The sequence below is a fragment of the Leopardus geoffroyi genome, chromosome C3 (genome assembly GCF_018350155.1).
Source record: "Leopardus geoffroyi isolate Oge1 chromosome C3, O.geoffroyi_Oge1_pat1.0, whole genome shotgun sequence".
NCBI classification, from domain to species: domain Eukaryota; kingdom Metazoa; phylum Chordata; class Mammalia; order Carnivora; family Felidae; genus Leopardus; species Leopardus geoffroyi.
This window is the reverse complement of record NC_059338.1, coordinates 10,529,474-10,601,562: the sequence shown is the minus strand read 5'-3', so window position 1 is coordinate 10,601,562 and position 72,089 is coordinate 10,529,474. Positions and strand designations below refer to the sequence as shown.

Below are 72,089 nucleotides of genomic sequence, written 5' to 3'. Positions count from 1 at the left end.
AAAAATGAGACAGAGAGGAAATCTATAAAGTAAAAGACATTTAAAGAGCCATATCAACCAATGAGACAGTTGGAACATGTTTTGGAATCCAATTCAAATAAACAAACTAAAACAATTTAAAGATGGCCAGTGAAATATGAGCAATGAATGCATATTTAATTATATTAAAGAACTCGCATTGGTTTATTTAGGTGTTGTAGTAATGTTGTGGTTATGCTTTTGAAAGTAGTCCTCATTTTCTGGAAACGCATATGAAATATTTACAGATGAAATGCCATGATATTTGGAATTTACTTCAAAATCATCCTTTTGGTAGGGGATGGGTGGGAGTATAGACGAAGGAAGATTGTCCATGTAATGATCACTTTTTTAAATGTTTATTTACTTATTTTAGAGGCAGAGAGGAGAGGAGGGGCAGAGAGAGAGGAAGACAGATAATCCCAAGCAAAGCTCTGTGCTATCAGCACAAAACCCCACACTGGGCTTGAGCTCACGAACCGCAAGATCATAACCAGAGCTGAGATCAAGAGTTGGATGCTTAACCGACCGAGCCACCCAGTTGCCCCCACGTAGTAATCACTTTTGAAGTTGATACATTGGCTTTATTGTAGTAATGTCTCTACTTCTGTATATGTTTGAAATTTTCCATAATGAAAAATCAAAGAAGAGGTTTAACAGAAAAAATATTTTAAAACTACACCTATGATGAAGGCAGCAAAGTAGTACACCAACTGAGGGGGGTGTGTGTCTTCAAGGAAGCAGGAAGACAGTCACAAACACAGGCATCTCATAGAAAGCCATGTGGACCATTCAGGGTCCCTAGGGATGCTAACTTATCTCTTGATCTTGTACAACCTAAGTCTAAAAAGAAAGAAAACTGGATGAAGATTATATTCAAAGAGGCAACTAATTAACTAGTTTTAGACACTATTAGATCCTAGAGACAGGCTCAAAGAGAAATGGAAAAGCACAGTCCAGTCATTCCAATTGGACAGTATTTTTTTTTTTTTATTTTAGAGAGAAAGAGTGCACGGGGGAGGGCAGAGGGAGAGAAAGAAAGAGAGAGAGAGAGAGAGAGTCGTAAGCAGGCTCCACACGGAGTGCAGAGTCCAACATGGGGCTCGATCCCATGACCCTGGGATCATAAACTGAGCTAAAACCCGGAGTTAGACACTCAAGTGACTGGGCCACCCAAGTGCCCCTGGACAGTAATTTTCAAGAAAAAAAAAACAAAACTTGTATGTGTTTATTAGCAACATACAAAGTACGGCAGTTCAAACTGACCCTATTTATGCCAAGAAACTCAATTCAAAAGAAGTATCAGAAAGCACCAGAATTTCCTTTCAAGGCAGGTTTGTCACGGATGAAAATGAGATGGGAACGCTATACGGTATGAATGAACTCTGTGCATCGGTCATGAAAGAGCAGGAAGGAGTAAAGTCAGCCCTCAGACGGGGAGCAGAAGTTCTCATTTGAGTCCTTTCTTCTCCACCTTCTAAGTCTGTATCTTCATTTTTCTGAGCCTGAGTTTCCTGCTCTCCTACGGACGCTGAGTTGGATCCAGGACTCGGTGTAGGGATTTATGTAGGCAAGTGTGCCTTGTCAACTGTGTAGCCAGCACTTTCCATCAACCACAGGGCCTGCAGTGCTGGCACATCCGGGTGATTAATAAATTGACACCAGTGCTGGCCGGAGCTCTGGGTCATTAGAGTTTAAAGACAAATATGAGACAAGTTCTGGCATTCTGTATTGCAGTTCATATGCTCCTTCCACACGAAAGACTCAGCAGTTTTCGCCAAGCATTGCAAGGCCAAGAAGAAATCAGGTTATAAATCAGCCTTTGGCCTTTTCTGGTCTTATTTTCACTCTTGTTGGAAAAATTGGTTTAAAAAGGAAAGACCACGTCCCGTAGTCTTAACACCAAAACAGATTAAAATCCCAGCTCCATCATTTCCAAGTTCAGTGACCTTGGGCAAATTACCTGACCTCTCTAACCCTTGGCACCTCACCTGAATAACGTGGATATCGATATGTCCTTCTCTGGACCGTTGTAAGGATTACATTCAAGAAAATTTTGTGAACAGGGGCGCCTGGGGGGCTAAGCGTCAGTTAAGCGGCTGACTTGGGCTCAGGTCTCGATTGCACAGTTCACAAGTACGAGCCCCGCCTTGGGCTCTGTGCTGACAGCTCGGAGCCTGGAACTTGCTTCAGATTCTGTGTCTGCCTCTCTCTCTGCCCCTCCCCTGCTCGTGCTCTGTGTGTGTGTGTGTGTGTGTGTGTGTGTGTGTGTGTGTGTCTCTCAAAAATAAATAAAAACATGAAACTTTTTTTTTTTTAAAGAAAATTCTGTCAATAAAGCACTTAACCAGTCCTGGAACACAATAAGACAATAAGTAGTTGCAATAATAATAATAATAATAATAATAATAATAATAATAATAAAGTTAATATGGTGTTACTGCTATTACTATTAACAGCCATGCCAGGCAGTTTATCTGAGCTTTCTTTTCTCAAATTTGTCTCAGTCTTAGGTACACTGTAAATGTTTATAACATATTTTCACAGACAGTAATTATTTGGCCATTTGTAACCTGCCTCTATTCGGGGGTCTTCGTATCTCACTTGGTCACAGTTTGAGAATTAGATACTTAAGATTTACACAGATAACAGCCTGTATATGAACAGAAACGAAGAGATACGTGCCTCTGTTTTCCCAGGCTTGGGATGCAGAAACAGATCACAAGATATTTCTCACACGCTTAAAATTGAGGAAAGCCGTTTGTTTCAATGGAATTTGATATTCAGAAGGAATACCATTTCCTTCTTTTTTTCTAAGTTTTTTTTAATGTTTCTTTTCTTTTCTTTTACGAGAGAGAGAGAGAGCATAAGCAAGGGAGGGCAGAAAGAGAGGGGGCCAGGGGTGCCTGGGTGGCTCAGTCGGTTAAGCACCGGACTTCTGCTGAGGTCACGATCCCACAGTTCATGGGTTTGAGCCCCGTGTCGGGCTCTGTGCTGACAGCTCAGAGCTCAGAGCCTGGAGCCTGTTTCAGATTCTGTGTCTCCCTCTTTCTCTCTGCCCCTCTCCCACTTGCACTCTCTGTCTCTCTCTGTCTCTGTCTCTCTCTCAAAAATAAACATTGAAAACATTTTTTTTTTTTTAAAGAGAGGGGGACAGAGGATCTGAAGCAGACGTTGCGCTCACAGCAGCAAGCCTGATGCGGGGCTCGAACCCCCAAACCGGGAGATCATGAGCTGAGCCCAAGTGGAAGCTCAACCGACGGAGCCCCCCAGCCTCCCTGAATATCACTTCCTTCTTAACGCTGCGCTAATTCTCCCATAAGGTCTCACCTCCCTCTGCCGCTCTTTATGTGGCGGTCATCACAGACTCTGGCTGCTCAAGAACCGAGAGCTACATTGAGGCCTCCTCCCCTCATGTTTATGTCCTGACAACACACATCGTCGAAAACTCAGGGCTGGCTTTCAGGGGAGACCCGTAAAACCAAGGCTCTGCCTCGGGGCACACAGCCTCAGAGTCTCAAACTCCAAGGTCGGAGTTGGACTGTGAGAAGGAGCTGCTGTCTCCCGGCTCTCCGGGGAATCAGTTCAGTTCTGAGTGTGAGGAAGGAGAGCTTGAGAAAGGCCACTTCACCCCTCGCTCCTGCAAGGCTCCAATGACCCTGATCACTTTCCTCAGCGCAGCGTTTTCCAGTCTGCGGTCCGGTGTCTCTCTCATCTCCCCGGACGGAACCCAAGGCGCAGAACGACTACAAAATAAACGGTGCCATAGAAACATAATGTGCTTGGTTCATTTCTTTATGACAAAACAGAGTAGGGCAAAAGATAGCTCCTTTCTCTTCTGATCATGATATTCTTTCTTCTCGTTTGCAAGCAAACCAACAGGGCTCGGCAAGAATCATCTCCTCACAAATATTCTTCCCCTGAAGTCAGCTTTTGGTGCATGTCCCTAACGCCGTTCAATTTAGCGGCCTGAAGGGGTCGGGTGGTCCAGGCTTGCTGTTTGCTTAAATCATCGGGGTGGGAGCTACGTGACCCCATTTCATCTAGGCTAAATCACCCGTTCCATCACACGGGACGCTCCGGGAGAAAGTCCTATTAGGGAGGGGTTGCTGAAGAAACAACAATCGTCTTGCCTCTACTGCTCCAGTGCCTGGTGAGCTCAGATTTGTTTGGGCATGCCAGGCTCTTGAGACACTAGCACTGCATTGCCTCAAGCACAGACTTCATGTAACGACTGCCAACCACACAGAGGTACTGTCGGGCACAGGGCAGGAAGGTACGATGGATCCGTTTACCTGAACCCCCTGTGTTGATCTCCCCAACCCAACCCATCCCCAGCCCCAGCACACAAGGAGACAATTCATAATCCCCGTCCTAGTCACCGCTGGATTGTGGATTCCACGGTCCTCTCTCACAGGCCTTGCAGACATAATGTAACTGGCAAACTATTTACCCCTTCTAGACACACGAGGCTGTGGGTAAGGCGAGCCATCTTCTTACATGGAAGTGAGCACTTCAGCATGACCGCAGCAGACTACGGATGGAGTAAGAGGGACAAGGGATGACTTTATCCTGCAGGCCAGATCCTGACCCAGAGCAAGTTCCTCTCTCCAAGAGAGCTGGTGCCGCTTCCTTACCCTTGCAACTTGAGAGCAAACCAAAACGGCCTACACACATGCTCACAAGGCGGCTAATTTGCTAGCAGGCTATGGACAACCTCCAAATACTCCTACTCCAAATACCCTACTCCTACGTAGCCACTTTCACTGAGACAACCATTATTCACGTGGCTGGCCCTTTCATTTCCCTTAAGGAAACGCATCTGCCCTCAACTTAATCAGGACATTCCTGAATTTCATTTTTCAAGTCTACAATTCTGAGAGTGTCAAGAAAGTTAATGGAAAATAGAGTTGTCATATTGTCATTTTAAAACAGCGTATCAGAAAGGGAGCCTCTCCGAGCTGCCGTTCCGGACTAGAGCCGAGCAAAAAGCTCACGTGACCGATCTCCACCGCTTTACCAAACAAGCCACACTCACCTTGTGCTCTGCTCAGCATACGGACTGACACCACATCATCCAACGGCACAAGGCGGGACTGGATGTTACCCGTGGATTTCTGGGCCTACAAGTTGAAAAGTGAGCATGTCAACATCCAGGCGTGCTTGTCCTCACACCTGATTGTGACCCTTGTTCTTACTATAATTATGTGACTTCATTTCGTATTAAGTACAAGTAAGAAACAGGAGTCAAAAAGGAAAGAGTTTCTGTGAAAGCACCACTGAGTGTTTTACGAAGAATCAATAAACATAGGTCTCTAAAGCAGCACCATTCAAAAAAGGTATAATGCAAAACACATGTAATTTTACATTTTCTACTGGTCACATTTAAGAGAAACAGGTCGACCATAAGAGACCCTTAAATAACAGAGAACAAACTGAGGGTTGCTGGAAGGGCGGTTGGCAGGGGGATGGGCTAGATGGGTGACGGGCATTAAGGAGGGCACTTGGGAAGTGCACTGGGTGTTATATGGAAGTGATGAATCACTAAATTCTACTCCTGAAACCAATATTACACTAAACTTGGATTTAAATAAAATATAAATAAATAAATAAATAAATAAATAAATAAATAAATAAATAAATAAAATTAACGGGTCATAATTAATGATTACTCTGGATATGTTAAGTTTGTCATCTACTTTTTCCTTTTCTATTTGTAGTTTTTTGCCTCTACTGAAATATCTTTTTAGAATAAATTTCTGGGAGAAAAAAAAAAGAGTAAAGAAACAGGTGAAAATAATTATAACATTTTATTTAACCCAAAGTATCCACGCTATTATCAGTTGAACCTTTAATGATATAAAATTATTAATGAGATATTTTGTATTCTTTTTTACTGTCTTGGAAATACAATGTACATGTTGTACTTCTGGCACATTCTACTTCTGACTAGCCACACATACAGTGCCCAATAACCACTCGTGGCAAGTGACTACTGCATTGAACAGCACAACTCTAAAGAATTGCAGCTCAATTAAAAAAGACAACTACTGGGTGCCTGGGTGGCTCAGTCGGTTAAGTGGCTGACTTGGGCTCAGGTCATGATCTCACGGTTTGTGAGTTCGAGTCCCGCGTCGGGCTCTGTGCTGACAGCTTGGAGCCTGGAGCCTGCTTCTGATTCTGGGTCTCCCTATCTCTCTGCCCCTCCCTGCTCACATTCTGTCTCTCTCTCTCTCTCAAAAATAAATAAAATAAATAAAATAAATAAATAAACTTAAAAAAAAAGAGGCAACTATAATAGACTGGGAGAAACTTTCCATAGATAGTTACTGAACTCAGATTAGACTGAGTGTCCGAAGTTCTCCCTCCATATTGAAGACACTGAACTTGGAAATTAAAATTATTTCACTATGGGTATTATTCATGCAAGAAAGAAAACCAAGGACTCAAATCAGTGAAAAACATACATATAGCTTTTTTTCTTTAGTGACTGTCTATGTGAACCTACCTTAAAAAAAAAATTAAGACTTGGGGCGCCTGGGTGGCGCAGTCGGTTAAGCGTCCGACTTCAGCCAGGTCACGATCTTGCGGTCCGTGAGTTCGAGCCCCGCGTCGGGCTCTGGGCTGATTGCTCAGAGCCTGGAGCCTGTTTCCGATTCTGTGTCTCCCTCTCTCTCTGCCCCTCCCCCGTTCATGCTCTGTCTCTCTCTGTCCCAAAAATAAAAATAAACGTTAAAAAAAAAAAAAAAATTAAGACTTTTATTAATAGGTTCTTGCAGTTTGTTTCGTTGTTGTTTTGGGGGGGAAAGCTAAGTTGTAAATTTTAATTACAAATTAAAAATGAGGTTCTTAGAAATCTCAACTTGACCAGATATGAAAGAATTTAAAAACTGTTAAAGGCGTATTGAGAGAAATCAGGCTCCCCCCCCCCCCACAAGCACATCTGTCATTCCCAAAAAGAGAAGTTCTTTGGGTGAAAGTAATTTCTAAAACCCCATGCTGCATAGATAGTGCAGCTAGTTCTAGATATCTGATACATGGGTAAAGAGTAAGCATTTAAGGTCTCCCGTGCCAGTCTTTCGCTCATCTCTTACTGGGATTTCGTGTTCATTTCTTCCTACCGCATGGCTAAACCGGGCGATAGTGCAGGAGGCCTGCGGGCTCTAGTCTGCCCGGCCCGCTCCGCCTCGCCGGGTGGAACCCAGCTGGCCGACCGGCTGCTTTGCCTCCTGGGCACTTTACGGTTCGGGGTTTTCTGGGCATCTGGGGCGCAATTGCCGGGTACCGACCTAGAGGTGGCTGCAGGCCTTGGGCCTCCTGTCCTTCATTTATCTCCACTGCGCTCCTGCACAGGCCCCTGCGGCCTGGTGGCCTGTAACCGCATACGCATTCCGCCTCACCGGCCCACCTCGCTGCCCTGCGATGGGCCCCCGCATCCCCTCTCCCCGCCCAGGAGGCTGGAAGACTGTGCGGGCAGGTGGCGCTTGGCGCAGGAGTGTCTCCGCACAGGAAGGCAGGCACCGGGCCCGTGCGCTTGGGGCCCGGCCTTGGAGAGCTCCCGAACCCCTCCTCCTCTCCCACTCTCCGTTCAGGTCCTGCTGCTGGTAACCACGCGGGGCACCTGGCCACCTGCACAGCGTCTAGAAGAGGCCCGGTGGCCTACACGTTGACTGCCTTGCCCTGGAACCCCACCAGAGCCTGACTCACTCGCCCCACTTTTTCCTTCAACCCCACCTCAGGTGTCCCCACCTCCTGCACCGCCAAGGTGCTTCCTGGGGTTGTTCTTCGTGGCAGTCTGGTGCGCCAGTACACCTTCACTGGTGTGTTCTTGGGGGTGAAAATATATGTTTCTTACTGTTCCCCAAACCCTCCTGTGGCAACCATCTTGTTCCCCCATCGGGGGGGGGGAGGGTCCCAGCTGCAGCAGCCGTGCCTCTCCCCGCCCCTCACCCAATGACAACTGGGCCCGCCCCCTGCAGCCGCCCAGACTTTCCAGGGTCCACCCACTCCTACTTTTTCCCTTAAGCAAAAAAATACTGGGAGCAATTGCATCGGATAAAGGGCTTCCGTGGTACTTGAAGTGCGTTCAAACATTCATTTCAACTGAATTCAACAAGTATTTACCAAGCATCTATTTGTGAAACTCTTTGTCGCTACTGATCCCAAAGATTACAAAGTAGTAGGAACCATGAGAAAAATAATTGCCACAGAACAAGTAACAAAAATGTCAAAAGATGGCTCATGTTGTATTAGAGAATCAGAAAAATACTCCATGAAAAAAATGACATGTGAGGTAAGCCCCAAAGGATGAGATTTTCAATCACAAGGGAAGAAGGAGGTATGCTCATGAACCGAGAATTCAGCATTTTTCTTTCTTCCTTTTTTCTTTAAGTTTATTTATTTACTCAGAGAGAGAGAGAGAGAGAGAGAGAGAGAGAGAACATGAGGGGGGAAGGGCAGAGAGAGGGAGAGAGAGAATCCCAAGCAGGCTCTGCACTGTCAGCGAGGAGCCCTATGTGGGGCTCAAACACACAAACCCCAAGATCATGACCTGAGTTGAAACTAGGGGTCTAGGCTTAACCGACTGAGCCACCTAGACGCCCCCTCGGCATTTTTCTGATAGGCAGTTGCCCTCTCAATATTGTCAGTGCTTACGGTCACATGACCAAACGATTTATAAGCTCTCTTGGAAAAGAGGTAGGGATTTTAATGGATCACATGTTCAACAAAGGCAAGGAAGGCACGCTGTCCAGGGTAGGAGAAAACCAGTGGCCAATGGTTGGTGCGCACCAGAGGTCTCCAAGGATTTTGAATAAAGAGACAAAGGGAATTAGCATTCTTACGGGAAGGAGGGGTTTATGGGATGATTGTTCTAGCAGCTGGATGCAAATCAGATCAGAACAAGGAGAGCCTGGGGTGCCTGGGTGGCTCAATCAGTTAACACCAGCTCAGGTTATGCTCTCACAGTTAGTGAGTTCGAGCCCCGCGTCGGGCTCTGTGCTGACAGCTCAGAGCCTGGAGCCTGCTTCGGATTCTGTGTCTCCCTCTCCCTCCACCCCTTCCCCACTCACTCTCTGTCTCTCCAAAATGAATAAACATTAAAAAAAAAAAAAAGAACAAGGAGAGGCTAAGATCACAAACACAGGCTGGGAGTGTTGCAGTTGGGCCTTGGGCGCCTAATTTAAGGCTCAGCCCCACTTGCTACCACTGTCACCCTGGGCAAATCACTTAACCCTCTGAGCCTCAGTTTCCCATCTCATGGGAGCCTCTATAGGGATTCCATGAGACAAGGTAAGAAAAAGTCCTTAGCCGACTGTGAACCCCACCCGGATTTTAGGTATGAGATACTGCTTATTATCATCATTACCGTCAGGAAGGTGTTGAATGTATCCCGAGCTTTGCTTTTGCTGGAGAAACGCATGCGGTCTGGTGGGCTAACAGTTATTGTCATTTATCAACTCCTCCTTTCAAGGACAGAAATGACAAATGGAACGCTGCACCACGGTTACTTGTACAGATAAAATATGCTCTAAAAATTGATAGGACGCACACCCACCATTCTCCTCGTGGCCGGCCACCAATGTGTCAACTGTCACCAAGTGATAACAGCCCACAGCCGCCAGAGGCTAGATATTGATTTGTCCTGTAGTCACCAGCTACTGAGGTTGTGTACACACGCATGTGCACACACACACGCAGAGACAGCACCTGAAAGCTGACGGCCAAGTGAATTAAATACGCTTCTCTCAGAAAAAGTATTTTCGTTTGTGAGGCCAAGAGGTTTTCATCCATTAATAAGTAGTTCTTAAATAAAACCTGATTAAATTGCTTATAAGGAGACAGAACCACCCCAACCCCACACTTGCTCATACAGAAAAGAAAATCTAGATTGAAAGAAAATTCTTTCTCATACAGAAAAGAAAATCTAGATCGGCACTGATCATATGGCTTTTCTCAAGTCCTTACGTGCCATGAGCAAGCTAACTTCCAGAGGTAGGGCAGGTAAGCCATCCACCGGATGGTAAAGATACCAAGAAACAAACACCATATCCTCTGCACATCCAGTTGTACATACCTTTCAAGGTTGCCCGTTGTTCTTAATTATGCTGTCCAACTTTCCTCCATTAGAGTGGATATTGGAGCATGAACTGTATCTGGCAAGATCTATGGTCTAGGAGCAGGCCAGGTCCTAGCAAAATGATGAAGTAGGAAAAGTTGTATCTTTAATATCTTGGATCTCTCTTTTGGACGTCTTCCTTCCCTCGCTACCCAACCCTCGCTAACCCCCTCTGATCTCTCTTTCAGATATCCTATCTCCAATGATATCCCACGATCAAGATCATTCTCATCTGATCCTGAGTTATCCACATTAATACATCCTGTACCGTATCCCCTAAAGGACATGGCCTCTGCTCGTGAACGTTAAAAAGCATTTCCTTGGTGGTAATTTAAGGCCTGCGGCTAGCCAAAGAGGTTTGCCATACTCTTCAAATCACACTCAAGGTACCGTGCAAGGAAAGCAAAATATATCAGAGTGCTTGGGGAACCACAAACAGCCCCGTACGTCAAAGGAACTATTATTGTCACAATTATCTCTCTGCCTGCCTAAAGGGCCAGAGGTGTTTGGGCTGGCTTGTATTGGCATGCAGGGGAAGATGGGGCAAATCTCTTCATCCAGTTCCATGTCCAGCGACGTCATGTTGGTAGCTTAAAATCAACCATGGTGGGAGTATTTACACCATGGCAACTGGCAAATGCTACGATCGGGCCTTCCCTCTGCACACCCCCCCCCAGAGAACCAAGTTACCCGCATTCCCTGCATAACATCAACTGGCCCCCTGGCCCCCCATGTCTCTCCTGCCCACTGCACCTACATCGCCTGAGATACAGGATATGAAACACATTAGTTAAATGAGCACACCCTAAGTCCACACACATGCATGCGGGCACACACACATGTACTCACGCACCTGAATCTGAGTTAACATGAAAGATATGTACAAAAACAGACTGCAGCAATAAAGGACAATTTTCTTTTCTATTTCACAATATTTAGTTGGTTTGCTGCCAAAGGCCTAGAATTCCTGGAAAAGCAAGTATTAACAACTGTCAGGATAAGAAGCTATTTAAGTATTGCAGAAAGGCATATTATGGTACTTTTCACTTTTAATAACCTCTTAGGAAAAAAGCTAAGTTTTGAAATTGCAAGTTGTCCAAACAAGTCCTGTTAAGCTCTCCAGTTGTACCAATAAGGTTAATGGACGCCCTGCCTAACCTTCTCCCACTCCCGCCTCCAAATTGACAATCGATGCCTCTCTTCTCCACCCCTCACATTCCGGCCACTCTTCAGTTGAGCCCCAAAGAAAACATTCTGTGAAAGGTCGCCAATGACCTTCCAAATGGCAATATCCAAGCCATTTCTCAGTCCTTCTATTCCCTCTGTGACATCTGGCACTGCTATCCGTCAGGCTTGGCCTCATCCTGGCTACTTCCTGCGGACGCACGGAACGCATATGTATTGCATAAATGAACACCTATTCCATAGCCACACATACACACAAGTGCACGCGCGCACACACACATATCAGCACACCCATATCCCTCCCTAAGGACACACTCCTTAGGGCTCACCCACCAGTAGACTCCCCCTGTCTTCTGGCACCACATCAGACTCTCCTTACTGCGATGCCCCTCTTTGCCTCTAGGAAGCAAGCTGTGCCTCAGTCCCAACTTGATGTTGAAAAACTCCTTCCTAAAATTCTCCCCTCTCCTTAACTGCCATGAGCTGCTCACCTACAGTCCAGGGTATAGACCGACCTCTCCCCTGTGTCTTCCTCTTAAAGGCACAGTTTTGGGCCTTCTGTAGTCTCTCTTCCAGAGTTTTCTCACGGAATCCCATGGTGTTGACTTTCATCTCAACACGTGCATAATTCCTAAGTGCAAATCTGGAGACCTGAATTAAATATTTGTAGGTTCTACAGACACCAAAACCTCAGTAAGTCCTACACCACACTTTTTATCTTCTCCGTCAAACGCACCGCACTCCCTGTTAAAAGCACCCACAGTTCCTCTTGCTCCAGTGAAAATTCTCGGAGGCACCTGCGATTCCCGTCTCTGCCTCCCGCAACTCCATTCCTTCCCTAACTTCTGTCCATTCAAGCTCGGAGAGCTTTCTGCACTTGATTCTCTGCATTGCCACAACCTGCTGCCATAGGTGGAGCATTGCTCAGGTGAGCCATCACAATGAATTACTAACTGACCACCCCACATGGAGACTTTCTTCCTCAGTTCACCTGCCATACTTTGTTAGACTGGTCTTTCTGATGTCACTCTTTGGTATTTCCCATTGCGACGTGCAAAACAGCCATGTCTGCCTAAAGTGATCAGCAGCCTGCCTACATCAGAGTCACCTGGGAAGGGGCGCCTAGGTGGCTCAGTCGGTTGAGCATCTCGACTCCTGACTTCAGCTCAGGTCATGATCTCACGGTTTGTGAGTTGAAGCCCTGCATCAGGCTCTGTGCTGACAGTGCGGAGCCTGCCTGAGATTCTCTCTCTCTCCCTCTCGCTCTGCCCCGCCCCCACAGGCACGCGTGCTCTCTCTCTCTCTCTCTCTCAAAATAAATAAACTTGAAAAAAAAAAGAATCACCTGGGAAGCTGGCTCGTCATAAAGATTCTCGAACCCCACTTCAAACCCACCGAATCAAATCAGTGGGTCCCAAAAAGCTGTATATTCAGCCAGCTCCATGGATGAGCCTTTAACCCAATTAAGTCGGAGAGCCACTGGCTTGCAGCTTCCTCCACAGGACATATAAGGACCCTCACCATCCAGTTCCTGCCCACCTTTTCATCTTTATTTTCACCAGCCCCTCCTTTATTTTCACCATCCCTTTATGCAGGCTGTCCCTTCTGCCTGGAATGTCCTCTGCCCTTTTGCTGGCAAATCCCACTCGCGTTTAACCCTACGTTCACCTCTGCCATGGCGTCTGTGATGTGCTGCTTATGACCAATTCCTAGCTCCTCAGGAATTGCTCCTTCCTGATTATACCTTTATGACAGGGTATAATCTCACTGCATTAAAGTGACATTTTAGGGGTGCCTGGGTGGGTCAGTCGATTGAGTGTCTGACTTCAGCTCAGGTCATGATCTCACAGTTCGTGGGTTCGAGCCCCACACCTAGCTTTGCACTGACTGCACAGAGCCTGCTTCATATTCTGTGTCTCCCTCTATCTCTCTGCCCCTCACCCACTCTCTCTCTCTCTCTCTCTCTCAAACATAAATGAACATTTTTTAAAAAGTAACATTTTAGTACCGATTTCCTTGTTAGACCAAGTACTTCTTTTTAAATTTTTTTTTAATGTTTATTTATTTTGGGGACAGAGAGAGACAGAGCATGAACGGGAGAGGGGCAGAGAGAGAGGGAGACAGAGAATCCGAAGCAGGCTCCAGGCTCTGAGCCGTCAGCCCAGAGCCTGACCCGGGGCTCGAACTCACGGATCGCGAGATCGTGACCTGAGCTGAAGTCGGACGCTTAACCGACTGCGTCACCCAGGCACCCCAACCAAGTACTTCTTAAAGGCAGGAACCAGATTTTACTTACCTTTTACCCCCAGTTTCTGACACATGGTAAGTACTACTCAGTAAAATGAGTTTTGAGTAAATAAATCTTACCTTCCACCACCACAATACAAACATCAGACCCTGCGGACAGCTGCATTTAGGGGGGAAAGAACCACTTAAATCTAACCATAATGGTGCTGACAGATCCCTGATGAGCCTGAAAATGTTATACAAGCCATCAGACCAGGAGGATGCCAAGTTTGTTCCTGAAATCCAGAGGATATCACAAGGAGACAGTTATATCTGGATCATTCCACCAATTAAGGGCATGGACATAGATTTAGCCAGTTTGTGTAACAGAGCCAAGCAAAAAAAAGGCAATGGCCAGGACCTAATTACCAGACAAGTGAGTAAGTAAAGATATGTCTTAGGGGCGCCTGGGTGCTGAGTCGGTTAAGGGTCCGACTTCGGCTCAGGTCATGATCTCATGGTTGGTGAGTTCGAGCCCCAAGTCAGGCTCTGTGCTGACAGCTCGGAGCCTGGAACCTGCTTCAGATTCTCTCTCTCTCCCTAGCTCTGCCCCTCCCTCATGTGCTCTCTCTCTCTCCCTCTCTCTCTCTCAAACTAAATAAATAAACTTAAAAAAAGATGTTTTTAAAAAGTGGATGGCAGGAACATGGCAAGGACACCAAAAGAACAAACAAACAAACAAACAAAAAAACCAAAAAACCCCAATGCTCTAAATGGGCCTGTCATCCATCCAACAATTGATGGCAGTGTTTGAATAACCCCCAAGTTCATGGATTTGTCCCATCCTGGGGATAAGACCAGAGGGGATATGGAGGAAAAAGTCACATGATTTCCCCTTTCCAGGAGTTTCCAGGCTAGATAGAATACCTAAATGTTGCACATGGCAATAACCCAAGAATAAAAACAAAGTAGCAGGGTGGAAACTGCAAATCCAGCTAATATGAAAACAAAGGCCAGACCTACAGAGGGAATACCGGGGAAAAGAAGAGATCAGATTTATTTGTAATCACAGAACGCTGGCCCTGGAAAGGGCCAGGGAGACGAGCTAATGCAGAGCTCTCATTTTACAAATGAAAACGAAATGCAGACTGAACTGACTTTTTTCCAAAACCATTCAAAATAATTTATCCACCCAGGAAAGCTTCCAGGTAAAAGTGAGATAAGCCTGGAAAAAGAGAAGGAGAGCTTTTTTCACAGGGCTACGCAGGAGGAGGAAGTAACAGGTCGGCGGCAAGAAAGAAAGGGGCTTTGAGGAAGGACAAGAGACAAATGGGCAGGACATGGGAGACAAGAGCAAAGTGTCCTGGGCTGAAGGAGAGAAGCGGTAAGAGGTGAATGTGAGTGTCAGGTGGGAGGCAGGACCAGCCCCTACGAATGGTAAGTCTGGGTCAGGGGACCCGACACGCACACGACTGTCCTGTGCGATCAGTTCCTGTGCTATGAGAATCCATCCCCATTGGGTTATAAATTGTTGGAGTTGCAAGCACCTTGGACGACGACCAATGAACTCATCTCACAGAGAATGAGTCCAGGTTAAGAAGAAGGACCGTACATGCCTTTGGAGACATGCTGATTCTGGTTGCAAAATCCACCTCTGTGTCTTTGAGCCGTTTATTTGAGCCTCCATTTTGTTTCCTATATGATGCAGAAATACTCATCCCAGGGTCCTTCTAAGGACTAGGTTATTATGCATCCCTAGCACTTGGCCCAGTGCTGACCCCATGAAAGGAGCTCAGTGAAAGCTCCTTCCTCCCTCCTTTGCACTTAGAGTAGAACTGACTTGCCCAAAGTCACACAGCGGGTGGGGAACAGACCTGGAGAAGGAACCCTGTGCTCAGACTTGAACGCTCCTGTCCTAAAGCAGGCTGCCCCTCCCCGGCCAGGCTTCCAGTCAAAGTACGAGAACCCTTTGGAAGAAGGTAGTTCTGGAATTTCCATAGGAGATTCTGAGAATTCGCGAGGAGAACTCCCATGTTCCCTTCTTTCTGCAGTTTGTCTCTAGTGGGGTTCCAGCCTTGGCGAGGGAACCCATCCCAAACAAACCAAAAATAATGAAGACAGCAGATCAGAGGCAGGTCCTCCATGAAAGTATGTCAGCGGGGACAGAGGAGGAAAGTTTTTGTTGGGGTTTTGGTTTTTGGTTTTGTGCCAAATGCAAAAGTTATTTTGACTCCGTGATTTCCTAGGGATTTTAATAATAATGGTCTGGATTACTAACACAATCCACATCTCAATATGCTTAACATTTTTCACAATTTGAAGACCGGGAACAAACTATTCAGAGCCAATCACCCTTGGCCAGGCAAAGGTGCAAGGTAGACACAGAGACTGCTGAGCTCTAGGGTAATGTTGGTAAAATGTATCAACGCTATAGGAAGATGGGGCTTTCATCAGATACGCTTTGGGGTATTTGGGCCTGGGCACTTAAGTTTAGACAGCATGTAAACAATCAAACTTCCAAATAAAAATTTTAATTGGGGCACTTGAGTGCCTCAGTTGGGTAGGTGCCTGGCTCTTGATTTCAGCTCAGTTCATGTTCTCACAGTTCATGAGTTTGAGCCCCACGTTGGGCTCTGCACTGACAGCATGGAGACTGCTTGGGATTCTCTCTCCGCCCCCCCCCCCAAAATAAATATTTTTAAAAAAATAAAATAAGATGACATGACAGTTTAATAGGTACAGCTAATACTTTTATCAATGACCTGGGACAGTGCCATATTTTTTAAATAATGTGCTGCAGTCTGTTCAAATCGATTAAGCATTTCGCATGCTCCAGGGAATATGCTGGCATTAGCACATGACAGAGGTGAATAAGATAGGTCCCAGAGCACCTGGGGGGCTCAGTCGGTTAAGCATCCAACCCTTGATTTAGGCTCAGGTCATGATCTCACTGTTTGTGACATCAAGCCCCACACCAGGCTCCTCACTGAGAGTGAAACCTGCTTGGGATTCTCGCTTTCCCTCTCTCTCTGCCCCTCCCCCACTCACCCTCTCTGCCTCTCTCAAAATAAATTTAAAAAACTTAAAAAAAATAGGTAAATAAATAAATAAAATCCTGAAATCATTAGGATAGTGTGATCACTTTATCACGCCTGTAATTGATCCTAATCCTACGTCTGTTTTGAGTGCCTCCAGGTCAGCAAAGCATGGAAACTAACTTCAAGTCAAGCAATGATACATTCAAGACAACTGAACAATTTTACTCTCTGGATCCTTGGCCGACGGACACAGGGATACTCGTCCAGTCGAGTGTCTGTCCTATATTCCACCAAGTCCTGCTACATCCATGTGGCATGCTCCCACGCCGGTGAACCCTCTTGAAAATAAGGGAAGAGGAGTTCTAGCGGTCTGGAGGGACAGCCCCAGTCTCGCAACGGCTAAGGATGCCTTCCATGGCCAGGAAAGAGACCAGAGCCAAGGGAGGCCCACCTGGGAGCCAGCATGACCTTAGCTTCGCCACCCAAGAAAATCCCAGCGTGCTATGCCAAGCAGCGGGCGGAGTGAGGGAGAAGGGTTCAGTGCGGGCGGTGATATTTGTGCCAAAGCAACATTTTAAACACCCCCACCCGGTATGGACGAGACAGCCAACACTTTCATATAAGTAGCACCCCCTCCCCAGTAAGTCCAATATGAGCTGACTTACTCCTGCGACCCTGGCACTCCACGCTTTCTCCTCCACCCCCCTATGCCATGGATGCATTTGCGCACACATGCTCTCCCCACACCTCCAGCCTTGCTGCCCTTATCGTCTCTGGGACGTTCCAACTTCAGCACCTTCTCCTTCAGGCTTTGCCTCTTTTTCTTTTCTCTGACTCAACACGTATGCAGACAACCTGTAGGTCAGGTCCTTCTTGGTTTTATCCAGTCCCTAAGATTTAGGCCTATTCGTTCTTTATACTGCCCAGATCTTGGGGGCAGACCCATTGTCAAGGCTCATGGAATCCCTTGTGTACCTAGTGGACACGTGACCTGTCATCAGGGTACATTACAGCATTTCCTGACGCCTATCTCGGCCCATTGCCCCCCAACCAGATGTGTATGTGTATGTGTGTGCACATGCGCGCACGCGTGTGTGTGTGTGTGTGTGTGTGTATGTCTGGGGGTGAATCTCAGGGGGTTGAACTGATTATGTCCCTTAGTTCATGACACATTGTCCTCAATTTGGGTCAACCTTCGTTTACTTCACTATTCCTTTTTATTTCTGTTCTCCATTACCACCCCTCCATACGCAATCATATCTGTGTTTAGTGTTTACCTTTTTATTTGTAAGTGTCCTTGTAAAAACATATTGCTATTTTGTACATCTGTTTTTAAGTCATGTCAATGGTACTGTGTTATATAAATTTCACTTTTTTTCACTCGGCACTATGCCGTTAAGATGCATGTATGTTGGGGCACCGGGGTGGCTCAGTCAGTTGAGCCTCCGACTTTGGCTCAGGTCATGATCTCACGGTTTGTGGGCTCAAGCCCTTAGTCGGGCTCTGTGCTGATAGCTCAGAGCCTGGAGCCTGCTTCGGATTCTCTGTCTCCTTCTCTCTCTGCCCCTTGTGCTCTGTCTCTCTCTGTCTCTCAAAAATTAATAAATGTAAAAAAAAAAATTTCTTTTAAGAGGCATGTATGTTGTCCTGTGCACTTCTAACTCTGTCCTGGTAGGTTTCAAGGAACACCGGAGCTGGACAGAAGAAGCGGGGAAGGAGAATTCTATTCTAGAACTACTGCAGTGGGGGAAGAGAAACCTCAGGACAGAGCTGGGCTCCAGTCCAAACACAACAAGGACAAGTGGGGACTCCTATCCAAGGAGCAGGGTGGAGTCAGGGGATGGAAAATCCCTAAGAGGAAACATCAGAGACAAGGGGATTCTGCTTAAGCCAACTTGATGGGATTCTTGCTGAAGCCAGGCAGGTGATAAGATACTGCCAGTGAGGGAAGACAAATTTGATCAGATATTGAGGGTAGGGGACCAAGTGGGCCAAAGACAGGGGCTGGGAGTGGGGCTTGGGAGTTTAGAGAAGCCTGACTTGAGTTAGGTCCAGGAGAGTCATGTTGTAAGCTGCAACATGCCTACACTGCCTGATGCCCTTCGGCCCTCCCATCCTACACTCCCACCCCCAATGTTGTGATAAATGTCATGACATGTATTTCTATATGGATCTGGGTGAGATTTTCTTTAAGGACATATTCCCAGGAATGAAACTAGGTCCTATGAGATAGATGATATGGAGATACAGAGATGTATAGATATAGATGATATAGACGTTATAAATGATACAGATGATAGATATGATGGACATGATAGATAGATATAGATATAGATATAGATATAGATATAGATATAGATATAGATATATAGACATAGACAGACGTATAGGCATAGACGTATAGATGTAGATATGTAGGTATAAATGTATAGGTGCAGATATGCAAATGTAGATGAGTAGGTATGGGTAGATATAGGCTGCAAATATAAATAGAAATATATTTAATTTACACACTTATTTTGACGAAGAACATGCTACGTCAGACCGAACCAACCCCTGCTACCTCCACACCCCTCACAAATTTCTAGCGTTGCATTTGCCAGAGCACCCAGAATGGAAGGGGCCCCTGCTCACACATCTCATACTCAAATCATAACCAGATTTCAAGGTTAAAATAACAACTTCTCTACAAAGTTTCCCTTGAGCCCCCCCCCCCCCCACACACACACACCCTACTGGCTAAAAACATTGTCCGAACTCTCAGTACTTGGTCCCTGAGGTCTGACAACCCGAAACTTTTTCAGGACACCAATCTCCATGACACAAGTTTCCAATCCCCCTCCACACCTCTGAACGCCTGAGCCAGGATTCCAGTCACTTGGTGGTTAGAAACATGGGCTTTGAGGTCCAACAGAACTGAGGTTGCTTCTCTGCTCTCATTTACAAGTTGTGTGGACTTTAGGCAATGTAGTTAAACTCTTAGCCTTAGCTTCCCCCTGTTGATGCTGCTTGTCTTAAAGGTTTATGGAAGAACTAAGTGAAAAGTTGGAAATAAAACACTTAGCCTAGTGCCTAACACGTAATCCAAGCTCAGTAAATGGTAGTTACCATCACAACTGTTGTTCTCATCATTATCGAGCGCCCGCACATAACGTGGCACAGCCCCTTACACAGTGGACACTCAGTAATGTTCAGTGTATAAACGAGCCTCAGAAAGGCCAACCGCCTTGCCCAAGGCCATCTGGCTGGTGTCAAGGCAGCACTTGAACCCAAGCCTTCTCTATGGCTTATCTTCTCTATGGCTTACTGGGACTTTGGGGGGAAAAATAGCTATTTATAAGGCTTAAACAGCAAGACAAGAGGGACTGTGGGAATTTTCCCATCACTTTAATTAGAGAAGTAGGAATCACATGGACAGTAACGGGCTGTGTCAGTCCTCTATCTCCTGACACCCCCTCTTGGTGGTGGAGGTGGTGGTGATGAGAAAATTCTATAAGACAACATACACATAAAGTACTTGAATCTGTGTCAATACATACCAAGTATATGAATTTCTGTGGTTATTATCACTCCCTGGGCCCACAGGAACTGAGTTTTGGTGTCTTCCCACGTAAAGCAATCACCTCTTCAGCCTAAAGAAAACCTCAATTTGAATAACTTTCCAACCCCTTCCAAATGAGACCGTTCAGATTCAATAAAACACAATCTTTGTGACCCAAAGAACTTTTGGAAGTTCGTTAAAATGTTCCAAAGCCTTCATGAACTGATATCAAATGGCTTTTTGCAATCAGTATTTTCATGCTCCGGAGTGGAAGAATTGCAATCAAGATTAAACACACTCTTTTTAAAAAGAGAGAGAGAGATTGACAGAGAGAGAGAGGAAGAAAGAAAGAAAGAAAGAAAGAAAGAAAGAAAGAAAGAAAGAAAGAAAGAAAGAAAGAAAGAAAGGAGGAAAGGAGGGAGGGAGGGAGGGAGGGAGGGAGGGAGGGAGGGAGGAAGGAAGGAAGGAAGGAAGGAAAGAAGGAAGGAAGGAAAGAAATCTAACTGAATAGGAAGAACAGAGGAGTCAAAGAACATGCATGGGAGTGACCAGGTTCTGCTTCCAAGAAAGGTCCAGCACGCTGGTCAATTCACTGTCCACAGGCCCTGGGCTAAGGGAGAGGCTCCCGGAGACCAGACAGGACCAAGCAGTTTATTTACCCAGAATCACCAGATCATGGATTGCAGTCAAGAAAGGAAGAGAAGTATAATATCCAGAGGAAGTTTGAAAGAGGTGCGAATAAAAGCGTGTCTCCAAAATCAAAAGTCTAGGTGACCAGGCGTGTGTTGCCACACAAGGCTCAGTGAGGGTCAAGCGATTTGGGAGGAAAGGCCCTGAATGGAGCCCAACAACTGGGGACTACTCTTGAGTGAAAGAAGTCCTACAAGAGAAGCTGGGAACATTTGTACCAACTTCAAGCTCTTCTCAAATCCTTGGAAATACAGGCTCTGTTTTCTTGTGGTGGCCAAGATCCCAAAAACTATCCATCCAGAGCGCCGAAGGCTAGCTAGGAGATATGAACAAGTGACAATGAAGGGGATGCTCAGTGTCCCACTGAGTCGCACAAGGCCAGGACTGTGTTTGACTTGAGAGCGTGGAGCTTCTTGGGGTTCCTACGTCCTGCAGGGTGAGGGCAACGATGACCTGAATTAGTTCACAGCAAGGGCCGGTGGGATGTTCCAGTTGAGGCAGATTGGCTGAAAAGGGGGAAGGTAGAGCATTGCCAGGCAGGCAGGCAGCACAGATCTAAGAACACCGAGCTGGTGAATTCCAGGCATGAGAAAACAGATCAGAAGCTGTCTATTCCTTGTGCTGTGTTGTTGCAGTTGCCATGGGAGACCCACCAGGACCCACAGGTTCAGGCCACAGCCTCGAGGACGTTTTAGCTTCCCCAGCAAAGTCTGCCCCCCAACCATAGCAGACAGACCTGCCTGGACTGACAGAGACCCAAACTGTAACAAAGGCCTATTTTGCATGGGACGGCAAGGCCAGGCCTGGGAGAAAGAGCTCTGAAGAGCTCCATGAAACTGTGCTTGTTCTTGCACAGGCAAACCCTACTGTAATGGGGAGTCCTCACTGGTGCCCTCCCCACTTCTGGTGAGCTGTCACCACCCACTGCAGATGGACCCACTCACCAGGCGGCGTAGGTCCCGGGCACCAGGGGGCGTGAACAAAGAATCCTGTTTCTCTGCCCCGTGAATGCCCTATGAATGCCCCGTGCATTTTTGTCTCAGAGGCTCCATTCAGGCAGAACCCTCCAGACCCACCTCCCATGGGGGTGGCATTACCAGCCCATCCATCTTAACACAATGCCTGAAGTCGGGGCACAGAAGGACTTAGATTGCACTTGAGCACCAAGCAATCGATCCAATCGTTGGTGATAAATCCAATTCAGGCATCTTAATGACTGAGAGCAGTTAAAGATACCCAGTGGCATTGCCTAGTCATGGCTATTTTAGTCCCGACTGCCTGCATTTGTGTTCAAGGTGGGGGAGGTTCTGGGTCCCACGGCTGACCTATAAGTAGAAAAAAAATTTTTTAACACCAACGGTGGCATTTTGCTCTGTTCCCCAGGTAAATGTTCATCACAGCCTCTTGCTGCCCTCAGACTTTTTGCCTAGATTGGGAGATTGGTTTCCAAAGCAAATAATGAATTTGCCTCGAGCTGGATCGGGAGGCCAGGCTGTGATTTACTGGGTAAAATGTGGGTGACCCTTCTGAAAAAGCATCAATGCCAGGTATTCTTAGCCTCTATGAAGACCATTGGGAGCTTCATGCCAGATCTGACCCCACTAGACCCCTCATGCCCCCATCTGCCTGCTTTGTTCATCCAAAGGATTCAATGATGCCCAGTGAGTCGTAAGTGGAAGGTTGGGGGGAGGAGGAAGTCATCTCACTATAATGGCAGGTGCTTCGGTGATGGCTGCTTCTGCACCAAACGATGACATCACCATCATCCGGGGAGTGAAAGAAAGCACAGCTTCCTCCCTCATCACAGGAACTGTAGCGCACATGCCCAAAGTCCCATTTTCCTGTGGTTCTGGTTCTTGTTCCCCCCACAAAGGGCAGGGTTGTGACCTGCTCTAATCCAGAGCTGATGAGAGGGATGGAGACACCATCCCTCGTAAGCCCACACCCACCGCCCCCCCCAAGAAGGTGTGAAGCCCAGGGAGGGGCTGGCCCATGGGATTCACCGCAGATCCACACCTTATTTGCAAGAAACGGGACAGTGTGAAGTGAATGGGGACAGGAATAGGTCCGGAAACGCCCCATCCCTGGGAGGCTGGAATCACCAGCAAGAACGATCAGCCACACACCTGAATGGGAGGATCGTACATATGGTCCAGGAAATATGTTAAAGCACCTAATCCAGAGGATCGGGGATGCACCACCTGGGCAGAATCTGCTGCAGTCCCGTCCTGCCTTTTGGTCCTTGCTGACCCCAAGCAAGGCACACCGAGTCTGAGCCTTGGTCTCCTCATCTGGAAAACGGGATCCCCTCATTGAGTTATTTGTGAAGTGTTTACGCACTGCCTCCTGGGTGTCACGCATTGGTTATCCGCACACAGCCAGAAGAGACAAAGTCCCAGCCCACCAGTGGCCCACGGTCTACTGGGGAAGTAGATAATAAAGAAAACACATAGATCTGTGTCCGGTAGTGCTATGTTCTCTGAAGAAAGATAAAGCAGTGGTCAGAGTGACTCTCTACAGAGTGTTTCAAGAAGACCTCTCCAAGGATGCTACATTGCTATGCAGGGCAAACGCGCTTCAGGGAGAAGGAAAGTCCAGACGCAAAGGCACTGAAGACAGAAATGAGGTTGGCCGGCTCAGGAATCGAAAGATCAGTAACGCCTTCTTCACTAGGCTGTCCTAGAGGTTGAGTGAGGTTATCGGCGGCATCACTCCCTATGAAAATATGCACGATTTCACTTTTGGCAGCAGCTTGGGCAGACAACTCAAAGCCGAGTGCGGAGGAAAGAGAAGACTTCAGAACACGGGCTACAGCCTTCAGAATATCCAGGTAAGGTGGAAAACCTGGCGTGAAGAGGTTGGGACGTGATCAGTAACACCCCCCCCCCATTCCGGTCGAGGCTCCGCTACCTCCAGAGATGCGACCTCAGGTAAGTCACAAATTATCTGGATCTCAGTCTGCTCATCTGATAAAATGGAGTGACAACACATACCTTAGGTAATAATGATAACCTTCACAGATTCGTATGCTATTTTGCACTGGAACTATTCATATAGTTCACTCAGTCCTCACAACAGTACCATGAGCTACGTCTCAACTTATAGGTATTTTCAGGCTCCGAACAATGAAGCAAATTTCCCCAGGACGCACCGGTGTCTAAAAGGGAAGACAGAATAGTTAAGCTTTATATCCACCCCCACCGCCCAGCAGATCTTGATGCCCAGGCTTTCACGGGCTATGGTTGGAAAACCACTCGTCTGGTTTGATCCTTCATTTGCCACAAAAAAACTGGAGCCCAGGGACACAGTTGCTACAACAGAGCTCCAGAGGTTCCAGAAAAGGAAGGAACAGAGGGAGAAACAAGTTGAATTGGTCGCATGATGCGCAAGCAAGAAGAAAGGGTAAAAACCACCCTCCCAGGCGTTCCCACTCACGGGGAAGAATGGGGAGACAAAACGTGTCCAAAGAGCAGAGCTGGGGAGGGTGAGCCATGTGAGGGGGTGAACTCGGCGCCTGCCACCTTGCTCCATCTACCACATTGAATACATCTTGGTGGGGAGTCGTCCCACTCGAGATTATCGGGCTGGTGGATCTCAATGCAAGGCCAGGCTGAGGAGGAGAGTTCACAGTGAACAAGTAAATGTGTGCCGTTTGTAACCAGGATTTGCCTGCGTAGAGCTCTGTGCTGTTTACAAAGCACTTTCGTGATCTCATCTGCATTCAGAGGCTTGCTGGGCAGGGTGCCCTGGGCAGGGACGATGCTGCCCTGGAGTAATGTCAAACGTAGTCTGTGAAAGATGCAGTGCACATCCTCAGCAACACCCCAGAACAAGGAATCTGGTCCAGACAGGGTGGGCTTGGGAACACTCACCTGGCTGCAGTGAGGATCCAGTGACTGTGTCCCCTAATTGCCCACCCTTATTCTCGCAGACCGAGGCTTAGTCCTGGACACCTCCAGCCAGCCTGTTCAAACCTCTGCCCTCTGGGTTTGAACAACAGCGAATTTTATAATCCAAGGAGTTTGAAGTTAGTTGTGTTGCCCTGAAGGAGGCAGGTAGGTGTAGCCATCGGAGTGGAGGGTGGTCTTGCCATGGGCACTGGGACCACTGTCAGGGTGTGGATAAAGGCCCCACTGACTATGAGAGACAAATTCAGGGCACGACTCCAGCCCCAGCAGGGAACAGAAAAGCAAAGAGATGTCACACTCTACAGACCATAGAGTGGACTGACAGGGAGGAGGGGAGGGGCCAGGTGAAGTATACAGGTGGCCTGCCATCTTGGCTCTTTCTGGCCTCACCCTTGATGCTTCTGCTCTCCTTCCTGCCCTGGACAGGGTAGACTGGGGCCAGGGCCAGGGCCAGGGGGAGCCTGTGGTGTCTCCCTGGAGAGGGCAGGGGCAGCGGCCAGTGGCAGGACAAGAATCACTCAGAACTTGGCTTTTGGTCTCTGCCTGTGAGGTTCTCAGACTCCCCGGGTCCAATCACATGGCACCACTGGCCGCATCTGCAGTCTCTTCCAGGTGTCCCTGTGCTGGTCCAAGGGCCTCAACTCTATATCTGAAACATGGCTCTAATTGCTTGACTACTCCACAACATCCTTTCCCTTCCTGCTGCTGATTAATTCTGCTCATTTTCCTCCCTTGGCAACTCAGCTGTTGTAAGAATACTCTGGAGCATTCCATCTGTCTCGGGTTTGTGGTAAATAATAGGTTGGCTCTTCAGACATGGTCATCACCCTCTGATCTCAAGGACCTTCCTTTGAATTCCAATGTGGAGTGGAGAAGTGAGGATTTCTCCCAGGGAAACCACGCCCTGGAGTCAAGGTCAGAGCTGCAAGGCCAGTTTACAAGGGAACAGGTGAACTCCTCCCAGTACTGAGGAGCAAAAGTACCTCCCCCCTTCAGGTGGGCAAATCATGAAGCAAAGTGGATCTCAGCCCTGGGTACCCACTAGAATCATCTGGTATGGTTTTTGAAAAACCAGCGTCCAGATCCCATGCCCCTCTTGACTGATTCAATTAGAATGGCTGGGATTTAGGCCTATGTGTTCATACTTAAAAAAAAAAATTCTCCAGATAATTTCCAGGTAATTATAACAGATAGGTAATTCCACTAATCTCAGCCCATACATTACTTCCTTCCCATCCCTCCATTTATTATTACACCTTACAATCCCACAGTGCAATACATATGAATGCCACTATCATGGGATAAAATCAGGTGCTCCTCCATTGCACCTGTGAAGGGGAAGGACTGGGTTGTAGTTGGGTTTAGCTCCACCATCTTGCACAACACCTAGCATGAGATGGGTATTCAAAGCCTATTGAGTAACTCTATAAGACTGTTATATTATAACTTCATTATCACCCTCTTATTATTTATCATCATGATTTCACAGTTGAGAAAGCTGAGGCCAAGAGAAGTGTCCTTGCCCAAGACTGTACAGCCGGTAAGAACAGAGGCCAGGAGCAGAACTGAGGCCTTCTGAGTCTGGCATGATTTCCATAGTCAGCCCTCTTCATCTCATCATTCCTTGCCCAGGCCTGCCCATGGTCTCCCTTCAGGAGACCTGCTCCTGTCCTTCAGGAATATGAAGGTTTATAAGCTCTGGGCCATAGAGAAGCACTGAGGGCACCAGCCACAGTTAAGGAGCAAGGCTAGAGAGCCCCAGACAGAACAAAGAGCCTTTGTGTCTGGCCTCCGGGCTGAAATTAGATAGGAAAGAAAGCAGAGTGACCAAATCTGGATCATGTACTTGACCATAAATGGTTGTGGATCACAAGGATTATGGCAGTGATGGTAAGAATGAGGCATTGAAGCACCAACCTTCCATGGATAAATCAAGCTTTCTGTTCTGTGTGGTAAGTGGGGTCACCAACAGGCAAGGTTATGAACAACATCAAAGGAAGCTCCACAGAAGGAGGCTTCTAACTCATGGATCCCCTCATGGGTTCAGTGGTTCCCAATATATGGCTGCTGGACCATAATAGCATCAGTATTACCTGGGAGCTTGTGAGAAATGCACATTCTCCAGCCACCCTAGACCTACTGGTCACTACTTCTGCTCTGGGGGTGGAGACCAGCAATCTGTGTTTAATCAAGTCTTAAAGCATTATACTGAATGAAATAAAGCAAATACAAAAGACTGTGTCATCTATAGCTCCATTTATATGAATTTCTAGAAAAGGCAACTATACCAACAGAAAGAAGATCAGTGGTTTCTTGGGGCCAGGCATGGAGAGGGGAATTAACTCCAAAGACATCCAAAAGATCTTGAGTGAGGAAAGTAGTCCGTATGTTCACTGTGCTGGGGTTTACAAATGGGTATAGGATTCTAAAATTCATCAAATGTACATTTAACATAAGTGAACATTACTGTGTATAAGTAATGCATAAAGCATAACACCTAATAGCACAGTAAACATAATGACATAAAAAAATGTAATATTTAAAAAAACTGGCCAAATCAGCTCCAGAGGGGAATCTTGATGTGGAAGAAACTGGTGGGGACAAACTGACCAGGACGACCTCTAACCAGGAGCCAAATTCCTAAGCCTGGGCACACATCCTTCTCCTTCCTCCCCAGTTCTGAAAGTTAGTTGAAATATGAATGACAGGAACAAAAGATTTCAAATTTCAATTATGCCAAATCAATGACTATTTGGGGTAGCCCCTGCTGTGTGTGTGTGTGTGTGTGTGTGTTAATTCTAGCTATTCATCTTTTCTGAATGATCTGCTCATAAGTCTGTGAGTGGGGGTGGCTTTAATTCAGAATATTTGATTATTAAGTATTATTGTGCTTTATGTTCAAAGGAGTTACTATTGGAAATGTTTTTTAAGTATCGACCAAAGACACTGCAAAAAGGGATCTTTGCTCTCTCTGCATTCACCAAAGTCTTGATTACTCTGGAGGTTTTCAATAAATGTTTAACAAATAAATAAAGACCAACCTAAATACCTAATGACCCAGGAAAGACAGTTGGGTCTGAAGAAAATCCTGTGCTGGACCTATTTCCAATGCAGTCATTCATTCATTCTTCCAATGAGCCTCCCCGGTAAACAGACGAGGTGCTGAGGTTATACACATAAATAACACAAGTCCTCCACTCTTACTGAACCCACACTTGGCACCCACATGGGATTCCCCGGGCTGAGTATCCTCACAGAAAGTACAAGGAGAGTGACTCAGTGAATGGGTCCTGAGGAGTCCAACTCTCCAACTACATACTGCCACTGCCTTCCAGACAGAGCTTTCCAAGCATTTCCTTTTTCTCTCAAAATTAGATTCCTTTCTGATGCTCTTATAAAGCCAATGACTCCAGTAAAGCTGGAGAGAGAGAGAGAGAGAGAGAGAGAGAGAGAGAGAGAGAGAGAGAGAGAGAAAGGAAGGAAGGAAGGAAGGAAGGAAGGAAGGAAGGAAGGAAGGAAGGAAGGAAGGAAGGAAAAAGGAAGCAGGAAACGACAAGAAAAGAGGAGCTATCCAAATCAATAATGTTTTTCGCCTCTGAGAATCTAAATGCTTCCCCCAAATACTGCAAGGAAACTGTAGGCAATGAAAAAACAGATTCTATGTCTTGGTCTAAGAAATGTCATTCTGGAATCCACTGCCTTGGCGAGATAAGCTCTACATTGGCAAAGGACCGGAGCGTGCCAGGAAATTGAGGACGGGAGGGTATTTTCCCAAGCTGTATTAACACTTCTTCTCATGCTTTGCAGAGATTAGAACTTTTATCACAGGCTCACACGCCTAAAAAAAAATGTATTAAGCTGTAGTTTTTTAGGGCAGAATGGACCCAAATTGTTCCCTTTCTCGGGATGCTGTGAGATGATGCGGATGAACACTGACAGGGAAGCCAAACCCCACTAAACCAAAGCTCTCTCGAGTTACAATGGAGGCACCTTCTCACGATGGGCAAAACTCTGGATGAGGCTGGATTTACAGATATATCCATTTTAAGGAATGGGATCGAGGGGTCCCATTTGCCCTCTGCTGACCTGTCCCTGGGCAGAAGAGAAGCAACAGACACCGAGACAACGCCAACTGAAAAAGGTAGTCCAGGAAGTTAGGTGAAGAGTGTGCTGCTCCAGGAGGTAAGAACTGGACCAAGAATCCCAGCAGGCAGGACACAGGGGCGAGCAGGGGTCAGAGAGGGTACCTGTCAAAAGGTACTAAAGGCCAAGGCCAAGATGCTGTGAAACAAGAGCATGGTGAGTTTGACGCAATCCCTCTAACTACAGCCTGGACTCACAGCCATTCTCTTCCCCAGCCCTCACCCCCGGGCCCCCTCCCCCTCCCCCTCCCCCTTCCCCCCACCTGATAGAGAGCATCCATGCTCTGGTGCAAGCAGACGATCAGCCTGAATCTTTGGGCTCTGCGTGATGACACAGCAAGGCTCTCCTGAACAGGGACAACGTCTTAGTGTATTCTATTTCCCTAGGTCCTGGCCTGCTGGAAAGGAGGGATCCAACTGCCATGTCCAGTGCTCCCAGAACACCCATGCAGGTGAGTGGACAGGTCAAGGAAGCTAGACCAGGGGGTTGCCCACTGGCCCAAGCCATGGCAGCGATGGCAGAGACCTACAACTGCCACTTTGCCCATCTGCTGCCTGATCGAACTCCTATAAATCAGAGACCCTGTTTAGTGCTGGAACAAATGAAGCAGACTTTAACTATCTGTGAAGAACAATTAGGCATCCCAGAACAGCCCCAAGTTTCCAGATCTGATCGGAAAGAGGGGCTACCATCTGTACCTAGGACTAGTGGTTTTCCAAGCAAGAGATTAAAAACAAAAATCACAGCCAGGGTTGGCTCAATCCATGGAAGGATCTCTTATTAAGTGTGGGTCACTATGCCAGGTACGGGGGAGTTAACAAAGGAAAGGACAGGACTCAGGGTTTGTACAGGCTCAGAGTTAGTCCAGAGTGGAGAGAGATCACAACGGGCTGGGGGAGTCAAGAGAGTCCCTGGAGAGGGGCGCCTGGGTGGCACAGTTGGTTGAGTGTCCAACTTCAACTCAGGTCATGATCTCGTGGTTCGAGCCCCGCGTTGGGCTCTGTGCTGACAGCTCAGAGCCTGGAGCCTGTTTCAGATTCTGTGTCTCCCTCTCTCCCTGCCCCTCCCTCTCCAAATAAATAAATACATGAATACATAAATAAATACATAAATAAATACAAATAAACATTGAGAGAGAGAGAGAGAGAGAGAGAGAGAGAGAGAATCCCTGGGGAAAATGAGATCTGGGATGAGCTTTCAGGATGAGCAGAATTCTGGTCAGTAGACAGGAGGGAAGGGACAATGTCGATGCGGGAAGCCACGAGAGCTAAGGCACACACTGGGGAGCTACAGACAGAAGTTTGGAAGTTGAAGGAATGTCTGGAGCCCACACATGGCAGCCTTGAAGGTCAGTGTGAGGAATTAGGACCAAGAGCTATGTGCCAGCTAAGACCGAACCAGAAGCACACAAGTCCAAACACTGTCACCACCTGCATTTCTGTAAACATTTCTGTCCCTACATCGATAATGTGACAATTTCCAGGTTTCAGAGAACTACTAGAGTCCTTGGTTCTCCGAGCCTAGAAGGTGCATCTCGCATGGTAAAATTCAACCCGGTCCCTTTCTGGAGGGTTCTGAGAGGCATCAGCCACTAGATAAAGCTTCCAGGGAAAACGGTATATTCTTAGAAATAAGTGTGTCTCTGGATAAAATGGAACACAAAAGAAAATGCTACGAAAGGAGAAGAAAGAATCCTGTATCTAGAAGAAGGAAAATAACATTATAAATTCAAATTGCACATAAGAAGATATCTACTGCTCAAAGGCAAAAGGAAGAAAGTATGACCACAGTTGTGTAAAAATTGAAACAGGCCAGGGCTGAAGGGTCCACAGTTGTCAAGAGATAACCTTAGAGGGTGAAAAAAAAATGTATTAGCTTCCTCTGACGTCCATAACGAATTATCACCGACCTTGTGGCTTAAAACAACAGAAGTTTATTCCTTCAGAGTTCTAGAAGCCGGAAGTCCAAAATCAAGGTATCGGCAGGGTCTGTCCCCCTCTGAAGGCTATGGAGGTGGGGGGGGGGGGAGATTCTTCCTTGTCATTCCCAGATCAAGGTGACCCCAGGTGCTCCTTGGCCTGTGGCTGCAGGACGCCAGTCTCTATCACCATCTTCACATAGGCTTCTCCCTTGGGTCTACGTCTCCCCTTCTGTATCTTTTAAGAACATTGGTCATTGGACTTAAGACCCATCTAGATAACCCAGGATGATCTCATCTCAAGTTCCTTAACTGAATTACCTCGGCAATGACACTTTTTCCAAATAAGGTCATATTCACAAGTTCTCAGTTCTAGGGGTTAGGATATAGACATATGGGGGGGGGGGGCGGGGCATCATTCAACCCGCTACAGAAAATATAATTCAGGGCCTCTCTTTTATTTTCTTGGTTTAAGTTAGATTGTACTTGGCTTTGTTTCCATCAACAGAGGAGAAAGATTAATGGGAAATATAATATTTTATTGCTGGCAGGCTCCTGATAGCCAGGGCACCTGCTGAAGCCTCTGAACAATATGTTGAAACATGGTTACCCTTCCAGCTCATAGAAATTTCTGGGGCGCCTGGGTGGCTCAGTTGGTTAAGCCTCTGACTTCAGCTCAGGTCATGATCTCACAGTTCTTGGGTTCGAGCCCTGCATCAGGCTCTGTGCTGACAGCTTGGAGCCTGGAGCCTGCTTTGGATTCTGTGTCTCCCTCTCTCTCTGGCCCTCCCCTGCTCACGCTCTCCCTCTCTCTCTCTCTCTCTCCCTCTCTCTCAAACTTAAATTTAAGAAAAGAATTTTAAAAAGAAAGACATTTATGATACTTTGTTGCACTCCTGATGTCCAGCAGCATCTCAGGAACTGACTGTTAAACTGTAGGCTTAGCTCAAAGGTTTACAACCGGGATTTCTAGTCTGCTTCTGGCTCCCCTTTACAATATTCTCCCCACATTCTTTTTGATCCCTCCACCTCTTCCCCCATCCCACCCACTAGAGCCAGTATTAGAAAGGGCAGAAAGGGGGCATGATTGTATTTCCCGCCAGGGTTTCTAGTTCCTGCTAACATCCTCAAAAGGCAATCTTTAAACTTTCATCAGCCGCAGTGGCCCCCAGATACCAGTTTACAGAGGAGCTCTGGTGTGGCTTCCTAAGAGTCACCAGAGAAGCTTGTTAAAAATTCAGATTCTCAAGTCTACTGGAGATTATTACTAAACTGTGGGGCAAGGCCTATGACTACCTTTTTAACAACCTCCCCAGGTAGTTTGGATGAGTACGGCGAGGTTGATGTGTTCCCGCAGTATACAGATGTTACAAAAATCCTACAAAACAAATTGGGGGGGTCTCGTGGGCCTCCAGACCTGACTCTCCCCCTTGCCTGCCTTCTCCCAGCCACAGTGCCTCTTAGTGTCTCCATGCACTCCCTCCAGTTCCTTCCTCCTCGCTGTTTCCTCTGTCCAGGACAATCTTACCTGGTTATCTGCATTTATTAACCCCTCACCTATTTCAGACCTCTGCTCCAATGTCACCTCGTAAGGGACCCTTCTCTAACTACTCTATATGGCAAGATGCACACACACAAATGTGCACTCATGACTCCCTAGCCAATTACCCTGCTTTGCTTCTCAGAGCAATATTTAGTACCTGTTGGTTTGTATGTGTATTTATTTATATTTGCCAGTCTCACAAGAAACATAAGTTCTCTGGGAGCAGGGATATTGTTTGCTTATTAGCTTGTTTTTCATTTCTATTTTCATGCAGTTCTGGTGTCTACAACAGCACCTACAGGGTATGTATTCAAGAAAATTTTGATGGATTAATGAATAGAAGAAAGCCTGTCCGTCTACCACAAAGAGTTGGTAAAAAGCCCAACTTCTTAAAATATCTTCAGAAATTTAAATAAGATAAAATACTTTAGAAGGTTTCTAGCTTAAGAAATGGGAGGGAGGGGCGCCTGGGTGGCACAGTCGGTTAAGCGTCCGACTTCAGCCAGGTCACGATCTCACGGTCCATGAGTTCGAGCCCCGCGTCAGGCTCTGGGCTGATGGCTCAGAGCCTGGAGCCTGTTTCCGATTCTGTGTCTCCCTGTCTCTCTGCCCCTTCCCCGTTCATGCTCTGTCTCTCTCTGTCCCAAAAATAAATATAAACGTTGAAAAAAAAAATTAAAAAAAAAAAAAAAAAAAAAAAAAGAAATGGGAGGGAGAGAAGAAAGCAAGCTAGTCCTCTGTTTTCTTAACGTTAAGGAGTGGGGTCCTCCAATTCTGACTGAGTTGTTAAACCTTCATCAGCAGAGTGAAATCGAAGGAACTCAGCTCTGAGATTCCGGAAGTTCTCAGCATATCCTGGGGGCTGTTGCTGTTCATGGAAGAAGGGCCAGGAATGAGAACTGGAGAACTGGACAAGGCCAACATGTCCATTCTCCCAAACTGACCTCTCTGCCTTCCAGAAGCATCCAGAACCTGTGGGGAAGGAGGCAGTGATATTCAGTCTCGGGATCTGGGGGCCAGTGCCAAGCCTAGAGGAAAGATTGATCTAGCTTTCAAAATGTGGAGCTAAGACGGTCACAAAAGCAACATTCAGGGATGATGGGATGGGGGAATCGAAGAGATGCACAGACCAAGTAAAGCGTAATTCAGAGGAACCAGACAGAGAAGCAAGACCTGACTCTGGGCTGTATGAATAAAGGAATGTCAAGAGAGACCAAGCAGGCTCAAGAGTGTGGAGATGAGTAGGAACCAAAAAGGTTCCCCAGGGGCCCTGGCAGGGACCTCTCACGGGTAGAGCACCAAGCAACGTTATCCATTGCCAAAATGGAGCCCTGACATGTTGGTAGACAATAAGGAGCCTTCTACAATAATCTCACCTAGAAAAAAGATTTTTGGAAGCAAAGTGTGACTAAAAATGGAGGAAAAGTTTGCAAAGAAATTTAATTCTAACAATTCTAAAATGGTATATATATGGGGCGCCTGGGTGGCTCAGTCGGTTAAGCGTCCGACTCCGGCTCAGGTCACAATCTCGCGGTCCGTGAGTTCAAGCCCCGTGTCGGGCTCTGTGCTGACGGCTCAGAGCCTGGAGCCTGTTTCCGATTCTGTGTCTCCCTCTCTCTCTGACCCTCCCCCGTTCATGCTCTGTCTCTCCCTGTCTCAAAAATAAATAAATGTTAAAAAAATTTTTTTAAATGGTACATATAAATCCATATACATTGGTACTCACATTAATTGTAAAGGGACTAAATTCTCAAGAGAAATACTGTTGGACTATATTAAAAAAAAAATCAGTTACATGCTATTTATAAGAGACCCACCAAAAAACTGAGTAAAATTAGAAAGGAAAGGATAGAAGAAGATATTTTAGGATTATTGCAAGCATAAAGAAAGCTGGGGAACTATTGTCCTTAAGACATAAAACATCATCAGTGGCAAAGTAGGTTACTTCAAAATGAAAAAAATGTTCTATTCATAAAAAAGATAATCCTCTTCTCCCCAAAGCAGACCAGCTGGAACAAGATTTCGAGGCTAATGGTTATTGAATTTCCCCTAAATTAACTGAATCACTTATTTGCATTTATGTTGACAGAGACTAGAGTATTTTTCTTAAGAAATTGACTGCTTTTGCCAAAAATGTATATATACTCTTACTGTAAACAGAAAATGCTCTTATTGTAGATAAAACAATCAGGACCTCTTTCCAGCACTAACCTTCTATCTTTAAGAAGCTAAAAACTCGACAATAACAACAACAAACAAGCTGAAAACTGCTTTCAGACTACACATATTTCCTACTCTAGCTACCGAGTAATTATAAGACAACAGAATCAGCATTTCAAGGCATTACTGTCTCCAGCCCGACAAAAAAGGACGCATTATGTAGACATAAAATATTATTAACACTTCTGTGGATTTTGACAAGCCTATGTGAGAAAAACCAGACACAGTCAAATTCACCAAGACCCAAGAGAACGATTAGATCCAGAGAAATCAATACAGTACGATTTTCTTTTGTGTAGTTTCTTTCATACACACTGCATGAGAGAGGTTTTTACCAAATTAAAATTTCCAAAATAGATGACAGTGTGTAATACAAATTACAAAAAACCGCTGGTGTAATGGAAAGACATTTCATGATAACTAAATTAAACCACTCAATCATGAGGTTGATCATAAAGACAGAGAGGCAAGGCAACGAGGCAGATGGTCAAAAGATAGTTTGATGAGATCGGAAACGAGAGGTGCTTCGTCACAGCTCCAGCCAGAGAAGACTTCAGAGGGGCAGGCTCATTTACCGGTGTGCGAGAAGCGTCTAGAGCAACTCTGGCACTTTTCTACGTCGGGCAGAATTTCCAAAGCAGCCGGGATCTGTAGAGTAGCTTGATTTTCAACAGTGGGATTCCTGAGACACAGAACTGAACATGATTTCATTTTTATAGTTTGGGGAGACTCTTTGTCAAACAATTCACAAATCAAAAAAATAAACATAAATAAAATTCAGGCCAACCACAGCATCTGTATTTTATTCAGAAGCTATGGTTATGTTCAATCAGAGTAAACGGTACCAGTGGTGTATCTGTAAACTTAGATCTTTGGATCACTTTCCATACTCCTATAGAAATGGAACCACTACATTGTTACAGATTCGCTGGATGTGAAAGTCACACAATTCTCCTATGTTTACCCTGACCTTCAACTATATGATCCAAGGCAGCTAAGAGCCAATCCTTTTTTGTTGTTGTTGTTAGTTTTATTTATTTTGAGAGAGATAAAGAGAGACAGAGAGAGAGAGAGACAGAGAGAGAACAAGCAGGGGGAGGGGCATGGAGAGAGGGAGAGAGAGAATCCCAGACAGACTCCACACTGTCAGCACAGAGCTCAATGTGGGGCTCAATCTCACAACCGTGAGATCATGACCTGAGCTGAAACCAAGAGTCGGATGCTAAACCGACGGAGTCACCCAGGCGCCCCTTTGTAAGTATGCTTTCCCTGCCAGCAAATATTACCTTGAAAATGTTAGCAACGTATTAGAATTTTTAAACTTTCACTGACGGGAGAGTCTTCCTTGGGTCTAACAAATTTTTAGATTCTCTCTATATAATGGTCGAAAGCAATGGGTTTCCCTGGGTTTACTAAACTCTAGCCATACGTCAGTCCTTGGACAACTTCCCTGAGTCTGAGTTTCCTCAGCTATAGGGAAACAAAGGCAGTGGACGGGGGAGTAACAATAGTCCCCCAACTGAGAACTGAAAGAAGTCATCCATGTAAAATACCCACTGCAGTTCCTACGACACAAAGTTCTTCATGCATGTCACTATCCATGCTAGCCACAGCCATCAGCAGCACCTCAGCCCTGCACCAAGCTGAGACCACTCCTCTGCATCAAACCACCACCGCCCCGTCTTACACAGGTGCACTTGGTGCCTTCTTCTGCAGACTGAACCATAAGACCTTCTCTCAAATGTTCTCAGGTAGCTTAGCTCCTCCCCTTCTTGAGTGGCGTCCGTTCGTTGTGCATTTTTTTAGAGTTAAAATTGCCATCCTATCTTCTTTTCGTCCAGGCAATGTCAAGCCTGCACTTTCCCTTACATTTCATTTCAGGGCCATCCTTGATCCATAATTCTAATCGAATCATAAATAAAACATCTTGTATGGGTTATACCTGATGTTAGATGATGTTAGATTATCTCCTGAAAATCTGTGTATAAATTACTCGCTTTTCAAATGGCAGCCATATTTTAAACATACCAGGACAGGTGGTATTTAATGTCCCCTATGGTAAATTACTTTGCAAAGCAAAGCGTTCATCTTCGATATGATCATTCACTCCCTAATCTGTTTTATAAGACTGAATTTTTTATTTATCATACTTGCTTAAAGCATGACCTCTTTGTAGATTTTATCACTTAATCGTATACTACACCCAGATTGTAAAGCATATTTACTTTTAAATCTCTGCCTTCATGCCTTCTCTCTCCCTTGAGCTATGGTAGATGCCTCCATCTCTGACCAGTAGGGGTACTAGTGGACAATTGAGACCAATGCCATTTCAGATACAAAACCTACAATAGAAATCAGTTGAACAGGTGATTCAAAAGGTTTAGGCTATGTCTCTGTTGCTAAAAGCCAAGCTTTCAAAGAATTCTAATTCAGTCTTCAAAACACATTCCTTGGAAGACAGCCAGCACTATAATTGTGTTTAAGAGTATGCTGATTGTGTCATTTCCATCTGTTTTGCATTAATTTGAATAATGCGTACAAGTGGCCCTAACCTCACATATGTAACAATTAGGGCAATTAATTAGTATAGCTGTATTCCGACTCTGTATTCTGGGCAAAACACACATGAAATGTATAACAGGGTATGAAATCTACCAAATAAATTACCTCCCAGATAAGATTCCACAAGGACATACCGTGCGATATTGTCTTCTATTCCTGGACACTGAAGTGTCCCATTAAATAATCTCACACTTCAGACAAGACTACTCTGGCCAGAGGGTTGAGATGTTGAGAGCATGCCCAATGCAGCGGCATCAGACTGGGGGTGCATGTGATTGGGGTAAAGGGGGAGAAGACCGCTGGTTCACGTAGTGGTAAGCAGGTGCTTCAGTGGGAGTGTAGAATCTGCCACTTCCACAAGCCCAAGACCATACAACCTCAGGCCAGCCTGATAAAGGGATCTAATGTGCATTGAGTTCTAACTCTGCCCAAAGCATTTTGTTAAGCGCCAGACATGCATTATCGTCTCTGCTGATGCTCACAACGCTACCTCAGGAACAGGTGCTATCATCTCCGCCACTCAGAGGGGGAAACTGAGGCTCAGAAAGGTTGGTTCGCCCAATCCCATGCTCCTTCCCTTCCAGCATAGTACCTGGCACGCTGCTGACACTCTGTGACTATTTGTGGGAATGAACTGTCTCAATGCCCAGGTGCCAGATAATCTATTCATTCTTTTGAATTTCAGGTTTAGTCTGTTTGTGAAAAGGTATCCACATTGACCTGAATGAGTGGTCAGCATTTTTCCAGGAGATAGGAAGCCCTTATAAGAGTGAGGAGTTTGCCTTGGAGATGCATCTCGCAAAAGGGCTGAAAACCAGCCTGAGCTCCGAGGTTGTGGGGCTGGTCTGCTGTTTCTTGGTCATGTGGCCTTAGGCAAGTGGCTTCTCCACACTTTTTTGCCTTATTTTCTTTACTTGTAAATGTGTTCAGTAATAGTGCTTCCTTTACAGGTTTGTTTCAAAGTCAAATAGTCTCAGCAGGAAGCCATCAAAATCCTAGAGGAGAAGACAGACAAAAACCTTTTTGCCCTGGGCCGCAGCAACTTCTGACTCAACATGTCTCTGGAGGTGAAGGAAACAAAAGCAAAAATGAACTATTGAACTATTTTATCAAGATAAAAACTTCTTCATGGCAAAGGAAATAATCAGCAAAACTAAAAGGCAACCGAAGGAATGGGAGAAGATATTTGCAAATGACATATTAGGTAAAGGGTTAGTATCCAAAATCTATAAAGAACTTATCAAAGTCAACACCCAAAAAACAAATAATCCAGTGAAGAAATGGGCAAAAGACATGAATAGACACTTTTCCAAAGAAGACATTCAGATGGCTAACAGACACATGAAAAAATGCTCAGCGTCACTCATCATCAGGGAAATACAAATGAAAACCACAATGAGATATCACCTCACACCTGTCAGAATGGCTAAAGTGAACAATTCAGGCAACGACAGATGTTGGCAAAAATGTGAAGAAAGAGGAACCCTTTTGCACTGCTGGTGGGAATGCAAACTAGTACAGACAATTTGGAAAACAGTATGGAGGTTCCTCAAAAAACTAAAAATAGAACTACCCTGTGACCCAGCAATTGCACTACTAGGTATTTATCCAAAGAATACAGGTGTGCTAATTCAAAGGGACATGTGCAACCCAATGTTTATAGCAGCGCTATCAACAATAGCCAAAGTATGGAAAGAGCCCAAATGTCCATCGATGGATGAATGGATAAAAAAGATGTGGTATATACCTAAATGGAGTATTACTTGGCAATCAAAAAGAATGAAATCTTGCCATCTGCAACTACGTGGATGGAAGTGGAGGGTATTATGCTAAGTGAAATCAGTCAGAGAAAGACAAATCTCATATGACTTCACTCATATGTGGAATTGAAGATACAAAACAGATGAACATAAGGGAAGGGAAGTAAAACTAATATAAAAACAGGAGGGGGACCAAACATAAGAGACTTAAATATAGAGAACAAACTGAGGGTTGCTGGAGGGGTTGTGGGAGGGGGGATGGGCTAAATGGGCAAGGGCCATTAAGGAGGACACTTGTTGGGATGAGCACTGGGTGTTGTATGTAGGCGGATGAATCAATGGATGCTACTCCTGAAATCATTATTGCACTACATGCTAACTAACTTGGATGTCAATCAAAAATAAATACATAAGTGAATAATTAACCAATTGATTAATTAAATAGTCTTCAAACAGTACCCAGTTCATAATACGTGTTCAAACAAATATTAAGTATAGTTTTTCCCAAACAGAAGGTCAAGCTAAAGTTGACTTCCAAAAACAGTCTCAATTTTGAATGAAAGTAAAATTTTGATCTTCCAGTGTCTCTTTAGCTGCCAATGGAAACGACTATAATTTACAATTTCACTAGGAGGATGGAAAAGCTGACTGTGAAATGCGGAGAGACGTCGGTGCTGGCGTGAAGGGTGCCCGCTCCCCTCCAATGTGCCCCCGCGCTGTCTCCACCGCACTCTTACCCTGCTGAGCGGCACTGTAGGTATCTCCTGCATTCACATTCTTGCTGATGTTTCCAGTATCCATCAGGGAGCCCGTTGGGACAGGCTTGCCAACAAGCATCTTTTAACCTAGCTAGTGTGCATGAGACCCTGGGCTAGGTGTGGAGATTAACACAATGAGTATGGGGACATAATTATACTTATTGAAGGCGTGTCAGGAGACTGGCAGCAAAATAGGATGGCTCTCACCCTCTCCTTCCCCTCTCCTCTTTCAGAGCTTGACTGTCACGTACACACGCATGCCCCACCAACACCACTGCCGCCGCCACCAGGAAGGCTTCCTGGCTTGATGCTAGCTGAAATTAGAAATGCGTGTTCATTGACGTGGCTCTCAAATTCTGCAAATCAGAACAGGACGATGACAGGCCTTGAGAAGAACAGTTTGGGGTGTGTCTCCACTGTACCCCCTGACTGAAGCTGTGCCCCTAGGTTTCCTCATTCACCCACAAAGGCAGCTGAACCACTGACAGTGACTCCCTGTTCGACCAAACTTAAGTCAGGTGCCTCTAAGCTCCTCAGCTAGGCCTCATCCTTGGCAAAGTCCTTCTCTTTAACAAAGAGCCCAGCTAAGCACTGAGACTCCCCTTGCCCTGGGCGTCCAATCAAGCTCTTCTTCTTCCACGTTGGATGTCTACGCAACTCGCTCTCAACACCTACCCACGTCCCCCTTTGTGGTTTTCCATCCACTCCCCTACCCTACCAGCTCAGCCAGATCTCTACTTGTCCTGCTGGGTTCGGAGACAAGCTCACTCTCTGCCCCCAGGGCCAGAGTCTTCAACAGTGTCTTCCTTGGAGTCTGAACCATTTCTCAACATTGTCTTCACTGTGTGTTCCAGGCCCCACGCATGGTCCTGAGCGTAGACAAGGCACAGGGCTCGACTCCACCCTGTGTCTGGAGACCCCCTGGTTGGTCCACCATTTCTTGGTTGTGTGGCCTTAGGCCAGTGACCTATCCACACTCTTTTGTCTCATCCCCTGCAGGACGCAGCCTGCCCAGCCTTCACGCTGTGACTTGAGTGGTCAAAGCCAGAAGCCGTGTGCTGGCACCCCGTGCTCTATCTTGGGCCGCTCCACGGGGTGAGGGCAGTCTGGAATCACCAGCCCAACACTCTGCTCCAAGTCCCAAGTCGACCCAGTTCCAAGGGAAAATAAGACAATTCAATAGAAGAATCCAGGGTAAGATTTTTCTTACCCTTCATACTTTCACATTATAACATCAAATGTGCCTGCTTTGACCCAAAAGTCCGAGGTTTGACGGCCGAACTTGCTTTAGGTAGCAGCTGTTAATATCCAAAGTAACTCAGCAGAGGTGCTTCATACACCAGGAAACAAGAGATCTTTATCACTTTTATAGTGAATTGCCACCCTATTCCCTGTAACAGCCAACTCTCCTGTGTCTTAAAGCCATTTGATTTTTCATATGGAGAAAGCCAAATATCCAAAAATTCACTGCTTTCAGTGACTCTTTTCCCACTTCAAAAATTCGACCAGGGAAGAAGGGGGTGGAGCCTAGACGCAAGAGTCTGGTTGGCAAAAGATGTAGGATCTGTGGTGTGGCTGTCCCTCCCCAGGCCACCGCTGTCACTAACTCCGCATGATGAATCCCATTACCTTACGGGGTAAGAATTCAGCTCTACGGAATAGATGTCACATTGGTTCCCATCCATCCCTGCACAGGATGGAGCTTCTGTTATATCCAGAGGCCCCAGGGACAGGAGTCAAAGGGAAGGTTCAGGGAAATGTGCATTAGCCCCCAGCCTGAGCCCAGAGGCCCAGGAACTCTGGGGCCTCTGGCTCCTTGGGCAAGGAGAGAAGGGTCCGATTCTTGCATTCATCTGGGTGTAACCTGCAGCCAGGACAGTGAGGGGGGCTGGCAGGAGATGGGACTCTCAAAGGCCATTCTCCATCAGGTGTCAGACCCCACATGGCCAGGCATCTGGCCCCCATAACCTTTGCCCTGTTACATCCCCCTTGGCTTCACCCACTCCCACCTCCCAAGAAACTTGAGTCAATGTCCCCTTTGGCTAGACATCAACTACCCTGCTGTGTCCAGGGGGACATCCCCCTGCCTTCTACTCTATTTCCTCTCGGGGGGGGCAGGTGGGGGGCGAATTTCGACCACAGCCTGTGTCACAGGAAAACACATACTTCATCGACAGAGATTCCGCAGCTGAAAACCCCTACTGTGTACCATGGTGAGCACCCCCTGGCAAGGTCATCTGGACGCTGAGTGGTCCACCGGGCTCTGTCAGCAGAGGCACTCGGACCCCACCTGCAACACCCCCCCCTTTTCTGACACAAGTGCTGGGTCACCCCCATATCACTGCTCGGTCTGTGTGACATAGAGCATTTTATCCAGGAGCTTAGGATCCTCCTCTTGAATCAGAAATTCATTTTCTTATAGGATTTTCCCCCTGACAGTGGTCTATAACCTCATCCCTTTAGAATGTTTGGGCTGTGGCCAGAGTTCAGAGTATCCCAGGGACTGAGCTCTGTGTCTTTGCCCAAAGGGAGGCACCTCCTTGTATACACATGTCCAGCCTGGTACTCTGGGAGTGTCAGAAACTCTCAAAGCCGGTGGAAGTCTGTTTCTGCTTGTTGCTAACGATTCAGCCTTTTTGAGCCTCAGTTTCCGCATCTGTAAGGTGGGGATAATGTCCCTTTACAGGGCTGCTTGGTAATCAAAAGCAAGATCACATGGGAAGGCAGCTAGCGTAGTCCAGATGCGCCATAGATATCCAGTAAATGTTACTTGACTCAGAACCCTGTTTCCTGGCCATCAGAGTGTGATTGGAGAGCCCCCAATGGAGCATGTCGTGGGGACACTGATAGGCTCTCTAGTGCCATCAGCTTACACACAGTAGGCTGTGAGCAGGTTCATAAATTTCCTGGGATTTTGTGTTTCAATCTTTCTGCATCATTCTTGTTTATTTTTAGCCAACGTCACATGTTTAAGAGAAAAGCACTGGGTGAAAATTTTCATTAAATTTATTTCATTACGACCCAGATCAGGAGCATCCCAAGTAGGAAAGGATGGTTTCATTGGAGCCTTTGTGACTTGAGGCTCCACCCTGAGTAGTAGCCTTTTTACACATTATCACAGGCACCTTCCATTTACACAGAAAGGCAAGCCCCCAAAGGCAACAGAAGCTTTCCTCCATTGCCCATGTGCCTCACATATGCACATAAGCACACATTTATTTTTATATCTGTGCTTACGATGTTATGACTTCAGTATGTGTGATTCTCTCATTCAAGATAAAAGTTGTGGGTTTGAAATGGTTTGAAAACCAAGGTGCTTGCTTTCTGAGGGCCCTGTGGCCACACCGGTGGGCGGGGAGACCATTGGGAGGCTCCACCCCAAGCTGACTCTGCTCCTGGGTCCCCTGGCAGACGGAACCCTGGGGCTCATGCTGGACTTGGCCCATGGGTGATTGATCAGTCCTCCCAGGGGGGGGGGGGGGGGGTGCTGCACGCCGCGCCCTGGGGACCGCATTTGCCTGTGTGCTTCACGGTTAAATTCAAACATCAGTGAGATGTGATGAGCATGACCTGGACCACTGAGCCAGGAGGTTATCCAAGATCCCCAAGTGAGTTTGCCCACATAGCGGGAGGGGGAGGTCTGAGGGTAGACCCTTTGGGACCAGCTCCTGGGCTTCCTCCCTCCCTTTCCGGAGCCCTCTTGGAAAAGGCTTTTCATAACATGGGGCTTAAAATATGTATAGGATTTGGATCGTTGCAAGAAGCGGGGAAAGCGTTCCATGCTGAGCTTCAAAAGCGCAGTTTGATAATTCAATGCTTGATAATTAATTTACATGTTCACCTTTACTGCCCAACAAAAACCGGGAAAGAGGATCCTAGAGGGGAGAGGAGAGTCTACCTCCTACAAGTCTTCTCTGCTCCCCAAAGCACCCAGCTCAGGGCTGGACACACAGCGAGTTCCTAATAAACATTATCAATTATTGCTCTGCACTTCACCGCGTGGGACACACGTACACACAGAAGATGGGAATTTTGTGATTTTTCCATAAAGGGGGCTTAGTTGGGGGTGCCTGGGTAGCTCAGCCGGTTGGGCATCTGACTTCGGCTCAGGTCATGATCTCACCGTAAGTGAGTTCGAGCCCTGCATCGGGCTCGCTGTTGTCAGGGCAGAGCCTGCTTCAGATTCTCTGTCCCCCTCTCTTTCTCTGCCCCTCCCCTGCTTGTGCTCGCTCTCTCGCTCTCTCTCTTGCTCTCTCTCTCTCCCTATCTCTCAAAATAAGTAAACATTAAAAAATGGATAATGATTTTTTTAAAAAAGAGTGCTTCGTTGTTATATCGAATAAGCAATGTGAACATACTGAAATATAAGAGAATCAAATTATGTCCTGATTGCCGCCTGTTCTCAAATGGCAAACCAGCAAAAAAAAAAGAGGATGACTCATCTTAAATCCACAATCAAAGGCACAACGTTTCTCTATTTTCCAAGCTCCACTCAAGAGTTACAGTCCAGGATGGATGAGTGTATTCAGACGGTGTCAGAACAAAACTGAAGGACAGAAGAATTTGCTGTTTGGGGTGGTGTGGGGGTGAGGGGGGGGGGTGGGTATCCCATGTTATTAAGGTGGGGGTCGTTTTGCATGGAAATAGGATCACCTAATGTCTTCAGCTTTCAGGTCTTGTCTAGTATGCATTGTCCCTAACACATGGTGCCCCTTCCTCCTTACAATAGTGAGTTCCGAAAATGCTCCGTAAATTAATAATAATATCTGCCCACCGTTGAGTACTTGATTCTGTGCCTATCACGATTCTGACATTTTAAGTGCATTTCCTCGTGTAAGCTTTCCGGCAGCCCTTGGAGGCAGATGTCATTAGACCCAGTCTGTAGATTCAGAAACCCAGGCATCTCGCAGACAAGCAGTTGGCCCAGTTTTGCCCTTTCGGGGCCCACCTCACCGAGCTCGTTCTGCTCTCAGCCCATGTGGCCACAGCCAGAGTGCCTGCAAGCCAGTGAAAAAGAGAGAAAAGCCTTGACTGCATCCCCCTGACTTCACTCTTCGTTTTCATGAGAATTCAAACAGAAAGTAGGGAGTTTGAGAATTAAGCCTGGGCTCAATCCCTCCGCAGGGAGCCGTTAGGTTAACCAGACAGCTTTGAACTTTTCCCGTGTTCGCTGCAGGTTCAGGCTGGACTCTTGCTGTTTAGTGCAAAAGTTCTCAAAGTGTGGTCCTGGGGCCGGCAGCAACAGCATCACCTGGGAACTTATTAAAAATGCACATTCCATGGGCCGCCTGGGTGGCGCAGTCGGTTAAGCGTCCGACTTCAGCCAGGTCACGATCTCGCGGTCCGTGAGTTCGAGCCCCGCGTCAGGCTCTGGGCTGATGGCTCAGAGCCTGGAGCCTGTTTCCGATTCTGTGTCTCCCTCTCTCTCTGCCCCTCCCCCGTTCATGCTCTGTCTCTCTCTGTCCCCAAAATAAATAAACGTTGAAAAAAAAAAATGCACATTCCTGGGCTGCCCAGGGGCTCAGTCGGTTGGGCGTCAGAATCTTGATCTCAGCTCAGGACATGATCTCACTGTTTGCAGGTTCAAGCCTCATGTTGTGCTCTTCTCTGACAGCACAGAGCCTGCTTGGGAGTCTCTCTCTCCCCCTCTCTCTCTCTCTGCCCCTCCCCCATTCAAGTGCACGCGCTCTCTCTCTCTTAAAATAGATAAACTTAAAAAAAATTTCATATTCCCGGGGCCTCCTCAGACCTACTGAATCAGGAGGTAGAGCCCAGCAACCTGGGTTTTTAAAACGCTCCAGGGGATTCTGACCCACGCCAAATTTGCAGAACCTCTGGGTAGCATAATAACACATTGACCCAGAAAGGAGTTAGCAATGAAGAAAGTGAAAATACTTGTCGATTTCGTATTTGGAACCACAATTTCCTAATATAAAACTGGGCAGAGAATTTGGAGGGTTTATAACTCAAACCACTCGTTTTATACTTGGGAAAACTGAACGAAGCCCAGAGAGGGAGAGCATGCTATTCCTCGTCACACAGCAAGGTCATGCCAGAGCCTCACGCCCAAACCCAGACCCCCTGTCCCCCGATTCTGAGTCATCTTCCACAATTGAGTTTCCTTTCCAATTTGTAACTACACCGTCCTCAACTGTTCCTTCTCCCAAGTCTGTGTTTAGAGGTTGTCTAATAGTCTATTCACGGAAAATAGAACTTTCTTCTTATTCTGAACACAAATTAAAGTACACTTTCTTTATATTTCTATTCTGCATCAATATTTATATACTCACCATCTTTAAAGCAATTTATCAAACATTTTATTTAAATTGGTATAATAATTTTACTCCCTCTTTTATCTCATGGCTGGGCTAGAATTGAAGGTGTTACATTTTTAGGTTCTTATTATGCATGTGCATAACATTTTCTGAAAAACTCAGAACTGTGTTTCTTCATCTCTCTGACAGATAATCATCTCCAATTGCTCTAATCACGATGTGCTCGGCAACGCTGTTGGACTCTCTTTGCTGAGCCGTGGGAAGCCATTTTTCTAAAACTCTGCATCCTTATCATCAAATCTACTTTTTCCCACTCCCATATAGCAAACCAGATGGCCAAATGAAAATCCAGTCCAAGTCATTGGTTTGCAAAAACAACTAGGTAATTGCCATTCGAGGGAATGGGCAGTTGTCAGAATTTTAATATTTCCACCCAAATATTTGGAATCTCATTGCTGAGCCATTTGCTGAGTTGTTTGTGCTTAGTACCCTATTTCTCACTTTTCTTGCTAAGTGTTTGAGAAACCAGCCCATTTAGAGGTCATCTTGACCACAGCCAATGCCCCGGAACACAGAGAGCTGGGCGCCCTCCCACTCAGGTAGGAGACATGGTCATGACTCTTTAGCAAGGACCCTCAGCTTCATCTCACAGAGGCCACCAGCTTTTCTTTTTGACCTATTTTAAACTGTCTTCATTTCAAAAAAAAAAAAAGCAATTAAGTACTTGTTACCCAACTTTTTAGGAGGGAATCATGGATAACCACAGAGAATTAAAATAACGTGTTATGAATTCATGCCATAAGAGCTTGGGATCCAAAACCAGTGGTAACAATATGGACATTAGACCATGGACTGGAACAAGTAATGAAGGAGGAGGTAGGAAAGAAGGCTAACTTCTTCTGCTTGTGGACATTTGGACTTTCAGAGCCCTTGATGGACAGTGGAAGACATGAAGGAGGGAAGGAGAGATGGAAGTAGGATTTGGGAGCTGGAAGGGAAGGGTAAGAGGTCCACGCAGGAGCTGAGGTGCCATCAGCCAGATAGCCCCTGGTCCTGTGCCACTGGGCGTCCAGGGATGAGACCAGTGTGAGGACACAGGGGGAGAGGACAAGGATGTGGCCCAGAAAGCTGTTGTACTAAAGCAAGGTTGGTCACTCCTGTTCGTGAGCCTGAGGTTTCCTGACACCGAACTCACATGCCATCCTTAGGACAAGTAAGAAGAGAAGCAATTCCTAGAACCAGCTCCACTAACACAATGGTTAAGAACAATCTGTGAGTTGGGGCTCCTTGGTGGCTCAGTCGGTTAAGCGTAGCATCTGACTCCTGATTTCAGCCCAGGTCATGATCTCACGGTTCATGAGATCAAGCCCCACGTCAGCCTCTGAGCTAACAGCACAGAGCCTGCTTGGGATTCTCTCTCTCTCTCCCTCTCTCTCTCTCTGAAAATAAATAAATAAACTTAAAAAAAAAAAAACACAAAGAGCAATCTGTGAGTTAAAACCCCTAGAATCTTTATGCCAGTTTAAAGCCAGTGAGCTTAAAACCTGGTCTTATGAAGAATACCCAGGGAACTTTTAAAAATACAAAATACTGAGTCCAACACAGACATTCCTGGTCAGGGTTGATTACAAGACCATTTGTTTTAGAAGAAGAGGATGTTTATGGGGCGCCCGGGTGGCTCGGTCGGTTGAGCGTCCAACTTCAGCTCAGGTCATGATCTCACAGTTTGTGAGTTCAAGCCCCACGTCGGACTCTGTGCTGACAGCTCAGACCCTGGAGCCTCCTTCGGATTCTGTGTCTCCCTCTCTCTCTGCTCCTCCCCTGCTCACACTCTGTCTCTCTCTCAAAAATAAATAAAGATTAAAAAAAATTTTTTTTTATTTTTAAAATTTTTTTTTAACGTTTATTTATTTTTGAGACAGAGAGAGAGACAGAGCATGAACGAGGGAGGAGCAGAGAGAAGGAGACACAGAATGGGAAGCAGACTCCAGGCTCTGAGCCATCAGCCCAGAGCCCGACACGGGGCTCGAACTCACAGACCGTGAGATCGTGAGATCGTGACCTGAGCTGAAGTCGGACGTTTAACCGACTGAGCCACCCAGGCGCCCCCAAAAAAATTTTTTTTAAAAGAAGAGGATGTGGATGCACATTTAGTGGTCTGTGCCATGCAACTTAAAAAATATATTACAATTTTGAAATTATTGAGGCGCTTTGTCAAAAATGGTGGCAAATTCTGACTCTCCCTCTTCATTAGGTCGGCCACACTTCTGCCTCCAGGCTTCTCAAAGGCTTTCCATCTACTGGTTAATACAGGAGGAGAAAAGTATGTGTGGAGAAACCCCACACCTCCCCCAACATTGCTACTGAAAAAAAAAGAAAAGAAAAAATACACCACCAGAAGAGAAACAAAAATGTCTTCATTTCAATGAAGGAAGGATCAGGGATCAGAGCAAATTATTAATAATCGACATGAAAGTCAAGACTTCACCCCGACCAAGGGATTCTAGTGTGGGCCACCAACAGTGCCCTGATCCCCTGCTGAGAGCATTGTTCTGGAAGACGGAGCCATGAATCAAATATATATCAATATCTCTTACGAACCATGCAAGGAATGTCAGGGCCAATGCATCATCCGTGCCCAGTGCCCAAAAAGGGCCCTGTCTTCCCTGCTAGCCTGAGCCTGACTCATATCCCACATACTGGGTGGCTGGAGAATTAGGGTTTTGAGAAGTGAGTCAAAGGCTTCAGATGCCCACATATTATTTCCATTGTAAGACAGGACACTCATCATTAGACTATCTTCCAAAAGAACTGGGTTGGTCAGTTGTTCATTTCGGTATCTATGATCTAAATCACAATCATTTTTAGAAAGTGTATAAGCGGCCCATTAAAAAGTCAACCTCCAAAGTCATAATAGATTTAAAACTTCCGGTGTTGAACAGGTGCTCAGAAAATCAATCTGTAGCAAGAACAAACGAACGGGAAAAACCATTTTAATCACCCCCAGGCTATTTTCATTCAACACACTGTTGCAATATGACCCCCGGGAGAATGAGGTTTGCTTTTTTCTTTAAAGAAGACAACAGAGGCCAGGAAGAACAGGCAAAAGGAGGTCACTAAATTATTGGTCATATCGATTATCCATCATCATCAGTGAATGTTGATTACACAGACAGTTGGATTAGCACAGTATGCGGAACTATTCTCTTCTTTCTTAGCCTTATGTGTCTGGGCTTGAGGTCGTGAACCATGCATGACCCTTTTCTACCAGAAAAATGCTCATGAAGCACAGCTCTGATCACCTCTCTTTTGCTCAAAACTCCCCGTTGTTTTCCCCTCGAAGACCAGACCCTCTGTCCTGGTGTGCAAGTTCCTCCATTCTTCCCTAACCCCACTCCACTTTTCTGCTCCGTGCGCTGTGCTCTAGCTTCTTGGCCCTCCTTACTGCTGCCCGCACAGGCTCCAGGATTTCTCCCCTGACCCTTTGCCTTTTCGATTTTCTAAGCCTGGGAAGCCTCATGCTCCACCCCTCGTAAACCTCACCCACTTCTAATGCCCCCTTCTCCACTGTGTCTCCCGTTCCACCCCACTCTGCCTCTGCAGACTGAAAACTAAATATTCACATGGTCCCCTGTCTCCTCTTTCTATAGGACACATCCCTTTTCCACTGTATTCTTCTTATCTTGTTTCACTTACTAGACAAGGGTCTGCAGGGGACTGGTTGTGTTGGTTTTGTCTTTGTACCCGTGTCTTCTGTGCTTCTGGGGCCTTAGTGCGTGTCTAATATGCATTTGTGGCTAGAAGGAAAGGAAGAAGAAAGGGAAGGAAGGAAGGAAGTGTAGAAAGATGACACGAAGGGAAGGGAGGAAGGAATTCAGTTTGCACCAGCACAGCCGGTGTTTAGGAAAGTTGTGTGTGTGTCTAGAACTTCCTATAGCTACTGTCTCGCATCCTATTTTTTGCCTCAGTCACCTATACCTGAGCTTTCTCCCCACCCCTCCACTGAAATGTTCTTGCTAAAGGCCGTCCACAAAGCCCCTCTTACCAAATCTGGCACTCACCTCTCAGGCCACCTTACTCAACTAACTTGCGACTTTTAACACCTCCCTCACGCTTTTCTTGAAAATGTTGGAAATCTACACTTGATTCCTGTGATGCCTTCACTCTTGCTTTTCCTTGTATCTCTTTTACCCCCTTGCATCTCAAGCCCCCATACTGTATTCATTTTCCTCCAGCCATCCTTTAAATACTGGTGATTTCCGGTGTTCTTCATCTTTCCTTTCTGTTTTCATGCTACACACTCTCTGGTTAAACTTATTCATCCCCCTAGCTTCAGATTAGTTCCTCTCTGTTGATAATTCCCAATCTATATTTCTTGGCCTCCCTCCCCTCCTGAATTCCATTCAGAATTATGTGGCCAACCTCCTACTGGACATCTCCCCTCAAGAGCTACCTTAAATTCAACATTTCTGAACCAGAACATTCCATGCCCACCCCCCAACAGGCTTGTTCTTCATCCTGTATTTTTATGTCAACTAATAATGCCCCACACTTGGGGTGCCTGTGTGGTTCCGTTGGTTAAAGGTGTCCAACTTCGGCTCAGGTCATGATCTCACGGCTGGTGAGTTTGAGCCCCACATTGGGCTCTGTGCTGACAGCTCAGAGCCTGGAGCCTGCTTCAGACTCTGTGTCTCCCTCTCTCTCTGACCCTCCCCTGCTCGTGCTCTGTCTCTCTCTCTCTCAAAAATAAATAAACACTAAAAAATTTTTTAAAAATAATAATACCCCACACTTAACCAGCCCACAAGGCCAGAAAGAAAAGAATCTTTTGAAAGCCACTTCTATTTAGCACATCCAGTCACTGAAGTTCCTTAATGTTTTCCACATCCTCGTATCACCATCTCCCTTGGTGCAGAACATTATTCCTTCACATCTAGGTCACCACAAAAACTTCCTGAGAGGTTTACCTGTCTTTGGTCTTTGTCATCCTCTAAACTTCAGCCAACTCAGCTACCTTCCTAAACTGTAAATATGTTCATTTCACACCCTTCTTATAACCCTACAATAGTATACCATTGTCTTCAGGACAAAACCCAAACTCCTTAACTTCATGTGTATAAGTTCATCTTACTTGCTCTTTGCTGGTCCATGCAATGTCCAACAGCCATGGCGTTTCGTGTCAAAATCCCTGTCAGGGAGTGGAGTCAGGGACTGATGATTGTCCTAGCTCTCATTCTTGCAGAACTCCCACAAAAAAAACCTAAGTGGAAGGTGTTATTTTCTCTTTCCTGACAAATAATAAACTACCCATCTCATATGAAGGAAGGCTATTCTACCACTTATCCCACCTGCCTCCTTGTTGACTCTTTTATCTTGGACTTTGGATGCAAACATTTGAGTTCATTGTATTCCCCCAACCTCATAGCCCCTCCCCCTCATGAAACAATAAACCTTGATTTATTATTCTAAGAGCTTGCAACTCTCCTGAGTCTGACCTAAGTCACAAGCCTCATATCACCAGCTGGAAATGGCCCTACGAGTGAATCCCCCCTCTAATTGGTCTCCAACAATTCCACTTTAACTTTACCTCTAGCAGACGAAACGGATGGAAGGTTTGCATTCATTCAACCCAACTACAGGATTTTCACCACCCAGCACCTACCAATTCTCCAGACTCACCTTCCACAACTCCACCCCACGAGGCCCCTGTATTAGAACTACTTGGGGGGCGCCTGGGTGGCTCAGTCGGTTAAGCGTCCGACTTCAATTCAGGTCACGATCTCGCGGTCTGTGAGTTCAAGCCCCGCGTCAGGCTCTGGGCTGATGGCTCAGAGCCTGGAGCCTGCTTCGGATTCTGTCTCTCCCTCTCTCTCTGCTCCTCCCCCGTTCATGTTCTGTCTCTCTCTGTCTCAAAAATAAATAAACATTAAAAAAAAAAAAAAAGAACTACTTGCAGTTTTCCTAAAACATACCATGTTCACTACTGCCTCTGTGCCTTTGCACATGCCATCATATTCAGCTTGGATGATCTCCACATGTATCCCTGCCCCTCCCATCCCTATTCCCTCACTCCCTACTCCTTGGATAGCTTGTACTCATTAAATCTTGGAATCTTTTTCAGACTCTGTTTTCCTCTTCCAATTCGCTGGCCTTCCCCTGTATTCTCACACTGACTGAATATAAAAATCTGTCACAGCATTCACATGCCACAGGGCCACTGTGGGATGTTTGTCTAGCTCAGCCATGAGACAGAAAGCTCCTCGAAACGGAGGACAATGCTGTATGTTTCTTTGTAACTTTAGGGTTCTGTAGAGTGTCTGGTTCAGGGCCATTGCTCCTCTGTTTTTGATAGAGGATTGATGGATGATAGATAGATGTTAGATGATAGAAGATAGAAAGATAGATGGATAGATGATAGATAGATAGATAGATAGATAGATAGACAGACAGAAGAGTGAGCCTCTTTTCAGAAAGAGTAGAATTTCTTTTTTTTTTTAAGAGTAGAATTTCTTTAAACATGTTTGATTTTGTCTCCCATCCAAGTACAGTAGCATATAGCACTAGGAAGCAGTCTCATTCATTGCATGGAGCAGATACACTCAGGTTTTTTCCTGGCATATTTGCAAATGTGACTCTGAGGAAAATAAAACCCAACAGTTGGGGCAGAGGGGTGTGTGTGTGTGTGTGTGTGTGTGTGTGTGTGTGTGTGTGATGTTAGAATGGAAGAGGACAGACGCATGGACCAAGGGGAAGTAAATCTTGAATGAAGAGTGCCAGATGGATGAGAACTTCTATTGGTAAGGGAATAATCTTAACCAGCTAAGCAAATTCCTTTCTCAGATCAAAAAGCACAATAGAATCCATTTGCTTGGCGCTTTTGTTATTAGGCATCTCCTTCTAGCTGGCCAGTCCAAGTTTTACCACTTTCCACCCCAGAAGGTAACACCAATATTCTTCCCTCAGCAACTCCCTTAGCTGGATGCTGAGCCAGAAACATAGGTTTCTCTGCAGAAAAAAGAAAAGGACCAAAAAGGAGAGGCAGAGAGCTTTGAATTTCATCTGGACTCTGGGCTTGTTTTCTTTGGACCCAGTATTTGACTTCTTTCGGAATTCTGGTTCAAAGGCTAATTAATGCCTCCACTCACAGATGATATAAATAAGTCATCAGAAAAATCAGATTGGATCCATGTGCTGGAACTGAACAGAAATGCTCAATACACTAGAACAGTGACTCCCAAACATGTTGTGTTTTTTTTTTTTACCAACACACACACACACACACACACACACACACACACACACACACACACAGGCAAACTGAACCACATTTCACAAAGCAAGAGAGAGTGTCCTAAATGTCCTACTACAGTGCTAAGCTGTAATTACCTCAGAAGGTAAGTGCTACCAACTTAGAACAGCATCATGTGACTGTTTATTTAAATTTATTGTATATTTATTTAGTTTGGCGACCTTTGAAAGATACATCTTTAATTTTTTTCAGTCCATGTTTGCCATCTTCAATCAGAGATACTGAAACAAAAATTTAAAATTAAAAATGCAGTTTTGAGAATACACCTAAAACCGAACTAAGACAAAAGTCTTAGTGCCCAAAAGGGGCACGATACACTGGTATTACTCTTTGTATTCTCTGGTGTTTTCCGGTCTGTTCAGTTATATTCTTCTCTATTTTATTATTTCTGTGCCATTTTATTCTATTTGTCTTTTCTAAGTGCTGATCTCACCCCCAATAAATTAAGTTCATGACCCACAAACAAAAAGCACAGCCGAGTGAAGGAATAGTCAGTCGTTCCTTGATTCAAGAGCTCAGTCATCCTGGGCTTGGGTGACATACAGATCCATTCACTTTCTAGAAGCCGGTAAGTGAAAGCCATCGAAGCAAGGGTAGGTTGAGGCGTGTGGAGCTCCTTGGTGAAGAAAACAATCCCTGTCACTACCCAGTGGTGCTGACAGTCCCCCCACAGCTGTGTGTCACTGCAGGAGGTCACCGCTTTAACAAGGTCTGAAAGCAATGGATTCCTGGGATGAAATGACTCTGTGACATAATGGAACATTTTCTGCACCCAAGGAACATCTGAAAATATTTTACTTGTTAACAGTGAATCTTGTCCCCTGCCAGCCCTCTCTGTTCCCCATTTCTCATCCTCGGTAACAGCATAATGATCTTAATGAAAAACACACAGAGTGAAAATGACAAGCTTTTATGACACCAGTCACCACGTGTAGAAGCCCAAAACAGAGGAATAATAAAACCGCATCCTTTGTGATGTATTCTCAGGATAAAGATGCCTGGTTCTGATCATTACAGTCATTACCAGCCACCCCAGCATACGATACAATAAGGCTACTTATACTTCATTCATACGCAACCATTTCTAGCCTTAATTCCTTAGCTCTGGTCACATCTACTTTACTTCTCACTTATATTAAACTGTAAGTATTTCAAGGGTTCTGGCTACTATCTCTTACATGTCTCTCTGTATTTTTAGCTACAAGTAAGCAGATAGCTAAATGATAAATGTTGGCACATTACGAACATTGTTATTATCTCATGTAGCAGAGAGGATCAATTGACTCAGTGGCACAATGATCTCATCAAGAATCCAAGGGCTTCCATTCCTCTTCTCTGCCTTCCTCAGTATAGAGCTCTTCATCCTGAGTCTTATGGCTTCATGGGCTCAAGATGGCTGCCAATGGCTGCTGCTCCATATATCTCATCCTCACATTAGCACCCTCCTGAGTCAAAAGACAGGGAAGGGGTTTTCTTCTCACACTTCTTGTTCTCGAAGCTTCCCAGCAGACTTCTTCTCAGGACCCATTGGCCAGGATTAGATGCCATGCCTATGCACGAGTTATAAGGGAAGCTGAGGCACATGAGTCTTGGTATTCTCAGTTTTTACAGCGGGAGACAGTCTTGACCAGCAAGGAAGAGATACAGCACTTGGTGTTCTGCACTCAGTATTGCCCACTGCATTTTTAAACTGATCACTCTATGATCGCTCTCTACTCTGCGTGAGAGTGAACACGCAGATTTGGTCTCATCGCTATGTGAAAAGGTTAACTTAGCTCTGTCAGAGGGCAATCAACTTCTCTTGCCTGGGGAGGAGCCATTTCTCATAATTCTGGTGACTATCCATAGCCAAACCTGCATGGGAGGGTCCGCAGAAGGATCACTCTGAAGCTATTCCCAAGCTGTTGAAACCAGTGACGACAACAGCTCTCTGCTGCTGGGTCAGTTGGCCAACAACTGTTTTTCAACCAATAGTGTAGATTTCCCCATTTCTGTTACCCTCTCTGTTTTGCACGCGAGGACACTAGCAATAGAGAGGTGTCTCTAGACCCCCGACAGCACATCTCCAATTCGTGCTGCATCTGAGAATCAGAATGACTTTTCTTAAAAAAAACATTTCCATCATGAAATCCAATCAGCAAAACTGTGTTGGAAACTTATTGTACCAAAAGCTCCGTGGTAGGGATGAAGTGGTAGGAGGAAGTGATAATGTGTGTGTGTGAGTGTCTGTGTGTGTGTGTGCATGCGTGAACTCTCGTGTGCGAATGCAAGCTAAACTTCTACTTCTCATTTAGCTCCTATCTCTGTCTAGAAGTCCAATGTGCTATCCATTGCACCACAGAGACAGGCATAGCTCCTGATCTCTGAATTTCGATTCAGAATTTTATTTGATGAAATTACCCATTGACGTCTATTACTCAATGTTGGCCTATGTGTGTTGGTCTTATATCTTAGTATAGAAAATATCTGTATTTCCATCTTTATACCTTCTCCACCCAGCCTGGCACCTGGAAGCTAATAGATACGTAAAGAATATACTGAGGGGTGCCTGGGTGGCTCCGTCAGTGGGATTTCGGCTCAGGTCACGATCTCACAGTTCATGAGATCAAGCCCCACATTGGGCTCTGTACTGACAGTGTGGAGCCTGTTTGGGACTCACTCTCCCTCTCTCTCTCTCTCTGTCTCTGCTCCTCCCCTGTTTGTGTGCACTTTCTCTCAAAATTAAATAAAAATAAATATTAAAAAAAAAGAATATATTGAATGTGTGAGTTCCTTGAGGGCACAGCACATATCCTGTTAAATTTTGATTCTCCTTTAGTTTCTATTCTAGAATAGAAATAAAGCAAAGAAGAAAAGATATGGATAAGAGAAAGCTCCTACCTTCTTGGGAGCAATCTCCAAAAGGTATTCTCCAAAAAAAATTTTTTTTGAAAATGTATTCGTTTTCTCCAGGCATACGTATTCCATGACGACCATGGAACAGCAAAACACATTCAAATGTCTGGAAGTCTGGCCCAGCCAGATGGGCGGACTTTGAGATGAAAGAGTGGAAGGGAGGCCCTCTCTGCTTTTTCTTTTTCTTTTTTTTTCCTCTCCATCTGAATCCCACTCACCCTCCCTCCTTCATGCAAGTACCAGGGAGTCCTCTTTCCCTCGCCACCTCCCTCTTCCCCATTCTAAACTTCATCCACTGCTTGCATTCTCTCTCTTCAAATAAACCAGACTTCCAGAAGCTCCCTCCGGATTTTTTTTTTTAATTTTTTTTATGTTTATTTTTTTTTATCTTTGAGAGAGAGAAAGAGAGCACGAGCAGGGGAGGGGCAGAGAGAGAGGGAGACACAGAATCCGAAGCAGGCTCCAGGCTCTGAGCTGTCAGCACAGAGCCCGTCGCCGTAGGGCTCGAGCCCACGAACCACGAGGTCATGACCTGAGCCAAAGTTGGACGCTCAACCGACTGAGCCACCCAGGCGCCCCTCCCTCTGGACATTCTAATGGACCACCTGGATTGTCCCATCAGGAAGCCAGAGCCACACCTGGTGAACAAGTTGGCACTTTGTCCTAACTTTCTCTCCCACCCCACACTCCATTTGTACCAGGTTTTGCTTAGACTCTGGCATTTCTCCAACAGCTGCTACTGGAATCTTCTTGTGTGACAACCAGGCTTCCTCGCAGCCTTATCAGCTCAAGCATAACAGAGCAGAGGCTGCCGTGTACGAAGCCCCTTCTCACTACTCAGAGCCATTTCTCCTACGGGATCACATGGATTCGTTGCTTGTCAGATCCAACTGGCATTTCTCAGCAGATCACGGGTCTTCCCTGGAGCCCCCAGTTGGGTTTTGGTGCCTTCTTCGAGGACGCCTCTCCTTGGTTTTCGAATCCTTTGCTTTGGTTCACTTTGCACTACCTGCCCAAGCACGTTACATCGCAGCTATCCCATAAGCTCAACTGTAGAGAGGGTTCTTTCTTTACTTATTACTGAAGTATAATTGACGTACAATGTTATATTTGTTTCAGGTGTACAACGTACTGATTCGACAATTCTATGCATTACGCAAGGCTCACCACAGTAAGGGTAGTCGCTGTCACCAAATGTTATTACCATATTGTTGGCTGTATTCCCTAGGCTGTACTTTTCATCTCTGTGACTTATTTATTTTATAACTGGAAGTTTGTGTCTCTCCCTTCCTTTCCCCTATTTTGCCCACTCCTCCTTCTGGACACCACCAGTTTTGTTTCTTCGTTCATTTGTTTTGTTTTGTAGATTCCACGTATCAGTGAGATCATATGGTATTTGTCTCAGAAAGTGTTTCTTTTATGCTGGTACTATTGTTGACTTCAAGGTTCCAGGTGTGTATCCATTCTTGCCTTGCCCAAAAGGTGTTCTCATGACAGTGTCACCCCACCTCTTCTCCTGATTTGTACTGATTGTGTACAGACCTGCTTTCACAGCCCAAGCTTCTATAACTTTGAGCAGCAGGACATAGTTATGGGCATAAATCTACTTATCACAGATGCTTAGTATATTAACCCTTATCTGGTTTTCCATCAAAGGCAACTTGCCAGGAAACATGGCTTTATTTTGAATGTCTTATCCTTATTAATCAAGGTAATACCTTAAGCATCTATTTTGCTGTTGTTATTCAATTATAAGCTCCTGGGGGGCAGAAAGACAATATAACATTCACAAGTTTATCCCTAGAACACAGCTCAGCATCTGGCATACACATAAAATAAAGTTGTTGAATTTAATTAAATTGAATCAGACTTTAAACTTTTCAAATAACTTTTAACTCAAATCACAAAGGTAACAATTTCCACTTCTGGCAACGGCAGACTGGGTGAAAAGAATTATAGATGTCCTTCTGAAAACAACCATAGACAACATTGTGAAAAAAATCTCTTTGAAAGCACAAAGCAATGGTAAGTGCAGCATGAAATTGTGGGGACACTATCTGGAAGAGGGAAGAGCCGAGAGATGAGTCTCACATGGGTCCACTTTTCACCTCAGGTGTCTATAAATTGTGAAACTGTGGTTGAAGGACCTAGAAAGGCTTTGAAAAGATCCTGTGGGGACAAATTAGAGTTTATGGTCTTTCAATAAAGAACCCTGGTAAATTTGCAAGATTAGAAGGGAGCCCCCAAAAACTGTATCCAAGGAAAAAATGATGAATCAAAAACAGAAAAAGACTTTGTAGTAGATATCAGCATCCAGGAAGTTTATTCGTAAGTTCCCCCAGACCAATGCCTTCGCGGAATGGAGAGAAGCAGGTTTGAACAGAGCAAGGAGTCGGGCTCCGATGGAATCTCATCAAATGCTTCACCAAATCCCACCGGAGGCTCTGAAGCTTGCGCAGACCTGTAGAGTTTTCCCACATTGAAGGAAGGGAGCCAGACTGAATCGTGTTTCCCAAAAGTCATGTATTGGGATCCTAACCCTTATTACCTCAAAGTGTGATGGTATGCGGAGACAAGACCTTTAAAGTAATGGAATTCAAATTGTGTCCAAATAAGATCATGGAAGTGGCCCTAATCCAATATGGCCAATGTCCTTGTAAGAGGAGACTAGGACACAGACACACGCCTGGAAGACTAGGTGAGGACACAGAAGATGGCCATCTTCAAGCCAAGGGAAAAACAGTTTAGAAGAAACCAACTCTGCCGACACCTCAATCTCAGATTTATAGCCCCTGGAACTGTGACAAAAGAAATTTCTGTTGTTGAAACCACCCAGTCTGTAGTGCTGGGTTATGGCAGCCCTAACCGACTCATGCACTGGTTACAAAGCCTGTGTCTTCTTGCTGACACAAATAAACTACAGAAGGGATTCTTCGGAATCAAAAGAAAGAATCTCCGTTAAGCAAAATGAAGTCAACTTCCTGTCCCCAAGCATAGAGGTTATGGTGCGTCTGAGATGGGCTCACCTGAGACAAAGGGAATGGAGCCTGACTGTCCCCATGCTCCGTGTTAACGTAACCCGGCATCGGGAAGCCCCCTTGCAGAATCTCCATTCCCTTCTCCCGTGTTCTCAACCCACCTCTTCCACATGTGGGCGGATCCAAGGACCCAGAGCTGTCATTCCACCTCCACACTTACCCCCTCACAGCCTGCTCCTACACCTTGTGCTCACGCACAAGGTTTACACAGCTGACAGCCCCCCTCCAGACACCCACGATGAAATTCATTACTGTTAATAACCTCTGCTGGGAACTTTCATTAGAAAGAAGGAAGAGGGGCACCTGGGCGGCTCAGTCGGTTGAATTTCCCACCCTTGATTTCTGCTCAGGTCGTGATCACACGGTTGGTGGGTTCAAACCCTTCATGGGACTCTGTGCTGACAGCACAGAGCCCGCTTGGGATTCTGTCTCCCTCTCTCTCCGCCCCTCCCCTGCTCTCTGTCTCTCTGTCTCTCAAAAATCAATAAATAAGCATTTAAAAAATCAAATAAAAGAAAGAAGGAAGAAAGAAAGAATGGAAGGGTAGAAGGAGGAGAGGGAGGGAGGAAGGAGACAGAAAACAGTCCAGCTGAGACAAACATTCAGGTCCTACCACCCCTCTAGACACTTTCTGTTCAAGCAGGTATCCCTTCTTTCGTATCTGTCTTTGCTATGAACATTTTTATACATATGTTTTTAAGACATTTTATAAACATACGCATAGACATATTAGCCCCAGTTCTCTCACACTTCCCACCCCCGGTGCCATCTTGGAACCTTGTTCCCTTAACCCTACCGGAATATTGTTTGTCATTATGACTTTTCTGTCAACAGCCTCTTCTCATATTGAGTATCTCATACCTCATCTTCTCATACTGAAAAGTCCTTCAAAAGAGCTGTGGAATGGGCCATTGAGAACTGTCCTCTGTGTGCAGCTAAAAGCCAGAATACAAAGACAAGGACCCTTCATGATTAGGGCAGGGCTCTGTGTCACCTAAACATACAGAAGTGAATACAAAGACTGCCTCCTCCAGGGTTTGTGAGAACTTAAAGTTGGAACCACAGATGGACAGTCAGACCGCTTAAAGAACACTGGACTCATGGGCACTCACGCATGCTCAGTGTGACAGAAAGAGGAGTGTGTAAGATCCCACCTCAAACTGCATAACTCGTGATGCACCCATCTCTGTCTTGCAACCCTGGTGAATTTTCCTTTTGACTTCAGAATGAGTTAGTGGCCACCTTCTGTATTTATAATTATACATTAGAGAATGTAGTTGCTATTCTAATCCTTGTTTAAAATAAAGCTAGTCGGGATTCGCTAAGCCAGTCGACTCACCGCTATCCCAGATACAAAACACCACGTCTGCAAGCAGTTGTGTGCAAGTTCAAGCTTGGTGCCTGATTGTTAACAGATCACCCTTGCTGTTAAAAACTGACTCAGCTCTTTTTCCCTCAGTGTTTTGTTTTGTTTCATGTTTTTGAAACACACATTGAGAAATTCTCAGAACCAACCTGAGAAGGAAAACAAACCACGAAGACATTTCCTAAAGGCACAGTTAACTATAGACTGAGTCAGGTACTGGCCCCAGAGCCCTCTTGCTCCAAACTCTTCACAACTATTGATTGGAATAATAAAGAATAGGCGCCTACACTGTTGGGTTTTTCATATTAGATGCACGTAAGTTCTCCAGTTCAAGAATTTCTACTTGATGATATCAAGAGAGAATAATTTTTATGTGTGGCCAAAAACTAATTAATAAACTTGAATTGTGTGTCATTTGAGTCAAAAATGAAAGAACTGGTGATGCCACTATATGGGAAAAGGCAAGGGAATTTATGAATGCTGGTTCATCTGCAAAATGGTGCTTAAGGACGTTATAGAAAGAGTGACACCCCCCCCATAAGGGCTTTAATGAGCCTCCCCCTTGTTCTCATTTATGCTTGTCTACCTGTCCAACTCACACATACAGCACCCCATGAATCAGAGTCCAAGTTAATCTGTGACTCTAGAAAGAAGGTCCCGGGGTCACTTAACAGGATTTTTGTCCCTCTCTGTGTCTTTTTAAGACATTTTTACTTAATAGAACCTCTCCTCCAAAGGAAAAAATCCTCCTGGAAAATGAAAAGAAGCCTTTGTAATGCTTGTCCTGGTATGTCTACAACCAAGATTAACAAATATAATTGGGGGATCACAGGAGATGAGGGGGCTTGGCCTGAGGTTTCCTTTGGGCAAAAAAACACTTTTTCAGGGAAAAATGTTTCAAATTAAAAATAATAATAATAATAAAAAAATCTACTTTAATGAAAAACTCTTACCCACATAAAAACAACCTCCAGGGGCTTTCTTGAAAACTGTTAAGATAAAATATATCCCACATCTTACTCTTCACAAAAAAAGCTTATTATGTTCTCCCCCATTAACTTTCTCCTCGGGGTATTTCTGATGTCTGCAAAACATATTACAGCCATTTTCTGCTGAACAGTTTCACAACGTTGTCACTGAATTAAATTCAAGAAACGACTAACACCGTGGACAGGCACAGGAGTATTTAAACGAGGGGCCCATTAAATAATAGACGAGGGTAAATAGAAATATCTACCTGGTCCTGTTAAGCGGCAGGCCCCAAACGAGGCTGGCCACGGAGCCAGGGTGTCTGCAGAGGAATGGCCCGCCCGCCTCCCCAGATCCTACTTGAGCCTCTCGCCGCACCCCTGCATCCTCAGCCATCTCTTCTCAGCCTTCCAACAAACTCCCTTTCTCAAAATGCTGACCATCTCTGCTGTCGAAAAGGCAGGTGCTCCAGGCAAGGGCAGAGAGGTCATTGGTGATGATTCCCTCAGCGCTTCCTGTCCCTATGTGAATTCCATCTTCCAGTATGGCAGGTGAGACCAGGGGTCCTGCCTCCAGGGGAGGAAGGAGGGAGAAGATGTGGCTGAGATAATCAACGTGTAGGTTCTGTCTCCTCTGCCACGTGTGGTGATTGCCCGGGAGGCCTCAACTACATGTTGAAGAGTCAGTTCTGTGCTGCTTGGCTTCCTATACTTAGAAACAGCATGATCTCAAAAACAGGCCCCCTTTAATTAGGGTTGCAAACCGGGTTCTTTGAAAGGCCACAATTTAAAAGTCACCTTCTGAAAGAAAGAAAGAAAGAAAGAAAGAAAGAAAGAAAGAAAGAAAAAATGGAGAAAGAAAAAAGGGAGGAGAAAGAAAGAAAGAAAGAAAGAAAGAAAGAAAGAAAGAAAAGAAAAGAAAAGAAAAGAGAATGATTTATGAAAGTATTATGATCAAAAGTTGGGAAGAAAAATCACCCATAATGTCACCACCCAACGATGGAGTCATATAGGGAGGAAAGGTAAAAGCAACAGGGACTCTGGCCTGGCTTCCCTTAGACACTCAGACGGTGCTTCCCGGGGTCCAAGGTCATAACCTGGGACTGCCCAGGGCCAGGCCTGCTTAGTACTCCCGTGTGACCATCTGCTGTTGAGACCGAGTGCACAGCCTCCAGAGGCTGATTCTCAGACAAGACCGATAGACATTTTTTTTCCATTTTTTCAAATTTTTTTTATTGCCCTTAACATTCACTATAACTGCATTTAAATTGCATTTATATTGTATTTAAAATTCATTTAAGGGATACACAGATATAGAACTTATTTGATCACCTACTAACATATTTGGCCATCTCTTTACTTTTGTACCCAAGAGCTGTTCATTTTTTTTTCCCCATGTTCAACACCTAACTTTGGTTAAATTTTACCATGTTCCTTCTCACCTGGTTATGCAGCATGAGTAAGTGTTTTCACCCTGTTGGTTTAAGTCACTCTTTCAGTCTTCTCGTGGGTATGTTTTGTTGGCCTCTGTTGTTTTTCTCTCAACCTCGCTGCTTCCATCCCTCATCATCTTCCCATTCTCCCCTCCAGTAAGCAGAGAACAGATACGGGGCAAGTTACTCAGACCGGGGACTGAACGGGGGTCACCTCCAGAGCTCAGAGGCTCCACAGCTCCAGCCTGAATGTCCAGAGAAAGGGGCTGTCACCACAGAGGCCAGGAGAGTGAGACACCAGAACAAAGACCTGTGCTTATGTATCCAAGGTCCCTGGCCTCCCATGTCCATGAACTCATATTCACACTCTCCCCCACACACACCCAGAGCCTCTCTCCACATGGACCAAGGTGAGGAGCAAGAATGCAAGAATGTATCCCAAAGAGATGCAGCCAGGGTAACCAGATGAGAAGACATTGCAATATCCCCTTGACCCACAGGGTAGAGGGGAGGGGGGCATGACAGGAGGAGCTATCACAAAGAAGATTAGGTTAGTTACAGGAAAGAAGAAAAAGAAAGGTACATTTCCTTTGTGCATCAGAATACAGTAAAACCTTGGATTGTGGGTAACTTGTACTGCGAGTGTTCCGCAAGACAAGCAAACATTTCAATAAATTTTAACTTGATAAACGAGCGATGTCTTGCAATACGAGTACTGCGGGACGCTGAATGTCACATGATCACAACTGAGCCAATGGTTCTTCTCTCTCTCTCTCTCTCTCTCTCTCTCTCTCTCTCTCTCTCTCTATCACTTCGGGATTGTGGGTGATTGTCTCCTATGCTCAGATGCTCGGTCTCAGGCCATGGTGTTTGGCAGGAATCGGTGACTTTTCAGAATGTTGGAAGGTGCCCACTCTGGCACTTGTGTATTTTTTGTCACTTCAAAGCACCTATGGACTGTCCTTTGCTTTTCCATCCAAGAGTAAGCTTAGGAATGCTTTGCTTCATTCTAGGTCAGGCTGCCTGCATATAGACCCTTTCCTCTGCTGCCTTATTGCCAGTTACATTAAATACAGAATATGACAAGAGTTTATTAATACTGTACTATAGCCAACATCCATGTGAGCGTATACAATAGCCCCCATGCAGAAAAGGATTCCATTGAGCCAACAGAGAGCAGTGATTCCATTAGTGGCACTGAAAGTCATCCTACACAATAACCCTCCTCTCTCTGGTCTCCATTGCACCAGCCACAAAGATGTTCAAAGGTAAGTGCAGGTTAATTTGTTTATTTTTCTTTATGTTTTGTATTTTCTTCACTATTTTATATTATATTACGGTAACAATTTTTACATGAATATTTTTGAGTTGTGGAACGAATCATCTGAGTTCCCATGATTTCTCAGGGAGAAATTCGCTTTGATATACGAGTGCTGTGGACGAGAAGCATGTTTCCAAAACAAATTATGCTCACAAACCAAGGTTTTACTGTACTTGTAAGTAAATTGTCTACTTCTCTCTGTCATGTTTCAGTGATTATCCCAGGCATAAAGCTTTTTCCATGTTTTGGGTTCTTCCTTCAGAGAAAATTCCCAGAAGGGTTATAACTGGGTTGAAAGTTTAAAGTATATTGATATATTCTGCTACATTGCTTTCCAAAACAAATGCCACCATTCTGGCTGTTGAGGCGATGTGTGTGAGGGTCACTTGTCCTCTTTGTCCTATGTTCCAGGAAGTCCTTTACTTTTCCAGGAGAGCAACTGAACATGAGATGGGCACTAAGGTCAGGAAAACATACCCTGAAGCGCACTGCAGTCTGAGCTCGGAATTGAGCCCTATTTGTAGTGGGGACCTGGGTTCAGACTGACTGGGCTATCGGCCCAGGAAGCCCACCTCCAAGGTGTGTGAACCTAGCAAGTGCTTTTCTTCCTCATCTATTAATGAGGATGGAAATACCTACTTGAGGGGCATCCAGGTGGCTCAACCAGTTAAGCATCTGACTCTTGACCTCAGCTCAGGTCATGATCTCACAGTTCCTGAGTTTGAGCCCCGCATCAGGCTCTGCACTGACAGCACAGGGCCTGCTTGGGATTCTCTCTCCCTCCCTCTCTCCGCTTCTACCCCACTTGTGCTCTCTCTTTTTCTCTCTCTCCCTCTCAAAATAAGTAAACTTAAAAAAAAGAAGAAAATACCTACTTCAAGGGTCATTGGTATGATTTAACAAAATACACTTAAAAAGCACACATTAAAAAAAAAAGTATACATTATCCAACACCTAGTAAATGCTCAATAATTGTTAGCCATTTTATTTTTAAATTATAAACTCCTTCATGCTTCATCCCTCTCTGTCCCCTGAGGACTAGTAAAATGTCAAGCCTATGGCAATGTTTAATCAACATCTGTTGAACAAATGCTGAATGAATATATGCACATATTTTCATGCTCAAACACACTTGCTGACAGGGCAGGAAGAGCCCCACAGGCAAATGGTGTGAATCCCATGATGTGAAGCCTTAAGCAGCAAGTGTCAGGAGCCCCTCCATCCTCACGGATGAGACAGAAACCAGTCCCCACAGGACACTGACAGACCAATGAGTTAGTGTTGCAGAGGAAGACAAGGACGGGAGTGAGAGGGGTACGTAGGGTGTCGGGGCAAAAACTCAGAGACGCACTGCATGGGGAGAAGAAATCAAAAATACAGAAAGGAATTGGGAGAGGGACAGGAGAAAGTACACATGGTTCCGTGGCTGACGTGGACAGAGAGGAGGACGTTTATGCAACCAACTGGCCAAATAGTAATTTGTTCCTGGTAGTCAAGAACCTTAGTGTATGAACGTCCAAACCGCAGGAAGCAGCCTGTCAGAGGCTGAGGATAGAAGTGAGATATCTCTTCAGGGAGCAAGTAGGACCTAAGAGAAGCTTTCACTGGGGAAACCAGGACACGGTTGTTCCAATGGTCACTGTCTTTGTGTGTGTCTTTAGGCATCAGCTTGAGGAAAATAAAAATGCTGTCCTAGAAGAGACACTCAGATCAATGGAACAGAATACAGCACCCAGAAATGGACCCACAGACGTATGGCCAACTAATCTTTGACAAAGCAGGAAAGAATATCCAATGGAATAAAGACTGTCTCTTCAGCAAGTGGTGCTGGAAAACTGGACAGCGACATGCAGAAGAATGAACCTGGACCACTTTCTTACACCAGACACAAAAACAAACTCAAAATGGATGAAAGACCTAAACATAAGACAGGAAGCCATCAAAATCCTCAAGGAGAAAGCAGGCAAAAACCTCTTTGATCTTGGCCGCAGCAACTTCTGACTCAACACGTCTCCAGAGGCAAGGGAAACAAAAGGAAAAATGAACTACTGGGACCTCCTCAAAATAAAAAGCTTCTGCACAGGGAAGGAAACAATCAGCAAAACTAAAACGCAACTGACAGAATGGGAGAAGATATTTGCAAATGATATATCAGATAAAGGGTTAGTATCCAAAATCTATAAAGAACTTATCAAACTCAACACCCAAAAAACAAATAATCCAGTGAAGAAATGGGCAAAAGACATGAATAGACACTTCTCCAAAGAAGACATCCAGATGGCCAACTGACACATGAAAAAATGCTCCACATCCCTCATCATCAGGGAAATACAAATCAAAACCACAATGAGATACCACCTCATACCTGTCAGAATGGCTAACATTAACAACTCAGGCAATAACAGATGTTGGCGAGGATGCAGAGAAAGAGGATCTCTTTTGCATTGTTGGTGGGAATGTAAGCAGCTGCAGCCACTCTGGAATATAGTATGGAGGTTCCTCAAAAAACTAAAAATGGAACTTTCCTACGACCCAGCAATTGCACTGCTAGGCATTTATCCAAGGGATACAGGTGTGCTGTTTCGAAGGGACACGTGCACCCCAATGTTTATAGCAGCACTATCAACAATTTCCAAAGTATGGAAAGAGCCCAAATGTCCATCGATGGATGGATAAAGAAGATGTGGTATATATATACACAATGGAGTATTACTCGGCAATCAAAAAGAATGAAATCTTGCCATTTGCAACTATGTGGATGGAACTGGAGGGTATTATGCTAAGTGAAATTAGTCAGTCAGAGAAAGACAACAATCATATGACTTTACTCATATGAGGACTTTAAGAGACAAAACAAATAAGCATAAGGGAAGGGAAACAAAAATAATATAAAAACAGGGAGGGGGACAAAACAGAAGAGACTCACAAATATGGAGAACAAACTGAGGGTTACGGGAGGGGTTGTGGGAGGAGGGAGGGGCTAAATGGGGAAGGGGCACTAAGGAATCTACTCCTGAAATCATTGTTGCACTATATGCTAACTAATTTGGATGTAAATTTAAAAAAACAAAAAATAAAATTAAAAAAAAATGCTGTCCTAGGCAGACAGTAATCCGTACTGTAACCAGGTATTGCTGGGCCCTATACCTTTCCCTCCTCAAATGTGTGAACATCTCCACGTGGAGGCATTTGGGGAGACGACTCCCCAGTGCTCATTCTCATTCCACAGGTCTTCTCTGGCCCTTGGGCTATGGGTCTCTCTACTTCTGCCATTAACCCCAGGTGGTACCCACCCATGTCCACCTGACATATACCTTCTTTTCCATCAGAGTCTAGAAGGTCAGTAGTGTTGTGGTAAGAAACAGTTCCTCCCAAAGACCCCCAGGTCCTCATGTCTGAAAGGTGTGAAGGTTACAAGGTAAAAGAGACTTTGCAAATGTGGTAAGTTAAGGATCTTGAGATGGGGAGATTTTCCTGAATTTTCCAGGTGGCCCTAGATATAATCACAGATATCCTTAGAAGAGGGAGGCAGAAGGAGTCTAGACAACGGCAAAGGAGAAGGCCATGTGATGATGGAAACAGAGTCCGGGGTGATGTGGCCACGGCCAAGGCATGTCAACAGCCTCCAGAGGCTAGACAAGGCAGGAACAGCATCTCCCCTGGAGTCTCCAGATTTCTCTGGCCAACAATCTCAACCACAAAAAATAACCCAAGAGACAGGAAGTGGGAAAAAGCACACATTCAGAAGATGCCCAAAAACCAGATGCTTCCAGCTTCAGAAATCTTTCTGTTCCTTCTGGTGAAAGCTCAGTGCCAAAGGCAGTAGAGTCTGCATCATTCTGAGCGTTTGAAAGGGCCTCCAGGGATCCTCACAGTAATAAAGCAGAGGCCAAATGAATCTGAGCACAGGCTCCAAGCACATCTTCCAGCTCAGGGCTTCCTCCGTGGAGGCATCTCTGCCCCCAACCTCCGTGTTTCAGCAGAGCTCTGGTCCCAGCCCTGGAACAGAGCTGCTTGGATGGTCACAGCCCAGGGGCCCTAAGGAAATATATTAGTGGTGACGATTTAATTTCACTATGGCTTTCTGTTAAAAGTTTTGTTACTTTGGCATATTAAAATATGATATCCTGTGTTTTATTTGGATTTCTATGATGAACAGCAAATTTGAACATTGTAATAAGCCTTTTCTATTTATTTTGTAAATTGCCTATTCGTAGCCTTTGTAGGTTTTACCATATCGTACACTGTTTTCTTTGGAGTTGTAAAAGGTCTTTACAAATTAAGCACAACGCGTCGCCATATTTATCGGGACTTTTCCACTTTACGTTCTATGCATACTGCTTATGATACGCAGAGCTACGAAATTTAATTTCTTATGTCAATTCTATCAAACTTTTCACCTGTGATTTTTCAGTAGTCTTTATGCTGTGGGTTACTGTTTTGCTGTTGTTCTAAGAGAAGATACATATTAATTTATTATTTCTTCTAGATATCTACGGTTACATTTGATACATTATTTCTAGAATTCATCTGGAATTCAAAGTGAAGTATGTAATGAGGTAAATATCTCATTTAATTTTTTCAAATGCTGATTTCCCACACATCCACAGTTATTGAAAAGCTACTCTCCTTCCCCCATTTGTTTCAAAAACTCAACGAATACTTATTTTTTGTTTTTAATTGAAGTATAGTTGACATATAATATTAAATTAGAGTCAGGTGTGCAACATAATGATTTAACAGTTTATACATTACCAAATGCTCACCACAATAAATATATTACAAAAATATTGACTATAAATATGTATTTCTTACTATAAACCAGGTACTGTGCTAAGTGTAGATTATATGAGTTTGAGCAAAATGGACATGACCATTAGTCTCACAGAGCTGACAGATATTAAGCAAGCAATTATAATTATACTGGAGATATTATGAGGACATCAGCAAGGGGAATCTAATTTATTCCAGATGGTCAGTGAGGGCATCTCAGCAGAAGTGATATTAAATGCTTCTTTCCTTGTATTAAGTTTATATATATATATATATATATATATGTGTGTGTGTGTGTGTGTGTGTGTGTGTGTGTGTGTGTGTGTGTGATTTAGAGCCATACTGACTTTTAAAAAATCAATTTACCCATTCTTATGCTACTTCTTTACCAATATAATTATTATAGCTTAATAATACAGGTTAACACCTGACACATCAAGTTCCCTTCCCATTTCAAAGTGTTATATTTTATTTTGCTATTCCTGCCTGCAAAATTTAAATAAATTTTAAAATCACATCTTAGGTTGCCCTAGTAACTGTCACATTATTTTTATTTAGGATTCTGTTAAATATATTCACTTATTTGGGAAAAACATTGTCATCTTTATAACCAGCAGCTTTTCCACCCAGTGGTCTGATATTTCTCTTCATTTATACACATTTTCTTTCTCTTGAGGCACCTGAGTGGCTCAGTTCGTTAAGCATCTGCCTCTTAGTTTCAGCTCAGATCTCAATTTCACTGTTTATGGGTTCAAGCCTCACATCAGGATTTGTGCTGACAGCACAGAGCCTCCTTAAGATTCTCTCCCCACCCCACCCCCTTCTCTGCTGGCTCTCTCTGTCTCTTTCTCAAAATAAATAAATAAATTAAAAAGAAAAATTTTTTTTTCTAAATGTTGACCACGACATTTTACAGTTGAATTCATACAGACCCACTTACTTCTCATTAGGGTTTTTCCTGTGCATTTTGTTTGGGGTTGCTATTTAAAATGGAAGAGGTGATGTCAAGCTAGAAGGAGTGTTTTAGCATTGGCCAGAGTCTGCTGACTATACGTGCATTTCACACATTGTCAGCTCAGGTATCACAGAAGCATTCCGTGCAATTTGTTCCGCATTGCATTCTTCCGTTAGGATAATTCAACATGTTGCAATTACCAAATCTTTAAAAGAACCTGCTGACAAATGGAAGTTCTAACCATCTACTGTAAAATACATGATGGAGATACATGGGGGTTCATAAATCATTTTCTATATTTAAATATGAATCTTGAAACAATATTTACATAATCCCTTCTGCAGTTGATGAGACTCTGCCGGGGAGAAAAGAGAAACCCTCCCTATGTTTCTAAGCGTTGAAATGTTGACTGATTTCTCAACTGCTCGTGTCCATTTGGAAAGTAAGATCGCAGAGCCAAGCTGAGACATAACAGAATCGAACAGCCTGCCTCTCCTGCCTACAATGCATATACTTTTTTCTTCACAACTCTCTCTCAGAGGCAGGCTGTCCTTGGAGGAAACCCTTCTTTCCTCCAGGCCTCTCCTGATGCAACTGATTCCCAAATGCACACCCAGTGCTGAGGGTACCTCCCCGCCGGATTCCAAAGCGTCTCCTCTTCCCCTTGCCAAGAAATGGCATCGCATCAAGCCAATGAACCGGAGCTCAGTGTCCAACTTGACACTGTCTTTCCCTTCAGTCCTTACTTCCAAATGGCCAGCGCTTCCTGTCGGAGGAGACCTAGGAGGGACTCTACGGGGCATCTCCTAATCTCTCTTCCCGCCACATCCCCACTTGCCAGTTAGTCTCCGGACCTCAGCCTGTCCCTTTCACACTTCAGCAAGAAGGGCGGATTTTTTTCCTACGTGATCATCTCGCTTCTGAAAAGTTCCCGCACTCTTTCCAAAGGATTTAATCTAGTCTTTTTACTTCAACTTGATTACTGGTGGCTTTCTTTCTTTTTTTTTTTTTTTTTTTTTTTAATGTCATATGGAACTTTACAAGACTCATCCAGGAAAAATTAATTTTTCCACCACTGATACTCACTGGCCATCATCGCTTCCCATCCTTTCTAGTTATTTTTGGTGTTTACAAAATACCTACATTACTCTCAGCAGAATTCTTACATTACTTGATTTTTCAGACTTAGATATTATTGGATTCCTATAGTGGAAAATAAAGATTTAACTGTCTTCCTAACCACTATCTCCCAAACTCACTCACACACACACACACACAGGCTTCCCTTCCATCAACCTCTGAAACAATTATATCAAAGGTGGGATTGAATTCATAACCAGGGTAACGTGACAAGGACCATGTAAATATCATTCATAGAGAGTCGTGCAGCGTACTAAAATTACATTTTCTTCCTTGTATAGTAGTTTTCCTTGACTTAATAATTGTTTCAGTTTTAAGTGTTATGTATGGAAGGCTGAATAACGGCCCTCAAAGATAATCAGGTCCTAATCCCTAATCTACACGTAACCCCTTGTGGCAAAAGAAACTTTGCCAACGTGATTAAAGTAAGCATCTTGAGATAAGGAGATTATTCTGGATTGACCAGGTAGGTGCTGAAAGCAATCACAAGTATCTTTCTAAGACAGAGATTCTACTATAGAAAAGAGAAGGCAATGTGACCTCGGCCAAGAGGTTTGAAGATGGTGGAAGGCTCTGTGAGCCAAAGAAAGCAAGAAATGTAGTTCTATCAATTAGAAAATGCAAGATCGATTCTGCCTCAAAGCCTCTGGAGGGAGTGGGGTCCTGCCAATACCTTAGCTTCGTGAAACAGATTTCAGACCACTGGCCTCCAGAATAGTGACAGAATAAGTCTGTGTTGTTTCATGTGACCAGGTTGTGGTAACTTATCACTTGACCCATGAGAAACTAACAACGCACTTCTTAAATTTTCTAAGTACTTGTTACCCATTTATTTCCAGCTTCTCCACCAGCAAAGGAAATCTAGTCTCAAATCATTCATCAGTTTCACCATTGAGTTCATCTTCTTAGAGACTTTGCTCATAAGCCCTCCTTCACCTTGCTTAGTCCTGACTGCTTCTCTCCGGCTCTGTTGCAGAGCAGACATCCCC

General features: G+C 45.1%; 1 long non-coding RNA gene across 1 annotated transcript; it reads left to right on the top strand.

The window, feature by feature from the left end:
• The first annotated feature begins 14,468 nt into the window (after window positions 1–14,468).
• LOC123585412 lies at window positions 14,469–38,192 on the top strand. Its single transcript, XR_006706144.1, has 3 exons — window positions 14,469–14,479; window positions 14,755–14,760; window positions 38,087–38,192. It is a non-coding gene; the product is annotated as an uncharacterized LOC123585412 (long non-coding RNA).
• The last annotated feature ends 33,897 nt before the right edge of the window (window positions 38,193–72,089 follow it).